General features: G+C 34.6%; 3 protein-coding genes across 5 annotated transcripts; 2 read left to right on the forward strand and 1 right to left on the reverse strand.

Moving 5' to 3' along the window:
- Positions 1–790: 790 nt before the first annotated feature.
- LOC113782327 lies at positions 791–1,810 on the forward strand. Its single transcript, XM_027328219.1, has one exon. The coding sequence runs from the start codon at positions 791–793 to the stop codon at positions 1,808–1,810; it is 1,020 nt and encodes a 339-aa protein (XP_027184020.1).
- A 16,898-nt stretch (positions 1,811–18,708) lies between these two features.
- On the reverse strand, positions 18,709–20,020 carry LOC113783814. The gene is made up of 2 exons (XM_027330043.1): positions 19,029–20,020; positions 18,709–18,945 (listed from the first exon to the last, which is right to left on the reverse strand). Exons 1-2 carry the CDS (start codon positions 19,306–19,308, stop codon positions 18,848–18,850), a joined length of 378 nt encoding a protein of 125 aa, XP_027185844.1. The 5' UTR covers positions 19,309–20,020; the 3' UTR covers positions 18,709–18,847.
- A 1,340-nt stretch (positions 20,021–21,360) lies between these two features.
- LOC113783389 (protein PLASTID TRANSCRIPTIONALLY ACTIVE 12, chloroplastic) lies at positions 21,361–31,616 on the forward strand. Of its 3 annotated transcripts, none has more exons than XM_027329513.1 (11): positions 21,361–21,611; positions 21,756–21,829; positions 22,919–23,575; positions 23,867–23,979; positions 25,626–25,819; positions 26,833–26,954; positions 27,920–27,988; positions 28,511–28,564; positions 28,662–28,754; positions 29,407–29,529; positions 29,613–30,069. In XM_027329513.1, exons 1-10 carry the CDS (start codon positions 21,572–21,574, stop codon positions 29,500–29,502), a joined length of 1,512 nt encoding a protein of 503 aa, XP_027185314.1. In that variant the 5' UTR covers positions 21,361–21,571; the 3' UTR covers positions 29,503–29,529; positions 29,613–30,069. The 3 variants fall into 3 exon arrangements, with proteins under 3 accessions (XP_027185314.1, XP_027185313.1, XP_027185312.1); XM_027329512.1 differs by lacking the exon at positions 29,613–30,069 and adding an exon at positions 31,186–31,616 and having other exon boundaries at positions 21,363–21,611; positions 25,626–25,885; XM_027329511.1 differs by having other exon boundaries at positions 21,363–21,611; positions 25,626–25,885.
- The last annotated feature ends 40,473 nt before the right edge of the window (positions 31,617–72,089 follow it).

The raw sequence follows: 72,089 nt of genomic DNA on the forward strand, positions 1-72,089 counted from the left end.
AAGACTTTACTCTTCAAGTTAGGTTGGAGGTGAGTCAAGATTAGGAATTCAAATAGCCATTTGGTGAGTTTAAGGGTTAGGAACCTTGCTTCCTCCATTATTTTTTTTGCTTGCCAATTTTCTGAAAGAAAAGTTGAACCATTTGAACAATTTTGGGTTCCACTTTAAACTTGAAAATGAGACACCTATTGCATTCCGTTTGGTTTGACTTATTACCGTAACTTGTATAAGAACTTTCACCTTGAATCTAGTGAGGAGGCTAAGAATTTAGAAAGTAACTTAGACTTCTGGATGCAATTTGGAGTTTATAATCATTTGAATGAGGTGGTTTGGTATCATGGATTCTTCTAGTTTTGTCCCTAACTAGGCTTATGGTTTTTTCTTTTGATCCTATCGAGTATAGTGGGGGTGGTGCTCGCCGTGAGGCCTTGTGTATTTTGCTTGCAAGTACTATATTTGTGGCACTTAGTTGCCTATGACCTATATTTGATACTAATAACTCGTTGTATGCACATCGACATGTGACATGACTTCTAACTTATGCAAATAGTTATACTTTGATTTAAAGTGTTTTTGCAATGTGTACATGTTTTCAATTCATGAGTTTATACTTTTCACTTTTATTATGCGTTTAGAATCTTGCTAAATGAATCGGCGAGGACGTGAACGGGGGCGTGGGCGTGGGTTTCGGCAACCCCGCACTCCCGAGAGAGGTGAGGGATCCGTAATTGGACCAAACCAAAACCCTAGAAACGAAGAGGGTGACCAAGTGGCTACGGCCATTAACCGCATGACCGATATCTTTGAGCGCTTAGTTGAGCGCCAGGGACCTGAACCAGTCAACCAACCTAGGGACCAAGAAAGGGGTGAAGATAGAGCCCTGGAGCGGTTCCTGAAGTTCGCTCCACCTAAGTTCCATGGAGGATCTGATCCCGAAGTAGCGGAAAATTGGTTTGAAAGGATGGTTAATATTTTCACTGCTTTAGATTATAACGAGGAAAGGCAAGTAAATTTTGCCGTTTTCCAATTTGAAGGGGTGGCACGCTCGTGGTGGAATGTTGTTAGTGCAAAGTGGGAAAGAGAACAAACTCCTTGGACTTGGGTAAACTTTGAGAGGGAGTTTAATGTCAAGTTCCTCCCGCCAATTGTACAGGAAAAGAGGGAGGACGACTTTATAAAGTTGAAACAAGGATTATTAAGTATGGCCAAGTATGAGGAACGATTCACCAAACTTTCTAAATTTGCCCCTGAACTGGTAGTCACTGAACGGAAAAGGATAAGAAGGTTTATTCAGGGGCTAAATGTAGAAATTCAAGAATCCCTAGCGGCTGCCCAGATTACCACTTTTACAGATGCCTTAGATAAGGCACAGAGGGTAGAAAATGCTAAGTCTCAATCTAAGGCTTTTCATGCTAGAAAGAGGGGTAACCCAAGCGATACCCCTAAACAGTCCGAGGGGTCTACCCAACCCCTTAAAATAGAAAAAGGGCCCGGAGGAATGAAGATGCTTGAAAAACCCGAAGAAACTCCATCAAGCAAAGTTCCGCCAAAAGAAAATCAGGGTAGGCGAGGTCAACAAAAAAGGAAATTTCAAACTCGTCAAGTCGTGACTCCCCATATAACTTGTGGATACTGTGGCAAGATTAACCACACTGAAGCCGACTGCTGGAGAAAACAAGGAAAATGTCTGAGGTGCGGTAGTATCGAGCATAAGTTTTTGAATTGTCCTAGAGTTTCTAAGGGAGAAGAAAATTCTCAACAACCTGCTAAATCCACTGCAAATCAGTCGAGTGCCAGAAGTAGTGATTAATACTGATGATTGTAAGAGGAATCCAAGTAGTGGAAACTTTACCAGTGGGGGTGAACCTGACTTCACTCCACAAACAGGGATTGTAGTTTTACCTTAGTATAGACTAGAACTTTTGGAAGACAGTAATCGTTTGTGTAGGGGATGCCATCCTTTTGTTGGGTATTGCGACTTTGCATATCTTGATCTTGTTGCTTCCCCTTTTCTTTTGAAATGATTTGATAAACTTATTATAATTTAGTGTAACTACTATGATCTTTTATGGCATATGAAAATTTACCTTACTTTTAATTGATTTTACAGTGTATATGGATATGTAATCAATTGCTACAAGCCCGTAGACCTGTAATAAGATCATGAATGGCACCTGAAAATAGTTAAGTTCAATAAGCGTGAGTTTTGAAAGGGAGAATTAAAAGTGGTGAAAATTGGTCACGAGAGGAGAAAGTATTTGGGATTATTTATAAATCAAGGTGTGAATTTCGAGAACGAAATTCCTTTTAAGGAGGGGAGGATGTGAGGACTCGAAAATTTTCTTATTTTTATAGATTATTACCGGGTTATTTAAATAATTATTCACTCATTTTCTCTGAATTATTTATTTCGGCCATTTTAAATCCATTTAGATGGAACAACGCCTCTTTTATGTTTTTAAAGCGTTTTGTTGGAAAATTCACTTTTCAAAAAAATTTGTTTAGTTTGGAACAACGAGTGCACGTTTTTCGAGGCTATACTTGAATCGGGAGTGTATTAATATTGGAGAATTAAGAATGATTAATAGTAGATTAAGAAAAGTTCCTTGAGGAATTAATACTCGACTCATGTAAGAACTCACAAATTTACCTATTTTAAACTCCAGTTACGAGCTTATTTAATTATTTATTTGGCCAATGACCCCGAATATTATTTTCTATCCTTATTAGACCTAAATACATGAAATTATAGTTTCATTATATTTTTAAAGTGACTTGTTTCAAAAATTAATTTTTGGAAGTTCGTTTAGTGAAAATAGTAAAAAAGGTGTTTGGAAATTTTAATCGATCGAGGGTACAATAAGTTTGAAAAATTGGAGACTTGTACAATGGTTTTAAAATAGGTAATTTTATGTTTAAATACTCAAGTGATAGTCATTAGTACTATCGTTATAAAAATTTCATGGAGATCTCGCGTTATCGCGCTTAATTTGGAAATGCGTGTTTTTACCCGCGCGATTAATTGAGGAATTTTAGACTATTAGTTTAGACTATTAAGAATGAATAATATTAGTGTAAATGAAAGTACATTAGAGGTTTAGGGCACTAGTGAAACGAACTCGAAAGGAATTGAGCACGAAGCGCGCGTATACGCGCACTATCCTTAGTTGACTTTTGGAGCATTTTGGGCCACACATTATTGAGCTCCTCATGGGTGCATCACACTAGATCAAAACCCTTCAATTTCTCCACTAAAGTGGCGTGCAACATCTCTTCTTTTCCCTCCATTTCAGCCGTGCATCTCAAAGAGCAAGAACCAAATTGCTTCATCAATTTTCCTTCATCATTTCTTCACCAAATCTTATCCAAATCACACCGAAATTTAACTACACTTAACTAATCACTTGGAGAGCACTTTGAGCTAGGAAAGGAGGCTGCTCTCACGGTTTTTCTTTGGCTCAAGAAGGCCGAAAATTTCTGTCTTGAACATCTGGTGAAGTAAGTGACGATCCAGCCTTATAATCTTGATTTATGGAAGTTCTATTGCACATATAAGCTCATGCATGTAAGTGGGTAGCTTTATTTATGTTGGATTTTGGTGTGTGGGGCTCTATGAACTCCCACTTTGGTTGATGAACTGATTTGGTGGTTGATGATGATAATTATGTTGGTTTAGTGCTTAAATTAGTGGTATAATGTTGGGTTATTGTTAGAAACTCCAAGATGGTGCAATGACCAAAAGTGACCATTTTGCCCCTGCCCTGTTCAAGCACTTTAATGCCAAATTTTGAGATTTTAATGTCTCGTTTATGTTCTTTACATGTTATATTGGTTGTGTAAAAAGTTTCATTGAAAAATAACATGATTTGATCACCCAAATGTCGGAAATTCGAAAGCTTGAAAATCTGGAATTTGAATCCCGTCACTGCCCAGGCAGTCTTCTTGTTTCGACCATAACTTGTTGCTCCGATGTCGGAATCGATTGCCGTTTGCGGCACTGGAAACTAGACATTCCTAGATTTCCGTTGGTATAAAATTCATGTCCTGGTTCTACTTGAGCTAGCCAAACCATTCATTTGAAATCCACTGTCCTGTTTCGTTGCTTGCTGGAAGGCAGCTCATGACTTAATGCTCACGAACGAGCTGGTTATGGACAAATTTTGATAATGGTTTATTCTGAGAAAATGTAGCCTTATGAGTCTATTTTCCAACGCCACCAGCCACGCTCAATTCTGAGTTGAATTGAGTGATTTATGATCAAACATCGAATCTGGTCTGGTGAAGGAATACCTTACATTTGGACAGATTTGAACTAGCAATGATTTGGGACTTGTTATCCGAAATTTCTTGGTTTAAATCACCTATCAAATGTACTTTAGACATATTTTAGACATTACCTATTGGAATGAATCATATTTGAGTCGTTTCTTGGCCAAATGTTTGGAAAACGGCAAACCGGAAGCTCAAAGGCAGCTTAGCCTTAGAACTTCTTGCGATTTTAACGGTTTTGTTAACCGACTTCCCGTTCATATTTTTCTATGAAATTTGGTAAGGGAGTGGCCCTTATATGGTGGTATATTCATACCAAATTTGGTACCGTTCCGAGTCTATTTTCTACCAAACTAAAGTCCCAAAATTTGGAACTCAAATCTGGAAACTAGCTTAACAGTTTCGTTTTTCCTCCATCTTTGAGCGACCGTATCTCGGTGTTCAAAACTCCGATTCTTGATCCGCTTGTTCTGTCCTAAACTTTACTTGCAACTCTAATTGAGTTATAAATTTCGGAGGCTGGTTTGTAACGTATGAATTTTACCGAATTTCCAAAGTTAGCGAAAAACCAACCCCAGCACAATTCTGAGCACCCTGAAACAGTAACTTTAAACCCATTTTTGAATACCTTCCACTTAAATTCATGGAAAAGTGTCTTCTAAGAAATTTTAGTACTTTCAAATAGGTTTCCAATGGTTTCAAGTTTTCCAATTTTGGACTTGTGTAGAGTGAGATACGATTTTTCAAAGGTTCGTATCAAAACAGAAATTTTCCGAATTCCAAGGAAATGGAGTTTTTCAAGTACTCCTTATTCCTTCGATATTATTCGAACGTTGTATCATTGATTTCCAAAATGTAAACTTAATTTCTCTTGTACTTTGAACTCCCGCTCGAGTGCCTCGATTTAGGATAATTAAGGCTCGTTTCAAGAGATTTTTCTAAGATTGTACTATGATACGATCTTCCTCAATAGTGGGGATATTTGAATGATAGTCTATTATTATTTGCTCAGGCGCACATGAGGACCTTCAAGACGATCCTACGGTAGACGCTTGAACTTCAAATTGAACCTACTTGCTTTTGCTACTTGGTGAGTGTCAAGTATGTGTTAAATGCTTATGTGATTGAGATATTAGTTGTACAAGTGTTATACACGATACGTAAACTTGCCGAGCCGAGTGTGTACTTTATCGCACTCGTTCTCATTTGAAATGAATAACTCATGCTTGAAATGCTGAAATATATTAAATGCTTGGATTTATCAAATGCTTGAATAACATGAACACGTTTAACTCGTAAGTTCTGAGCGGAAGCATGTACCACACCGATTCGGGTGGGAGGTGCCTCTCATACCGTCTTAGTGCTAAAATCGGTTCCCTGAGCGATAGCATGTACCACACCGATTCGGGTGGGAGGTACCTCTCATGTCGACTCAGAACCATAAACAATGATTGGTAATTGTACATGAATATGTTTAACTCGTGAGCTCTGAGCGAATAGTATGTACCACACCGATCCGGGTGGGAGGTACCTCTCATGTCGTCTCATAACCATAAACCTTTCTAAGTCGATTGGAGCGATGTCTCATCGACTACTGGGCGATAGTATGTGCCACACCAATTTGGGTGGGAGGTACCCCTCATTCGACTCAGAACTATAAGCAAAACATAAGTCGATTGGAGCGATGTCTCATCGACCACTGAGCGATAGTATGTACCACACTGATTCGGGTGGGAGGTACCTCTCATTCGACTCAGACTCATAAATGGAATAAGTAAAGTTCTACGGACTATTAGATTGAAATTTGGCAAAGCGAGTGGAAATGAGCTCCTAAGAGCTCCCGTATCCTTCCTGAATGTGTTTTGTGAATATTCAGGAATTACTTGAATGTTATAGCTTCACCTCTCGTACCAACTTTATTGCTACTTGAATTACCTGCTTGCATGATTTTCTTGGCCTCACGAGCATTCGCTCACCCCGTTAGATTTGTTTTCCTTAACAGGAACTGAAATGGGAGGAATTTGGAGAAGCTTACTTGATGGCTCATTTGATTAGAATTTTGAATGTATTTGTTTAGACAACTTTTGGGATCTGTATATTTTGGGAATGTAAGGTATTTTTGATAGTTTTTGATGTAAGACTTGAACGTTTTGTAAGGAATTGACCTTTCTCTATATCTTCGACTTCTAGTATCGACTGGTTATTTTAAGTTTGACTTAAATTTGTACCGAGTCTTGGCGAGAGTTGGGCTGACATCCCGCGGATACCCTTGGATTCGCCCTTGGGAGAAGTGAGGGCGTCACACTTCCTTCTTCTGCTAGCCACGTTTGCATGAACAAGTTGGTATTTTCATCTCCTTTTTTGAGTCATTTGATCCTTGCTTTTTTTGCTCCAATAAATCTTCTCTTGTTTATAAGTTTTACTCAACCTTTTAGTAAGCCCTGCCATTTGAATTCTTTTCCCTCTCATATTGCTTTCCTTGACATTCCTAATCTCCTTCTTAATCTAGTTTATTAGTTTTCTAGCATTGTAGTTCAAGTTTTTGTTCCAGTTGAGGAGGGCCACCTGTACATTTTTATTTTCCCTTGAACCCTGAACAACCTGGAACTTCCTTGTTCCCCTTCCTAGGCTTCCTTTACAACTTCACCTACTCCTTTGCACTGAAGCCATCTCCTGCCAAATATAAACCTCTTTTTCCTTTTTCTTCCTATAGGCTTAGTATCAAGGATCAGAATGCAGTGGTCAGAAGCCTCATTTTCTATGTGTGTGCATTTTGCATTATCTACCTTATCTATCCACTATTTAGTTCCTAAAATTCTATCAATGCTCTCCCTGATCTACCCCCTCCTTATCCCAATTATTGCATCATGTCCAAGGAACTCCTTCAAACCCAACATCAATGAGGCTATTACTATTCATGAAAGAATTAAAGTCATTTAAGCTTGCATCAGACCTCCTTTTTCTATCCCATTTTCCCCATTAGACCTTATATTATTAAAATCCCCCATGATAGCCCAAGAATCCCCCCATAGTTGTTTCTTTTTAGTGATGAACTTCTATTGTTCTCTTCTAATTCCATCATCTGTACTACCATAAATGCAAATGCACTACCGGTCCGTATTTACTTCCTTATACTCAATTAAGAGTTCTATAGTGAAACTAGTGAAAAGTATTTTTTTAACCTGAAGCCCATTTTTCCATAGTACAGCCATACCACCAACCATACCTACAGGATTTACAACAAAGAGATTATCAAACTTAACATTTTGCTTAACAAAGTTCATGAAACTTTTCTTATTTTTGGTTTCAACCAAGAAAATTAACATTGGGGAGTGGAGTTTAATCACCTGCTTCAGCTAGGGAACTGTCAAGGAGATCCCTACACCTCAACAGTTCCACACTAAGACTCTCATTGACAATTGGGAACCCCACTAAGGGAGGGGTCCAACACCTCAGCAATATCCATCCATTGGTCACTCAAGCTTATGCTTCTTACTCTCTTTTGTTTCCCTCTTCATATTGGTTTTCCTCCTTTCTATCTTCTCCTATAATCAGTTTTCTTTTTCCTTTTTCCCTCTCAGCCTCCTTATTGGTTATGCTGCTTAGGGGTTTTCTTTTCCCAACTTCTTGAACTAGTCTTTTCCTCGTCTTGTTGGTTTTGTGGTTCTTTTTGTTATGCATAGTCCTTTAATTTTTTTTTTCCATCCATTCCCCACTACCTTCCCCATCCTTCTATTCCTTTAGTTTTCCACTATTGTTGGTTCAATCAGTTCTTTTCTCAGCTTTTTGGTCCCCATCAATCTACATTAACTCATTTAATTCTTCTTCTGTTTTAGCACTTACCTGATTTCCTTCCAATTTCTCTTTGTTGACCTCATTAATTATGATTTCAGATTGCTCTCCAGTGTTCTTCCCTGAGCAAACAGTCACCATATCTACCTCCCCCCTCTCAGGACTCACCATTTTCATATACCTATTCTCCTTATCCTTGTTTTCTTTCTCCATTTCCTTATCATCTTTTTTGTTCCTAATCTCTTTGTCCCTCCCTGTGTTTTGCTCTGGTTCTCTACACCGATGAAATTCCTCAATGTAAATTAAGAGTAAATTCTATTTTACCTCTTCGTCCCAATCACTTTCTTGTTCCTTTGATTCATCCCTCGCAATGTTTCTAGTCTCACTCTCATTTTTTTTTCTCTTGTTAGGACTTTTAGGGAAGCTAGCTCTCAACCAATTACCATATTGATTCTTCTTATCCATATTTGTTCCCTTCTTATTATAGTTCCTTTCATTATGACCAATCAGACCACAATAGAAATAGAAATCTGGACACTTCTCATGCTTAAAATCTACCCACCTCATTATACCATTAATTTGAACCATAGTTCCTCTAGGTAAAGATGAATACAAATCTATTTTTGCAAGTATTTTTAAGTGTCTACCTTCCTTACCTCCTCCTAGGAGGATTATTACTACACTTACTCTAGCAAAGATACTTCATATCTTCCTGCCTACTTCTTTTGTAACCCAATGGAGTTGGATGTGTGAGAACTTGAAAATTCATTTATATTTTCTTATAATTATCTTTTATTTTGAATGATTTAATTTATAATTTCTTTAATACTAATTTACTTCCCTTAATAGTTATAACAAATAATAGAGTCGAAAGTTTTACTTTTACTTTTATAGTTAGTATATGTTAGGGGTTTTTTTGGTGCATTAGGGTAGTGTGATCAATTGGTGAGGTGTGTGCACTAAATTTGGTGGATAAGAGCGAGTGTTAAGCAAGAGGGAGTATGTGATTAAAAGTGTTAAGAGTAAATTAGTGAATCATAAGTTAAAAGTACAAGAGAGACAAGGAAATAGGCTTGAACCGACTCGCACCGCTTGTTACTGGTCAAAGACACTATTTGACCAAGATTTTCTTTCCTTAATCTTCTTATTTTCCTTTTTATTTTCCCTTCCCTATTTTTCCCTAGGGTTGGCCGAAATTCTTGACTAAGAAAGAGAGGAAAAGAAAAAAAATGAGGAAAAATGGTTGATTGCCAAGCGTTGGCAATCAAAGCTATCTTTGACCAAAAGCTTTCTTCCATCTTTGTCTTTCCTATCACCAAAATTTCCTTCATTTTCCACCCTTCTTGGCCGACTCTTGACAGGAAAAAAGAGAGAAGAAAGCTTCAAGTTTCATCATGCTCTTGCCTTGATTGAGTGAGGAATCAACAAGAATTATTAGTTTAAACCGAAGAAAGTTGCAACAAGGTGATAAGGAGGCTTGTAGTGGGGTGATTTGGAGAGAAAAACTTTGGTTCTTCATTTTCTCCTTGTGGTTTGAAGATATTAAGTTGAAAACCTCTCCTCCTCTTACTTATCTTGCATTTTATTGGGTAGATGACTAGAATATAGAAATTTTATGGAAGATATCATGAATTTGTGAAGATTGGTGAATTTTCCAGCTTTGTATTATATTTTTCAGCCACGATATGATGGTATCTAGTCTTGTTATGGACTTGTATGAAGATTTATAGGATTAATATGACTTTTTAGCTTTCAAATAAGGATTTTCTAGCTTTACTTCCAAATTTCCAGTTTTAGTTGAGAATTTCCAGCTTAGGTATGTGATGATTATATGCTAGGTATATGATGTATATAGTTAGCTTTATGGCTAAAATAAGTACCCTATGTATCCTATAACTTGTAGACTCGATTGAGACTGTTTTGTTATGAAATGTTAGCTTTGCAATTTGAGGAAAAGTTAAGGCAAAATAGGGAAAGTGCTGCCCATTTTTCTTCTTGTGGGGTAAGTGAGTGAAAATGGAAGTAGAAGTGTGATTTGTGATCTATTTGGAGTTAGCCTACTTAAAGATGTTTAAGTTGACTTTGATGGTGATTCATAAGCTAAAATTTTGCCAAAAGTGAACATTTCTCAAAGAGGAAGTAACAGTCACTTTAAACGAGATTTTCTAGTTGCATATGACAAGCTATAAACTTAAAGGTTTCAATCATTTCTTTACCAAAACCAAGAGAGCGGGCATGTATTTTCTAAGGTTTATCAACCATTATGATTACTATTTAAATGAGTTTTATTTACTTGGTTTATCCTTGATATTAATAAGCGAAAATCATATATTTTGAAACCCTATTTGATTATATGTTGTTATACGACATTTTATCGCAGATTTTGACTCTAACCAGGGAGCTGGACCTGAGCTTGATTTTGATAAACAATGAATCATTGGTGAGTGTCTCCAATTGCATGACCGAACTTGATACTTGACTTGTTTGGTTAGGCAAGGGTGTACTTTATCACATTTACCCTAATTTGACTAATTGTTGTACACTGGTTACGAATGGTTTAATGTATATGTGTATGACTTGAATACTATTTGAGATCCCAACCCTATTGGTTAGTTGGTCGAATCAAGCCAGCAAAGGCTTGGTCGAAGAGACTGGCGAACCATAGGTACTATTTATTATTTATTGTGTAATCCATTGGATGTGGTACACTAGATTCGGTATACTTGAGTATAACCACCACTGTTAATGTTGGAGTTCGAACCCGGTAGGAGGTTTGATTGGTGGATGGTGTTGGAATAAGTGGTGCTCTACCGGACTTGCTACAGTACTTTGAGAATTGACGGAGTGTCAACTGTTTCTTGACAAGCTATTACCGAATTGGCTTGCAAGAGCGAACTATATCCTTATGCCTGGAAGTGTCGAATACCTATTTAACTTGTTACTTGAAATGTTATTGCTTACTTCATGAACTTTTGTACTCGTTCACTTTGAGATTTCAAGTTTTATATGATGGTCAACTTGTTACTTGTTACTTGCATGATGTTTTGGAACCTCACTGAGTTTTAACTCACCCCTTTAGTTTTGTTTTCCTTACAGGGGGTGCGAGCATGGGTGTGAGGCTGGGACAGGCTGGTTTTGTCTAGACCTTTTGACTTTTATCTCTATGCTAGCGCCAGTGCTCGATTAGGGTTAGGAGTTCATCTGGAACTATCTCTTTTGTTACCTTTGGGCACATGTATAAATGTACATTCTAAATTTAGGGAATTGTTGTATCTTTTACTTTTGAAGTTATAATTCAGCTTTGAAACTGTGCGAGTGAGTCCTGACGGGAGCTAGGTAGGCGGTCCGCAGAACCCTGAGATATGTCCTAGGGAGAGGTGGGATCGTCACAGGATGTTCTAGATCTGAACCCATATGAGTGTCTTATTGAAAGCATTTGCCTCTTCTTCCAACTCTACCTTCCATTTCTTGAGAATTAGAAGTTGACCATCATAGATCCATGGCCTTCTGCTTAGCACTTTCTCCCTATCTTTCTCATTTCTAAAACTGAACTGAAACATATTTGCCTTTACTTCTGTGACCTTTTGTGAGGATCGGAAAAATTTTCTTATCTTATTTTATTTTATTTCTTTGAATACATTTTTGTTACTTTACCGTATTGCCTTCATTTCCTAGATATTTTTACAAGTGAGTCAAGTTTTTAAATCATTTTTCTTGTATAAATTAGTACATGTTAAGTTTATAATGCATTATGAAAGTAGGACCCGCTAATGCTGTATGTGGGATCAATTTTTGAAGATTAGAATGAGTTTTGTGCAAACGGATATTATTTTATAAAGTGTTAAGGGATAATTAGAGGTTGGATAGATATTTTAGTGATTGGAAGACAATAAGATGAGGATTAACCCCTGGATGCCATTTGTCATTAAGGCCTTGGACCTTAATCTTTGACTAACACAAGTTTTAGTCTTCATCTTGAAAAAAAAATTGACCAAAAATTTCCTTCCCTTTCTTTCCTCTTGGCCGACCTCTTGGAGAAGAAAATGAGAGAAAATAAACTCCATTTCCAACCTAGAAATTCTTGCTTGAATCTTGATATTTCACCATAAGTTTGCAATCCAATCCATAGGAAGTAACTTTAAAGAAAGAGGAAGACCTTGGGTGGAGGAATTTGGGGAAAAAAAAAGCTTTGGTTGCTCTTCTTTATAGGATTAAAGGTAATCATGGTTTGAAACCATTTCTTTTCTTTTAACTTGCATTTGAGTGGATTTAAGGCTTGATTTTTGGTGGATTCTATGGAAAATTTCATAGTTTTTGTAGTGGTTTGGAGATTTCAACTTTGATGGTTAAATTTCAGCTTTGATATGATGCTTTGAGCTTGGCCATGATCTAGTAGCTTTGCTATGTGAATTTGCTAGCTTTTATATGTTATTTTGGCTTGATTATAGAAATTTTCAGTTTGTAAAGGAAAATTTCAGCCTAGGGTTTTTATTTTCCAGCATTATTATGGTAGTTCTTGAACTAGATAATTGACTATTTTGGGTGGCTTTGTGGCCTTAAACAAGTGTACTTTATAGCCTATAAATTGCGGTTGTGATTGAGGTTAGATTGCTGTGAATATTGGTGTTGAGTTTGGATGGAAAAGTTAAGAAAATAAGGGGAAGTGTTGCTGAAAATTTTTCCACAGGAGACTCTGAGCAGTTTTGGGAAATCTGTTATATCTTGGTATAGAAAAATCCAAGTTACATTTTGCTTGATGCGTTTGAAACTAAATTCAGAGTGCATTCTACCGTGAAAATTTTAGAATTTTTCTCAATTCCTTTGAATATCTATGATTTTCCAAAATTGACTGAATTTTCACACCTGCTCTGTTTTTCTACCTGATGAAGCAGCAACTTGAGACTGGAATTTGACTGATTTATGGACAGAATCTTTCAAATATGTATTCTGGAAAATTGTAGTTCTTTGAGTCTATTTTCCAATGGTATAAAGTTTATAAATTTTGAGCTTAAGAAACTTACGATATGATTTTTCAAACAGTATCATGCAAAACTAGAGAAAATTCTGTTTTCTGAACTTGTTCTTGCTTCCATTTCCAACTTTAAGTTGGAGTTGTTAAACCATTTTGAACTTGATTTTATGAGTGGAATTGAGGTTTAAATGAAAGGAAATGAGTTTCTTCAAATCATTTTAGGTCGAACAATTTCCAACTTTGTATTTTGAAAGTCTTGCTCTAATTTCTTCAAACGTTTGACTATAATTGATACGCTTGTGCTCCAAATGACTTTTGCAATGTTGATTTAGTAGGCACATGAGGTTTTCTCCTCGATTGCAACAAGAAAATATTATATTTTGATAGGTTATATGGGCATAAAACTTGTAAATTGATGCATTTTCTAAATGAAGTTTTGAAACCTCAATTTCTTCATGTATCTTGGCTTTGTAATGCTAGTCTTTTAATATAGTATATGACCACAGGACTTGAGAGAGCTCAAGAGGTCGAACCAGGGTTAAAATGAAGGGTTGCAATTGATTGGTGAGTGTTTCAATGCATGTTATTTGATTATGCATGACTTGAGAAAATGATATTATTTGCTTAAGTGCTCTCCTTTGAATGACATGCTAATAAGTGAATGACTGTTATAATTTTCTTGTCTTGTTAATTTGCTATGAGCGCATCTTCACATTGCATGAATGTGTGATAAATGTGCAAGAATGTAGGCCAATGTGTACTTTATCGCATCAGCTGAACTGAGCTTAACCCTACACCGGCACCCTATCCGAGACCTGCCATTTGCGAGGTCGGATCAGCTGGACAACTTTGAGTTTATAACTTACCAATGTTAAGTGCAAAGCTCAAAACTCTTTGTCGAAAGGCCTTGAATACAATGTTTAATGTTAAATGAGGGGATTGTTGATTTTTTGAAGGGCATAAGGTCACTGTTAAATGAGGGGATTGTTGATCTTTCGGAGGACATAAGATGAGAGTTCGGAGGTTATAAGGCGGTAAAATGTAGGTGATTGTTTATTGGCAGTTATAAAGTGAATGTTGCTCCCTGTGAGCCCCGTATCCTTTTAGTGTTTAAATTATTGTTCATCCTTGTATTTACTTGAACGAATAATTGAATGCATGCATGAATGTTATTGTTTATCAAGTATTTTTCATTGAAAGATTTCTATTACAATTAATTGCTCCACTACCAGTTTCTCAAATTGAGTATTGATTTACTTGAACCTATATTACTTGGGAAAACGTGCTTACATGTTAAATTGTGTTATTCTCTTATTTTGCCTGTTTACCTGAAATGCTCACTAAGCGTAAGCTCATCCCACGTTTTGTTTTCCTTAATAGGATTCGGATCCGAGAGTGCTCAAGAATACTATTGGAATGTTTTGAGAGACTTTAAGTTTTTATTTTAGTGGAAATGACTGTAGTGTATATATTTTTGGGTTGTAGTTAGGATAGACACCGAATGATGAATCTTTTGTACGCGAACCTATGTAATAGCTTTTGGATGTATGTAAATGTTATTTTGGAATGTAATGAATATTATTTTGGTTAGTTTAGAAATTTTAAATAATTCTTGCTATGGATTGTAGTGAATCCTAACGAGAGTTGGGTAGGCGGTCCGCTGACTCCTCTAGTTCACCTCTGGGGAAAGTGGGGCTGTCACACTTTTAGATTTTTTATCTGAGACCACATGCTATTGGCAAAGTTTTTCATTTCTAAAATGTTCACATATTTTTCTCCCCAAACCTTCCCAATGAGGCATCTTACATTCATTAACCCCTTTTACCACTTCCTCATCTTCTAAGCAGACAACTCCTCTCTCATTGGCCGATAATGTGAATCTTCTTAGAATATCTTCAATGCTTTCCATCTCTATGAATCCCACAGACCAGAACCCTTCGAATCTAGCTCCTGCTAGCTCAATGTCAGAGTTCGGAATCAGAACAAGATCTACTCCTGCTTTCCTCCTTTTTTCCCCAGTTCCAGTCGGATAAGACACTAAGACTAATTGATTTTTTAGTTAGAGAACTCCTATATAACTACAATCCTACAGAGCTTTGTGCTATCTCAATATAAACTCAAAGCATTTTCCAAGATCAAAAGTTGGATTGATGGTTGTTATGGCTATCAACTCAAAAATTCTACTACTATAGACAGATTGATTATGCTTAGACTAATCTCGATCTAAGAGTGAGCGATAAGAAATTCAGCAACGTTGAGAACTTGGTTTTTGAATCTTAATATTTTGTGCTAGTACTAACTCCTACGAATGGGGGATTTCTATCTCTAAAAAAGAGGAAGATACTCTCAAAGTTAGAGATTCATAGGCTTGAATTACTCCTCTGCTTGTGCTAGTGGATTGGCAAGAATTTTCCTATTTCCTCCGCCACCTCCCTATCTTTCCCCCTCCTCCCTCTTTATCACCTCTGATGTTTTGATCAATATAAAGAAAAGTTAAAAAAGTCAAATTTTGAGAATTCCTCTATTCCCAAAATGGCTCTTAACTGCACTTCGGCGCTCTCCAAAAGTACCAGACACCACCACTGTTGTACATGCAAAAGCAAAACAAACAGTCGAACCATTTAATATCCAAGGGATCCCAAACTTCTGAAGCTCCTCCAAATTCGACCATTCCAAGACTTCCAAGCATAATTATTAAACCCAATCCAGGGAGGAACCTAGCGAAAGAGATGGGTCAACGGGTTACTAATTCAACCTATGGGTTAGTGGTCTAACCGGTGGGTCACTAAATATACTTAAATATTATGTTTCATAATGTTTTATATGGTTAAAACTATAATAAATTATACCATAATAAATGCTCAGTTAGTCTAATTTATTGTAGACTCATTAATTCTTTTAAGAATCAAAATTTCAAGTATAAAATTTTATCTAAGTGTAATTATCTAGTTTATTTACGAATTTTAAGTGAAAAGGTTATTAGGAACGACATTTGCCTTTAAAATGAATTGTGTAATATGTTATTTTTTAAATCCATTTCATAACTTATAGAGTTTGGGGAATAATAAAATTTTATTAAAAGATTCCAAAAAATTTTGTTTTGAAAAAATAAAATAAGAATAAAAATCTAATATAAAATATAAGAAGGATTAAATAGCCAACAAATGGGCTATTGGTCCAATAGTGATTGCACTTGTACGCATGAGATCCCATGTTTGAACCATCACTTTAGCATCTTCTTAAAATATTTCTCACAATAGCATGCTAGACCAAGGTTCCTTACAAAATTGGCTGGTTCACCAGGTTGACTGTCAATCCAATGAATTTATTGCTTAAACAATCCAATTAAAGACCTAGCTCGGCTCAATTGCTGGTTTATCAGGTTGATCGGTTGAACCACCAGGCCAGGTTGGGTTTAATAACACTACTTCCAAGTATTTAAACAATCTCCCAAGACTCTGAAAAGAGAGAAAGTGAGAGGGAGAGATATCTGGGTTATCTCTAAATTGAGGAAAATCGTCTCCATTTCCTAATAATAAAAAGTTGAAACTAAGAACCCCTAGTCTGTGGCTTTCTTCTTTAGATCATAAGGCAAGCTTTCCCTTTTGTTTTTTTCCCCATATCTTTCTTTTCACACAATTCTTCTTTTTGCTGCTCGCTTTGACTGTAGCACCATCAAAAGTGACGGAAATCCAGACTTGGGTTATGTACTCGATGATTAGGCTATTAATTTTGGGGAAGGGCGGAATGGGCAAGGGAGGCAAAGGGGAGCGGAGATAATTTCTGGCAAGGAACTGAGCAAGTGGTGTCTATAGTGGTAGCGAAGGGGTGAGTCGCTACTTGATAACCCGAATGGAAAATGATCTAGAAAAGTCAAAAGTTGTTTGGACTTTTGAGTGAGAAAGCGTTTTGGTTAAAAAAAATACTATAATGGTATGGCATATTTTGCACTACTCGGTCTACAGGCCCAATTATAGACCCAGGCTATACAAGTTTTTTGCCTTCTTATATTGCAGTTTTAACCTTTATTGGCCAAATACCTTGACTAGTGGTGGGAAAGAGGTAAGATGTGGTGGCACTATTGTAGAAGGCCTAAATTAGAACGGAAACTATAATTTAAGGACTATATTGGTCAAAGAAAAAAAAAACCTATTAAGGATGAAATTGATTTTAATGAAAAAGTTTAGGGATCAAATTAGCAAAATTCCTGACTTGTTTTCCAAACTCCAATGAGTGTCATTATTGGTGGCACCATTTCCATTCCTTGAATCTCTTAAACCAAAGACCTCTCAAATTTACCCAAATATTTCCCCTCAATTATTGCTTGTGACCTGTCATCTCTTTTGGGTAGACATGACCACGATTTCAGGACCGTAGTTTCGATTCTTTTGAAAGACAGAGCTTGAACTGACCTTTATAGGGATGGTTATGATTATGATTCTTGAACCTCCAGTTCTGGTTTCAATTTCGATTTTATTCCAATTAATGTTTTGACTACTTCTAGTTATGATTTCGTTTCTTTTAGTTATGTTTAAACATTTATTATTATAAAATTGATTATAAAAGATATGACAATGAATGCAGAAAAAAGAACTTTATTGTATTATCATATGCAAGACAAAAGAAAATATTATGTACATTTTACGAAAAAATGCCTCGTTGTTGATTAGAATAGATTGGTCTTAAATTTAAATTAGTTATGGGGTCCAGACTTACTAATGACATGGGATAATGGGTTGTTATGTTACGATTGGGACTATGGGTGTTGGATCCTAACTATTGATATTGAATTCTAAATTGGCTAAATAAATTTAGATAGCAAGTATTTTTTTAAACGATTTGATTTGGTTCTAAATTGTCAATTTCGATTCCGATTAAAAATTTTGGTGAACCTGAACCTCAACCTTTAGTCACAGTTATAATTTTGATTCCGATTTCAAGATCTAGTTTTGATTCAACAAACTATTGGATCTTGGTTAGAGGTGGCAAAATGGGTGATTTGGACGGGTTTGGGTTGGGTAAAATGGGTAATGGGTATAAGTGAGTCAACCCATTTATATCCATTTAATTAGATGGGTATAAATGGGTAAGTCAAAAAATGAGTTGGGTAACTCAATTATCCATTTATAATCCATTTATTCTAATTTTTTACAAACTCATATAAATTCATTTTGCAAACTAAATTATCAATTTATACCATTTTACACCCATCATTAATTTTAAATATTTACTTATTATGCCAAATAAGTCTAATTATCAATTTTTTTTTCATCCGCGTGCTATGTTGCAAAATTACATATTATTTAATAATTGAACAATGAGAATCTAAAATTTTGGACTAAATAATATGAAAGTTAACATAAAAATTTAATCCAAAACTTTGAACCCCTAGTATTTTTTCGTGTATAAATTTAAATTTTCATTTTGAAAAGGTAAGAAAGGAGACTAAAATTTGTCATAAATTAGTGATGCTAAAAAATGATCAAATTAATAAATTACGAGGAAATAAAGCGATAAGACAAAATCAACAAATAAATATAATAAATAAAACAAAATTAGTTAACATAAAAAATAGTTAAAAATCCTGATAAGGATTAGCAATCACTTCATTTAGCATACAAACAAAGATAAATTTTCAATAAATAGAAATAACTGATAGAACAGTGAAAGGTTACATGGCCAAAACTTCTTGCCAACCTTCAGTACGAGAATAAACAATAGCTACTTGAATTCCCACAACTAGCTACTCTATCAAGATACTTAACAAGCACAAGCTTCGTACAACTGCATAGCATAGCATAAAACTCCTCCAGCTCATTGTTGGAATCCGCCAACATGAAGGTTAGTAAGTTTAGCAACTAAAGGTGCAAAGTCAATACTCAGTCTTTCTCTATCTTCTTCATCTTCAGAAGCTGAAATCAAAAGTAAAGTTCAATAAGTGACTAAAAAAGTAAAATACAAGATCATGTGCACAAAAAGGTTAAGTATAACATACCTGTTACTCCATTTGAAAGATGACGCCATAAGTTGCTTGTTCCGGTTGTTCCACCACATGCATAATCACGCTTGCACCATTTACATTGTGCTCTTTGTGAACCATCTGGTTCAACATACAATATATCAAATTCCTTCCAAATCAATGACGTGAGTTGTCTCGAACGCTTTGAAGAACCTTGGATCAACTCATCTGTATTGGTAGGCTCATGGCTTGTATAAGAACATAGTTCCTGAATGTGCTCTGACAACTCATCTGTTGGATCATGAAGGGATAGCATTTCTGTTATCTATACTACCAACTTTGTACACCTCATCTGATGTTTTCCTATCTAAGACTCTCAGCCTTACATATAACTTGTCCTGCCCTGCCCTCTCAGACTTAATTGTGCTGACTGCACTTGCCAGTTTCAATGACTTGATAGCCAAGCCCAAGTTTCAACAACTTCCAATTTTTAGCACTTTAAAAAGTTCCTTGCCACTTTGGTTTTTTAGCTTTTTGACTCTTTCTAATGGGAGAACCTTACAACAGTGATGCTGCTGCATTCAGTGCATCAGTATCAGCATCCTGACAAGGTTGCTAGAACCAATTTAAGCCTGATCATGCAAACAAAATCAGCATCTTTCCATTTTCCAGATAACTAGGCACAAATATAACCATGTCATAACAACAAAGGCTGAATAATACACAAGACACAAGCCACAAAATTCCATTCCACATTGTAGCTCAAACTCTAGCACTACAACAATATCGAGAACCTAAAACATATCCTAGCCAAATATACCCTTTACAAGGATATGGGTAGATTATGACATATGCCACCGTTCACATAAACCAAATTACATAGAAAAAGAGGATTTCATGTGTATATGATCCACCTTTTTATGTGTTATGTGTGGCTTAATTGACATGAAGCAAATTTATACCAGAAACTTTCCCCTAAACAATGCATCAGATTGAACCTAAAATACTACTGTCAATGATATTATATACGAGATATTATGCTTTTCTATCATGTTAATTTTCTATGCTTTTCTATCCCGTTTCCAACAACATTTTTATTTAAAAAATAATAAAATTACATGCCCAATAACAAGATACCTGTTATAGGAAAAATTTAAAGAATATGCTACTTAACAAGATTCCTGTTATAGAAAAAGAACATGGCTGGATCCTTAGACCTCAGTTTAGCGTCGTGTAAATTTTGAAAAACTATGGCCAACCAATCTTGTCCTCGTCATTGCAGATTTTGTAGCCTTCAAGAAATTGTTACCAGTAGTGCTGAACAAATTTGTTACGAATAGACTAAAAAGAAATTACTAGGCACTGGAAGTTTTCCAAATTTGCAATTACTGGGAACAATAATAACAAACAGCTTCACAGATTGCAAGGAGACGAATGCATACAAGTAAAACTTTCCCAGTAGAGTTGTCATAGAACCAGCAAAAGTAAGATCCCATTCAAATACTACTACAGCCAATAAGTATGCATCCCACCACAAATTTAAGCAGGAAAGCCTTACCTGTAGACTCCACAATGCTACAGATACCACCAACTGCATCCGGGGTGCAGGATCTGCAGCATATGCTCTGTCTCTCTCCTCCCATGTCCAAATACTATGCCAACAATTCCATCCAAACAAAATTGAAGATTGATTCTAATTTTCTTGTACCTCAAGCTCCCAAAGCTTTTCAACTTTTCTCACAATATTTAGATTCCTGTGAACATTAAGCAAAGAAATGCAATGGTATCAAATGAAGGGAAAAAAACTAGAGCTAAAAAATATAAGTGGCGTTTCCAGGATCTAATGGCATTAGAAAAGTTATCCATCAATCAGCTCAGGAATCGGACATGGAAGGGGCAAAAACCTTCTATTAAGCAGAGACGGGGAGAAGGGAGAGGGGAATCAAACACTGGAGGAAGAGGGGGGGAAGCAGTGGGCTTGCTGGTGGGGAGGAGAAGAAGATTGACGGTGAAAACTGAAAATAGAAAGAAGTTTGGGAATGCAAGTTAAATGGGTTAATTGGGTTTAATGGGTTATCCAATTATACCCATTTAATAATTGGGTATAATTGGGTAACCTATTTATACTCATATATAAAAATTTAATGTACCCATATTCAGTTATTAATGGGCGGGTATGGATAAAATTAATTAAATGATTTTATTTGACACCTCTAATCTTGGTTTAAACATTAACTTTTTGGCAACACCGATCTCTCCGAGTCAATGAACAATGTGGTTCAGCGAGATACATCCGACCCGTTCCAGCTCAGATTCAACAAATTGTTGGTCCGGGTTCAAAGCTGAACTGTGGCTTCTCCAATCTCTAGGTAAATGAACGACGTCGTTCAGCAAGATACACCCGACCCCCATACACTTTATCTTCTTCAAATTAAAACCCATGCCTAAAACCCAGCCAAGAAACCCACAACAAGGTTTTTAAAACAAAACAAGTTTACGTCACATTGGATGTAATTATTCAGGCCAATGAAATATTTAATCCAAAAATTTTAGTGGGTTTGTCATCTCCAATAGCAGAAATGGTATCTTCAATATCACCTTCTTGGGTGTTGTGTCAAGGTCACTCTTTCTTTGCACTTCTCTGCAGTCACTTGATGCATTCTTTTTCAAATTCAGTTTTGAAATACTTCCAATATAGATGGGATGCTGCAGTTTTTTATTTATTATTAATATTCTGTTCTAAAAAGTTTGTGGGTTTTGCAGATAATGGAATATCAAGAAGGATTGTTTCTGTTGACGGGTCAGTTGCTAAGAGGCGGCATTTGCAGGGTTCTAAGGTTTTCTTACTACACCTTTATTTGTTATAATAATTCCCTTTTAATTTTACGTAAAATGGAGTTTTAATTAATTCATTCACCTGTAATTATTGTCTTACCCTGATTATTGATGTACTAATCTGGAAATTCTGTATAATTCTGTATGGGTAGTTTGACTATCAAGTTTTAGTTTTGATAAGAGACTTTAAATCTTGGTTAATAATTTATCTTTCCTTTTTAGGATAAACTTCCTTTTTTTATAACGATATTGTAAGGAAATGGTCAATTTCAAACAAACTGCAATTGTTATGCGAAATTTTTCGGAACTTGATTATTTTCAGTAATCAGTAGTGATGCAGACTTTGGGCATACTGGAAACTTTTTGTCTCAGTGACAGTTGGACGTTGCAACTTCTTCAGCTATAGCCCTCTTTCTGACGGGTGTACAAGTTTTCATCCATATATTATATTGTTGTGCAGGCATAATTTTATCATCAACTGTTGTATCACCCAGACTATTGATGTAGTAATGAGGAAATTATAATTTATGTGGGTAGTTTGACTATCAAGGCTTAGTTTAGTAAGAACACTTTAAACTTGGTTAAAAAGGAAGCACTTTTCCTCTTTACAGATAAACCTTCTTTCTTATCCTGATACTTTTTATAAAATCATCAATCTCAAAAGCTCTGATTATTTTGCTGAATTTTTCAAAAGTTGTTTATTTCAGTAGTGATGTTAACTTGGGAACACTGGAAATGGTTTGTCTCAGAGCTCCCAACCTCTCCAGCTATAGCCCTTGTTCTGACGGGTATACAAGTCTTCATCCTTAGTCATATGGCTGTGGGCATATGGGTACATCCATTGCCTGCAAGTAGGGGGGGAAAAGAATGCAGGCTTGGATTGGACGTAGGCTTCTTTGAATGTATGAAAATGTGAAATCACGTGATTTCTTTTTTTTTTTTTCAATGTCTAAATTTCATGTTATAAGACATATCTTGTGCTAGCCTTTTAATGCTCATGTCACAAGAATGTTGAGTTCAGTTTTTCTTGGAAGTGATAGCCTAGTAATCTGCTTCAGAATGCTAACAATTAATCATCTATTTGGCATCAGACTTCATTTGCAAGGGCATTTGTTACTTCAATTTGGCAGTTAAAGGTTGGATTGCACCATTCATCTGGGAATGTGCGTCTTCTTCCCTGTATAAAATGTGAGAATTCTAACAAAGAAGGGAGTTCATTCGAGCAAGTATCTGTTGAACCTCCTCCATATCATAGTTACTTGGACTCTACGTCTGGGCAGCTTGAACCAGCTTCTGGAGCTCGTGCAAGTATTCCAGGGCAAGAGTTCTGGCCAGAAGGGACTGCAAGTCGAGTAAGAGCTGCCAGGGCTCCTGAGCCAATGGGTGCCTCAACTACAAGTCCTTCTTATGGACAAAATCCTGGAAGCAGAAGGAAAAAGTATAAAGCATCAGTTGCTTCCTCTGAGACTTCGGAAACAAGTGGAGTTCCTGACATTCCTGATGATGTACTAGAAGAGCCCAAAGAATTGTTATCTGAGTATGTTGTTTATCAGTCAGAACCAGAGGAAGAGAACTTAAGTGACTACGAGATGGATAAGAAAATTGGACGTCCTCACCCTTTCATTGATCCAAAAGCAAAGAAGCCAGTAGAAGAGCCACTTACAAGTGAAGAACTATGGTGGAACTGGAGAAAGCCAGAAAAAGAACAATGGTCAAGGTGGCAAAGGAGGAGGCCTGATGTTGAAACGGTTTGTCACTCAAATTGACAATTGATTGTTATTGCAAAAAAATGTTAATTTAATTGGAATATCAACACTTACTTTTGATAGACTGACTTGACATTCACAATTGGCTTCTTTGACCATTGCTGAGTAAATCTGGAGATTCTATGTTTCTTTTCCCCTATAGATGATATAGAATTTAAAATGACTGTAAAATATTCTTCTCAAAGTTTGAAGTTTTGCATCACTGGGATCTTCGGTTTCATCTCAATAGTGTTGTCATTGTCTTTGTGGATTGATATTTGCTTTTGGGAGCAGGTGTTTCTTAAAGCAATGGCAGAGACTGGGCAAATAAAGCTCTATGGTGACCATCCAACATTGACTGAGACTTCACTTTACAGAGCAAGGCGACATATATACAAAGAGGAAAGGTAATAAGGAATTCTTACACACATGGATTGATCTTCTGGAATTTGCAACATTGCCTTCTGTAAACTAAAGTTCTTATCCTTCCCATGATCTTCAATGATTTGTTGTTGTCAACAATGTGCAGAATTGTTGGCTGGTTCATCTGGTGTATCACTTGATGCATCAGTCTGAAAGTATAGTTTTAGCATTGTCACTATTCAACTAAAATCGCTACAAAGCTGACACATGGACAAGCAATTATAATCTTTTGTCAAAATATAATTTCTCAGTTATAGCAATATGTAAAATCTGGTCAGACCGCCCAAGGGTGTCTGACCCAAGGGTGGAAAATTATAGCATCTTGTAATTAGCTCAGAACTGTGTCCACTGGCTACAACGGATTTCAAGGTGAATGTGTTCATCATTTCAAATTTAAATCAAGCACAAGTAGGACTTAAAGTTTCTGATGAGTTCATTAATGATGACCACAAACTAAGATTCTTGACCATCTTGCAGGCATAGTTGAGGCTGCTTAGCATAATATTCAGGATATGGTCCAAAAAATAGAGACTAGCATCTGCTGTAGTATTTTGTACAATTATATAAATTGTTGAATATCGACATTCCGCTATGATGGTAAAGGCTTTGGTCATCTTTTTACAGGCAAATTCCTGAATTGAGCCAGCTTAGTGGGCTAGCAATTAATTGGAGTAAATGGTGTATTCCTTGGTATTTTCTTCCTGTTTCGTACTTTGTTTGATCGTTTAAGAATTTCTGTAATTTTGTATGATCAGTGGTCTTTGGGGAGCTTCGCACCATCCAGTTGTATTGCTTGAATTCTTCTTTTTCAAGCTTCTTTTTCAGAATTCTTGTTTTTCAAGCTTCTTTTGCAGTTGAGGAATGTGCTTGAAGTATAATTTGGATATACTCGTTTAGCGCTTTTTGGTTGCAAATGTTAAATATTGTTGTTGGATATCAAATGAATTTTCTCTTTCTAGAATTTAAGTTCCAATGTTGAGTTTTAAAGTTCCTGCTCAAGCATTTGCAACATATACTGCAACACTAGTGTGACAGACATGATAGTCCGTGCAATGGCAGGGCCAATACCTTTGACTGGGGAGGAATGTCAAAATGGTTCTTACTGGTTTATGGTCTTGCAGTTTGATGTTTAATATAATTTTGAGTATGATTTTAAATTAATTCCATTAACCCTTAAAATGTAAAATTTTTCCATCAGGTTAATATAGAGGTGATTAAGAGATTGAAAATGTTGCAAATACTCTTTTTGTTTGTTTTGAAGTCTACAAGTGAAAACTTTTGGGGCACTATTAGGGGAAGAGGAACTACTCAAACTTTGGTGGTGCCATGTGGGAACAATTCGATTAAAAGCATGGGTTTTAGCCCCTTTTTTGTTTGAATTCCCTTAGCGCGGAGTAGTTGTACCCCTAGCCTGATCATGGCTCTGGCATTTAAGCCTATCATATCACCGTATTCGCATACAAAAAAGAAAATTATAAAGAATAGTGGCAGATTAATGCTAGTGGTGGGAGTTTCTTGTTTATATTATGGTGATCTGATTCAGGTAAGTTTATGTTATGGTGATCTAATTCAGGGAAGCAGTTAATTAGTTTTCATTTTTGATGTGGGATTTGATGTGTTGAATCATTAGGCTGAAGGCTGAACAAGAAAGATTGGAAAAGATTGGTCCATTAGCTTACTACTCAGAATGGGTGAAAGCTTGGAAGAGAGACACTTCGAGGGAAGCTGTTCAAAAGCATTTTGAAGAGACTGGTGAAGATGAAAACACACAACTCATTGAAATGTTTACGCATCAAACTGATCAAGAGTACCGCATCATGATGGGTACTGATGTTCGTATTCGACGTGATCCTTTAGCAATGAGAATGCGAGAGGATCAAATAAAAGAAAGTATCTACATTTTTTCCCATAATCTCTCGTGTATATTTGTTTCTGTTTATATTTGTTTTGTGTGGTCAGAAGAAATTTCTATTTCTCATCATTGATCTTTGCTTTCAGTTTCACATCTTCATAGATTTTCGTTGTAGTTGTGAAATGTTTCACTTATATGATTCCATTTTATTCAAGTTAAGAACCTTAATGGGGCTTCAGGTGGCAACCTAAACAGACTCACAGAACTTTAATGGGGCTTCTGGTGACAAAACTTTTGCATATCCTTGGATTTTGCATCAATTCATTCTGTCGTAAAAGAAAATTGCATAAAGTGATAGTTATGATTAATCATCATTCAAAATGATGATGTCATTTAATTTTCAGTGGAGGGAATTAGGATGGTCTTACTGGATATAGCAGTTTAACATTACAGACATCACAAGCAAATATATGCACAAAAATACTGATGCTGTCACCTGATAGCTTTGCTGAAACAAATCTTAACTTTTAGTCTAGAAAAGATAATGGTATAGATGAGGTCCTGAAGTTATTTTAATTTGGTCATGAATATGGGTTAGGCACTCAATATCAATTAATGAGTATGGGTTAGGTAGTCAATATCAATTGATGAGTATGGGTTAGGCAGTAATGCACATGTAGGGATCCTGTTTATTGTTACTTAGTCTGATTTAGCTTAACTGTTTTTTCTCCTTCATATTCAGTTTAAATGTGCTTGGTATGTCTTTGAATGGTGATACGTGGAAACACCAAATTGGTGTCCAATCTGGCACCTAGTACAGAAAAATGTAGTCTCTCTTTATTATCCAATTGTAGAGTCTCAGCATTTTGCTTTACTCTGCTAGGAATCAATGAGCTATTCTCTATTGTAGAGAAAACTTGATTTACTTGCTGCTCTTGTTATGTTTATCTGGTTCCTGAAGAACTCTGGTCTTTGCTTGTTGCAGTATGGGGTGGAGATCCAGTTTACCCAACTATTAACTACATTCAGGATCCAGATGCTGTCATTGATTTCAGGGGTCCAGATTTTCATGAGCCTACACCAGATATGCTGGTGTATCTGAAAGAGGTTTGGTGCTTGTAACTCACGCTCCATCTTACCATGTTTATGTATAAACTATTTTTTAAATAAGGGATAATTCTATTAGGCTTTGACTTTTTTGCACTACTAACCAAGAATGTTTATAAGTTTTATGTTCAAATAGTTCATCATCTGGAAAGCAAGCAGAAAAGCAAATAAATGGCAATAGAACGGGTCTATTTCACCAAGACAAATTACTAATGATGATTATATTTGTCTGGAACTAATAAGACATTTTTATGTTTCTGCAAATTAGTTTCAACCATGTTATGGTTCTTTGGGGCCTTTATGTATCATATAGGCCACTGTCCTAAACCTAGTTGCCAATTTAGGAATCTGTTGTGCTTGATGACTGTATGTTTTGCTTGATATAGGATTTCCCTTCCAGAAGCTTGCACATTTTTCATAGCCATGTTTCTATACCTGCCCTGAGTGTAGAAATGAAATATTCCAAGAATTGAAATGAATGGGTCTTATAAATCTCAGAGTAATTTAATAGATAAGGAAATGTGGTCATCTCTTGAAATGTGGAACTATGATGTGGATGCTTTTAAGTGATTTAAGAAGGAGAAGGTGTTACTTTAGTGCTGAATTGAGTAAATTGTTTCTCTTCTTGTCATTTATTTATTCTATCATACACTTGAAGCTGCATTTCTCTGACCAATATGAGTCTTTGTGATACTGCTCCAAGGTAGGTCTTGCTTTAACCAAATAGCAGTAATGAATGCGGTACTTGTACTATATTGCCAGATGTTAACACAAATTTTGAATTAGGTCCATCTAAATTGTAGACTTGGCAACTCCCAAGATAATTAAAAAAAAATGCAACATTGTTTTTATGCAAAGCCTTAAACAAATTTGGATACACATGTTTTGTTTTGTTAGCTGATTTTTCTCTCTGAATACAAGTGCTTATTCTTTTTTGTTGGTTATTATGCAATATATCTGATCAGCATGGGAAAATAATATCGCGGGAGGAGCTAGAGATGAAACTTGCTAAAGAGAAGACAGAAGAACTTGAGGTACTGAGATTATAATCGTACATCACCTCTTGCTGTCCAACTTCTAGAATTAAAATTTACCCTCTTGTATCTTGGTTCTTTCACAAATTTAAAATAGTACACTTCAGTGCATATATTTAACAATGCATATCCTCTCCGGTGAACAATTTTGGTATTCTTATGTTCTCTTGCACCAAAGTGCCATTGTCATTTCACCATGGCTCATTGACGATCCTGCAACTCTATGAATCTGAATGACTTTATCTGGCATTCTCCCAAGTTCTTCTTGATTTGTTTGCTTTGAGTAAGTACACAGCTTGAAATGTAGATAATATCTCCTATATATGTTCCCCTCAGTTGCTGCAACCAAATATTCAGGAAATAGGAGTAGCCACATATGTAGTTATAGTTACTGATCTACTTGATTATATGATAAACTCTGAGAAATGAGCTGCTACATGTCCATATTCTCAGTTCTACATTTATAATTGAATTTATTTTGGCTTTAACTGCTCATTTTGTGCATAATCTTGTCTGTGACAGATGACAGATATGGATGAAGCCATGGCTCAAGCTGTAGACATTGGGGAAAACGATGTGAGCCTGCATGGATTTGTGCTGTTTTGACTGAGAGATTCTCTCTCTCTTTCTGGTTTTTCTAAACAATAGTGCTTTTGATGCTTCTTTGCTATAGGATGAGGGAGAGGAAAGTGATGATGGAGAAGAAGAAAAAATTTCGCGCAATTGGAGCATTCTGAAAAGTAATCCTGAACTTCGGAAATCAAAGGTGATTGTGATTTTATCCTAGCATATGTTGTCTTCTAATATTTGCATAATCTTTCCTTATTACTCCTGTGGATATGACGAGTACTGTCAGGGGACCTTATAATTTGATTCTTTATCTAGCCAGTTACATGACCTTCCATGCTCTATGGGGCTACTCAGTTGAAAAGCTTCCAATAATGAGTCAATCTACTACTAATTGGTGCATTTGCTCTTTATATCCTTGTAATGTGGGCAAAGTTAAAGACATGGAACTTATGACTTTTTTCTTAAAAGTAACTGTTGACTTGACTGCCATGTACAGGTAAAGTTTAGAAATGAGGCATTTGGCAGATATTAAATTTTTCTGGTTTTCTATCTTTTTACCATATGAATTTATCTTGACCTGTTAAGTATTGGTGGGGATATTGAGTGTAAAGATAAAAGCAGATATAGTTTTCATAGAGTTGACCAGTTTCTTACTCTTTTCTCTGTATCTGTGTAGTGGTTTGAATAGGTTTCATCAGGAGGGGTTTTGAACTGACAACTACTATATTACATGCACCTTTATGACTCTGAATTTTACCCTCGGGGATATTGAAGCTAGGGAAATTTTAATTTCATGGTTAATTAATCTGAAGCAATAATATTTAACTCAGGCTGATTTTTGCTGGCAGGGTAAACCAAAGAACAATAACTTGTCTCTGGAAGAAGCTATAGATGATTCAGAGAACCTCACTGACTTTCTCATGGACTTTGAGGAGGATGAGTAGTTCTTTCTGGATTTTGGGGTGGCTGAGGTCAGTTATTGTAAAGAGAAACTGATTTATATTTAGAAAACATTTCTACTGACTTTTCATTTCTGTGATTGGATACATCTTAGGTATGGCTGTGCTTTTCATATGTGCCTGTGCATCTACTTTGCCATTTCCGCTGTTGTCGTTATACACCAATCAACTGGTTACAATAGTCCTGTCTTCTAAATCACCTGACCTCATGTTGTGATGTAATTAATCATCACTTGTCTCCAGACAACCAATCAGGGATGCTTACTGATGAATTCAGCTTCTTCAAGAAGAGAGCATCTTCTTCAATTGTATTATTGCTAACTTATACTGTATGAAGGGAAATTTGGAGAAGTCTGCTAATGACACTAAATTCGTGTCTTGCTGCTCTACCTTGACCTAAAACTTGAAGCCATTATGTCATCTGAGGCACATACCTTTAGTCTTACCACTCAATTTTGGACTTTTGCAACCAATTGGTATAGCATCAAGGTTTCTTTGACCCTAACACTATTATGATTTGATTTGAAGTATGGGAAACAGTGAATTTAAACAGTTGGTCATTCCGTAGCAAATCCTGTGGCCTTAGTTGCCATGGAAAATTTCTCTTGGATAATTTTAGTTAAACCCAGACTGTTACAATATAAACTTAGGGTGATTTTTAAGGACCATTAGGTCCCTATGAAAGTTTAGCAGAGCTAGTTTGCTCATCCTGAATAGTTATCTTGAAAATTGTTTCTGCCATTTACGTTTTAATTGTTCCTCGGCAAGTACATATGAGCTGCATTTGGATAATCTCCTGGTGATGTGCATAAAGGCAAATTGATGATCTACATGTGTAATATCAGGACAAATACCATTGGTGATAGTGGAAAGAATTGATGTTATTTTCCATAAAAAGTTCTCAAGTATAATATATTCATCTGTTCTTTAATCTCTGAAGCGCTTAAAATGTGCAATTTTGGTATTAAACAGTTGTTTTCCTCTCTGTGTTGCTTGACATGGAGATATGCTTCATTCTCAGAGGAAGCTTCCACCTGCTGCTGTTTTGGCACATCAATTTTTGAATTTAGTCTGTTTCTGTCTGTATCACTCCTTTTTTTTTTTGGGGCAAACTCTTGGAGGGACGCCACCCTCATATTTTATTAATAAACCATAAAAACACAGAGGAGGGGAACATACACCTTACCTCCAAATGTACAAGGGAAATTTGCAAGAAATCTGGAGTTTAAAAAATCACATTAACATTTCCTAAAAGAGGGAAAACCAAGTCTATCAATTCTAACTTTGCCATGTGCAGTCCTAGGCAAATCGATCTCAGTCAAGTAAACCTTAGGGGGTAGGTAATGAGCAGCCCTCATTTGGAAGGATATCAGCAAGACAACAACCTTATTTGCTTCCTCTAAGCAATGATATAATCCTCGAGAGTTCTCTTCACTTAGCATTCTACAAACTTTTAAAGGACAGATGCAAAGATTTAATCCTTGGGTTGAGGATGGCAGTAAGGAACTAAATTGACTTCTAGTCAATTATTTTCCTGACCCTCATTTTGTACTATGAATTTTTTGCTGACTAACATGAAACTGTATCCTGCATTTTGATTAATGAGATAATTTTGTGCATCATATATTGACGAGGGAACTCTTTCTCTATTGTTTCTTTATGCTGTAGAACTTGTTGGTTTAGCTGCAAGAAATATGACTGAGCCAGTGCAGTGGGTGATGGTGCAATTCTGCCGAAGGTGTCCTTATTTTTCTAATTAGAAAAAAAAAAAAAAAAGCATGCATATCAGAATTTGAGAAATATAGGTGTGCTGCCACTGAGGTGGAAACTGGAAGTTGTGTTGCCTTAACTACACGAGTTATGGAATCATGGCATGAAGCCGAAGAGAACAATATGCAGGGTGATGGTCTCTCTCTCTCTCTCTCTCTCTCTCTCTCTCTCTGGTCCATTTTGCCATGCATATTAGAGTCATGGACATGGCCGCTTCTGGTAATCAAACCTATGCATATTCTAGTAAACTGAAACGATATTATAGCTGTGTGAATTGTTTTGAGTGCAATCATATCGTTTATTCAATACTTGTAAGATGTTTTATCCAATCATTTTAGCGAATAGCCGCGGTTTCTCAGCCTCTTAAGAGAAGTCATTAGCATGTTCTTGACAAAATATAATTTGCATAAGCTTTTTTCATCAAAATGTTAAAAGCCTAATCACATGAACATAAAGAATGAAATATCACGTGTCATATCAACAAAATTTTAGAATGGTAATAGTTATGCAGGTTTCATAGGAATAAAGAATGTCCTTTTGTGCTAATTCAAGTATTCAACCCAAATAAAAAATGTAAAACTATTTATGTGTGCGTGTGAGCCTCGTGGGTAGTCCGACTGGTTCTGTAATCTGGTAGTTACTAGCAGATCTCGTTATCGATTTTTGTGTGCTACTTCGCTATGTATTCTTGAGGTAAGGGTTTAGTCTGGCTGAAAGGCTGAAATACTTCTATGCAAAAAAAAAAAAAAAAAAAAAAAATTACATGTGTGTGCGCGCGCACTGTGAGATGGGGCGGGGATCACGCCATATTCTGATGGGTAAGTTTCTGTTAATCCCCATATGGTATCGCATTCCGCTACATCATCCCCCTATGGTTTGTAAATGACTACATTATCTCCATGTGTGTAGATGTTAAATGGAAATCGGATGGAAAACACTTCTACTAACGGTGATTGAAAGAGATGCGCACCAAATGTGAGTCTTATCTCCCAAATTAGCAGTCTGAATTACCCCAACCCAAACTTAGCCCAATCTCTGCTTAGTCTGTCTGATTCCTCTCTATTCCACCAAATTTGCACAGGCTATGCCATTAGACCACGACAAGATCTCTACACTTGGTTTCACCACACTAGCTATCTCCTCTTTTTCACTTAGATTTGATTTGGGGCTACTTCACTGCATCTTTTTTCTCATTGCTATATTCTCCAATCTCACAAAATTCAATAAAAAAAATCATTGTTTATTCGAATAACTTAACATGTTTCGAGTTTGATTTAGATTTCAATTCCACCAAAGATGACACTTCATAGGCTTGGGCTATGGGTTCGACTATGGTATCATTCTCTCGGGTTGTGGAGAGTAAAATCGTAAACCTTACTCGTTGATATTCTCATAAGAAGACTTTAATTCAGATAAAGTCTAAATTGGGTTTGACAAAATCAAGTTATTTGCACAAATAATGGGTCTGATGGAATAATGGATCTTTTAGTCCAAAGTCTTCTTGTTTGAGATTTTTGATTGAAAATGGGTTTGATGAATCCATGTCTTCTTAAATGATATTTATAATGGAATAATGGGGTCTTTGAATGATGATTTGAAGTTCTATTGATAGCAATTGCATGTTTAGTATCTGCTTTAGTAAGATTTTCCTAGCCGATCCATAAAAGAAACATGTGGAGACTCCCTCCAAAAGTGAGAGTTTCTCTCTCTAGGTAAGAGTGCCAGTCTCTCAACCTTGAGAGTTTCAAACCTTTTCAAAATCTTCAAAATTTCCGCAAAAACACACACAATCCCAAGATTCGGACATCAGCCAGAATCTTTAATGCGTTGATGAAGTTAAGAAGATCGAACAATAAAGAGTGAGACAACAAAAGCCGAGAACTTTGAGAGAATCTTGTTCCCCATTCAGTGGAAAGCTTGCACCTAAGTTTTAGCAACAATGTCGGAAAATGAGAGCATGCAGCAACGATCTTAGCTAATCTAGTCCAAGGAAACAGACTCCATGGAAGACGTAAGGGTGCTGACAGGTATCTTCAGAGCCATTATCACCACTATTCCTTGATGTGTGATTCACTTCTGTTAGAGTTTTTGGTGTCTCTCTTTTCCAAAAGTTTCTTTTTTTGCGGATAAGGAAGACCATATATAAATAAAAAATATATATAATATAAGTATTTTTAAAAATATATTTTGTTGAGTTCTTTCAAAAACAGGGAGGGAGGGCCTCCTTTTTTTAAGCGACCAAGTCTGCTTGGGTAGTTTCTTTGGCTCTTTGCTTGACTAGTCTTGGTCTTAGTAGTGATAGTAGGAGGTAGCTTTAGAATTTGTTTAGACCCCATGGCGGAGGAACTAGCAGATGCGATAAGAATGTTCGCTCTTTCAGATAAAGAACTGGAAGGTACTGACCTTGGAGGTGAAGAGATAGATAGAGGTATTCAAGAATGTCAGTTAAGTTTAGTGGGGAGAATTAAAGGGAAGAAAGTGGTTAACTTTGTCGGAGTTAAGAACTTTGTGAACTCAGCTTGGGGGTATCCAAGGAATCTGAGGATCATTGAATTGGGTCCAAATATGTTTCAGTTTTATGTTCCAAATAAGGAGGACAGAGATAGGATAGTAGGAGGTGGACCGTGGGTCATGGACAACCAAATTCTGGTGATGAAACACTGGTTTGAAGGTATAGAGGAAGACACATCTGCTTTTGACCTGGCACCTCTCTGGGTCCAAGTTTGGAATCTACCTGTGCACTGGATAACAAAAGAAGTGGGGTGGAAAATTGGTTCTGTATTTCAGGAAGTAAAGGATGTTCCGGTGCCTCAAGTTGGAGGGAAGGAAGGTAGACACTTAAAGCTATTAGTGGTACTAGATACCTCCCTACCTCTACTCAGGGGATCGACAGTTAAAGTTAATGGACTTTTAAAATGGTTGAACTTCAGATATGAGAGATGTCCAGATTTTTGCTACAAGTGTGGAGTAGTTGGACATGGAGAAAAATCATGCAAGGAAGTAATACAGATATGCAAAGGGAAGCAAGAACATCAGTACGGTCCATGGATGAGAGCCAATACAGGAAAATCATCACCCCAAAAGGAACAACAGAATAAGTACAACTCTGAGAAGAATCATTGGGGCTATAAAGATGGAGAGATGGTTCTGTTAAATCCTAAGGAAAAGGTGAATATGAAATATAGTCATAAGGACTTTATGCCAGGGAGAAAGGAAGACAATAGGAAGGGTAATGAAGAGAAACAGACAGATAGGGAGAGGTCCAAAGAGGTTGGAGGTGATGAGGTACAGCAACAAAGAGTTGAAGTTAGCTGCAGTGAAGTAAAAATGCATAGCTTCAATTCAAATAGCAGCAAAAGTCAGAAGGTAAGCTGTACCAGAGAAGCTACAAAAACCCTCATTGGGGGAAAGAGTAACTGTGTTTTTGAAGAAGGAATGATGAGTATCCCAGAGGAGGTAGAGAAACATGGGAAGAACAAGGGTGAAGTGGAGAGGAATTGACTTGAGCAAATAGCACAGGAGCTAATGCCAGTAACAGTAGTAGAGAAAGATTCTAGTAGACCTGAAATAGCCTTAATGCAAATTGATCCAGGGTCTTCTGACGTGGGAACAAAGGCTGCCTAGAAACATAACAGGAAAATGAAGAAACAGTTGAGATCTCCCAAAATCTCTAGACAGCCATTGAGAGAGCTGAGGGGGAACAGGACTCTGACACCTCAACAAGGGAAAAGGAAACTGAATTTGGTGGATGAAGACATGGTAGAAATGCAGGTGAATGAAATTGGTCCTAAGAGAAACAAAATGGAAGAGGTAGAGGGGAACCTGAGTGAGAAACTGGAAGGGGTAGGGGCCAACCTCAACTGGCCCCTCATGTTACAATGAAGGTTTTGGTGTGGAACTACCAAGGAGCAGGGAGCCTCTTGACAGTTTCCCAGTTGAGGGAGACTAACAACCTCCTCTCCCCAAACTTGATTTTTCTAAGGGAAACCAAAAACAGGTTTAGTTATATGAAAAAGGTCCAAAAAATTCTGAGATTTGAGGAAAGTGTGATTGTGGAAGCTATGGATAGGAAAGAAGGCATGGCCTTGTTTTGGAACAATGATATAGAGGTTAGGAAAGTTGTTACAACTGCCCTCACTATAGAGGCTCTAGTGATTGACCCGGACACTCAGCTTGAGTGGTGGTTTATTGGTGTTTACATGAGCTGTGATGCTAATATTAGGAAACATCAGTGGAAAGTCTTGACTGTGAGAGAACAATTGTGGGGTGATAAATCTCTTATCAAAGACATTAATCAAATGGTCTTTTAAAGGGAAGACATTAATCAAGTGGTTGAGCAAGCTTGGAAACAACCAGTTAAAGGAAATAGTATGTATAGGATTACAAGACAGGTTGCTAATTGCAGAATGGCTCTACTCAAATGGAAAAACAACTTCACAGGAAACTCTTTGCTAAGAATCAATCAAGTGAAGCTTCAGATTAAGGAGATCAAGGACTCTAAGGACTCAGGAGGTAAGGATAAGATTGTAGATTTGAAGAAGCAGTTGAAAGAGGCTTACTCTGAAGAAGAGCAGTTTTGGGCTTAGAAAGCAAGGATTGATTGGCTGAGAGAAGGGGATAAGAACACCAAATTTTTCCATGCTTGTGTGAAGAGAAGGAGAAGGAAAAACAGAATGCTTAACATTCAAAGGGAGGATGGAACTTGGACAAAAAGTGAGGAGGAGTTGGGAAAGGAAGTAGCTGACTATTATAGAGTCCTTTTCTCTCATTCTGGGAGTGAGGGTATAGCAGAGATTCTTCATGGTATACCTCCTGCTATCACTACTGAGATGAATGCAAAGTTAACTAGAGAGGTAGATGAGATGGAAATTAAATCAGCTCTTTTTTCCATGAATCCTAATAAGGCACCAGGTCAAGATGGTATGTTTCCTTTATTTTTTCAAAAATTCTGGCATGTTGTTAAACCTGATTTAATTGCTGCTATTAGGCATTTTTTCCAATCAAGCAACTTGCCTAAGTCTTGGAATCATACTGTCATTTCCCTCATCCCCAAAATTCAGAATCCTACTAATTTGAAGAGCTATAGGCCAATTAGTCTCTATAATGTTGTGTACAAAGTGATTTCAAAAATATTGGCCAATAGACTCAAGAATGTTTTGAGCCATTGCATTAGTAAAAATCAGTCAGCTTTTATCACAGGTAGGCAAATTCTTGACAATGTCATTTTGTCTCATGAGTACTTGCATTACATGAAAAATAAGAAACAATGACAGAATGGTTTTATGGCTGTGAAACTGGACATGTCCAAGGCCTACGACAGAGTGGAGTGAAAATTTCTTGACAGTCTGGAGGAAATGGATATGGAGTTGCCTCTCCTCAGTTACATACTCCTTCAATATTAATGGAGTACCAAAAGAGTTTGTAATTCCAGAAAGAGGAATAAGACAAGGCGACTCACTGTCACCTTATCTTTTCCTTTTATGTTCAGAAGGGTTCTCCAATTTATTGAAGAAGGCTGAGAGAGATAAAAGGATCTCAGGGATGAAGATAAGTAGGACTGGACCAAGCATGACTCATTTATTTTTTGCTAACGATTCATTGATCTTCTGTAAAGCTGAAAGAGAAGAAGCCAGGGAACTTATTCAAATTTTGAGGAAGTATGAGAAGGGGTCTGGTCAATCTATAAACCTCGAAAAGTCCTCAGTGTTCTTCAGTAGCAATGTGAGTCATCAGAGGAAAGTGGAAGTGATACAAAGCCTAGGCACAATTCAGGTGGCTACTCAAGGAAAATATCTGCGGCTCCCTATGGTGATAACAAGATCTAAACAGCAAGTATTTGGCTACATTAAGGATAGTATCAGTAGAAGAATGAATAGCTGGAAGAACAAGTTGCTCAGCCAAGGAGGGAAAGAAGTATTATTGAAGGCAGTTTTCATGGCAATGCCAGTTTATACAATGTCCTGCTTTAAACTCCCTAACAAATTGTGCAAAGAAGTGACCTCCATTTTTGCTAACTACTGGTGGGGAGAAAATGATGGGAGAAATAAGATGCACTGGTGCTCATGGAGGAGATTGGCTAAAGAGAAAAAAAAAAGGGAGGTTTTGTGACGACTGGAAAATTTCCTTATATTTTTCTTAAAATTCCCTTTTATTTGAAATTTATTACCTTACAATAGCTTTACTACTCATTTACCCCCTTAAGAATTGCAATTCACCCTAAAATCAAGAATTTTTTATTTAGGTTCGTAGTTAACGTACATTCAAGTTTTTACGTATTTTAGTAATGTAATCAATCGGTATAGACTGTGTATAAATTTAGTGATTAAAGAGTGAATTTTAGATGATATTAAGTGTGTGATTAGAAATGATAATAATAAGTTAGTAAATTATAAGTTAAAACCCTAGTATACGCGAATTAAGGAAAAACGGTGTGAACCGAAGTGTACCGTTTGTTACCGAGTGAGTACACCACTTAAACACTACTTTATTACCTTAATCTACTTGTTATTAATTGAACAAAATCAGACCTAAATATCTTCTTAATGCAGCCGAAATTTTGGACTAAAAACAAGAGAGAAAAGAAAAAAATTGACTTCCAATCAATATGTGACACTTGTCCAATTTTGAACCAAATGAATTCCTATCATCTTAACCTTCTTGAAGCTTCATTTCAGCCTCCATTTCTGCACATTCCAGCCGTGAGTTTGAGAGAGAAAAGAGGGAAGAAACCATTTAATTTTCATCTTGATTTTTAGCTTAATTTGAGTGAAAATTCAAAATCTAAACCGATTAAACTCTCCCTTTAATTCTTAAGAAGCTTTGTGTGGTGAAACTTTAGAAGGAAAGGTTGAGGTTTCTCTTGAAAGCATCATTAGCAAGGTATGAAGGCTGTTTTTCCATTATCTTTCCCTTAATCTTGGTTTAAGTTTGTACAGCAACTTAAATTCTTGGCTAATGATAGCTATTTAAGTAGTTGTGATGATTATGGTGGATTTGTGAGTTAGGGTTTTGAATTGTTCAGTAGTATTTCTTCTTGTTTAGATAGAATATGATGTCTATAATCTTGTATAGGAAGTTGAAGTAGTGGTTTAAGCTAGAAATGTGAAGGTTAGACCTTGAATGCACTAAATTCCAGATTTAAGGAGTGAAACTGCCCTGTTCTGACCAGCTTTATTCGTGCATGTTAAAGGCCGAATTAGGTTTAGGTTAAAACATGAAAGTTGTAGGAAATGATGTTATATAGTTGCTTGTAAAATTACAGTTCAATCGGAGTATTGTAGCATGTGAAATGATCGGAATACCCCTGACTGCCAAAAGCTTCATTTTGCGGACAGTTTTGTGATCTCACACTTTTGGCTTCGTTTTTCACCTTGATCCGTATCAAATCAGTCTTTGGCCAAAACATGAAACTTTTAGCCCTATGTTTCAGCTTTCCAACGCATCTAAAACGCCTCAAACGGCATTTTGTAGCCTGAGTTATTGTTATTTGAATTCAGTACTGACAACCGTACTGACAAGGACATTCTGGTTCTGTAATCTATACTTTCGACCTGGATCAATTGTGAACTGGATTGAGTTGTCTTCATGAAAGTTGTAGCCTTTTGTCTTAGTTTCAAAACGGTATAAAGTTCACACCAATCCGATAAACGTAGCTCTAGTTATGACCAAAATGTTATAAGATGTCGAATTTGCCATTTAGTCTTTTGCCTTCAAAACTTGATTTCCGATTGGATTATTATACTTGTGTTGTACTTGGATGATTTTGAGCCTATTGAACGGCTATTGTGATGAGATTATTTGTATGTGTTTTGGGGCTGAATTGAGAAAAAATAATGAAGCCATAGGTAAATACAAAGGGCGTGTTGTCCAAATTTACACTCGAGAGTTAGGTAGAGGTACTCGCGACTTGAGTACGAATTCGGGAACGAATATCCCTTGAATCGTTTAGGATATTCAAGTTTTCTTTCATAGAAGTATATAAGTTAGAATTCGGCCGAAACTTGTACCCTTAAAAAATGAAAGTAACGACTAATAGAAATATATTAGTTTCAAATTTCAAAGGTTAATCACTTTAAAGTTTCACCGTTTTGAAAGCAAGCATGAGTTTACAAATATTCTCCAAATAAGTTTCAATTATATGATTCTCGTTAAACGAAACGTTTAAGTTTCGAACTTTAGTTACTTTCAAAAGTTCTTAAACAATGTTTTATCGCAGATTTGGACTCCACACACGGAGTAATACCCGAACGTAACCTGTAAAGGCACCGCATCTTTTGGTGAGTGCTTCCAAATACCTGATTGAACTGGACACTTGTTTTCAATGCTTGACCAATGTGATTTAATGATATGTAATTTGTTTGATCGGGCAAGAGTGTATTTTATCGCACTTGCCCTAATATGATATATATTTATTTATTGTTGTAATTGACTTGATATACTTGTACTTGACTTGTAAGTGCTAAGCGGTAGCATGTACCACACTTAATGTGAGTGGGAAGTGCCTCTCATTCCCATCTCCGTACTTTTATTTTGATTCAGTCGATTGGAGATGATATCTCATCGACTTCTTTGGGACCTAAACCCAACTGGCTAGTTAATCGAGTCGAGCTGACAAGGGTTTGGTCGATTAGATAACGAACCATGGGTATCTAGTGTTGTTGAGTGGAGTGTTATCTTCTCGACTAATCGGTATACTCGAGTATTACCACCAGTGTTTATCTTGGAGTTCGGGCCTGGTAAGGGATTTGGATGGTGGATGGAGAGTAATTTAAGTGGTGCTCTACTGGATTGGTTACTTACTTGAAAGTTGACGGAGTGTCAACTATTACTTGATCAAACTCTGGTGATGCAATGGGAATTTGGCTTCTAAGAGCCATCCGTATCCTTATACTTTGGAATGATTAGTACTTATCGTGTTATTGTTTCGTTTTAAAAGAAAAACTTTACACTCGCTCACTTTGAGATTTGCTACTTGAAGTGTTATTACTCACTTTTATGAACTTTTCATACTCATTACTTTGCTACGTGATACTTGCACTTTTAAATAATGGTCAACTTGTTATTTGGAACCTCACTAGGCTTTTAGATCATTCCACGCCATTTGTTTTCCTTATAGGGGGTACGAGCGAGGCGTGAGACTGGTACAGAGTAGTCTAGTTTTGAAGTTTTGAAATGGTACTCATGCTAGCACTCGACTAGGGTTGATTGTACTCGAATTGTAAACACTTTGAAGTATTTTGGTGTCTTGAAGTTTTGTATCTGGATTTGAGCATCAATGTATATATTAAGTTGAAGTGGATGTGTTATTTATTTTCTATGAATGTACGTTATTTTTCTTGAATTATGAGTGAGTGAGTCCTGACGAGAGTTGGGCAGGCGACTCGCCGAACCCTGGGGTACGCCCTAGGGGGAGGTGGGGCCGTCACAGGTTTGGGATTCAAGGATTTGCAGAACTTCAACAAAGCCTTGCTGGCTAAACAGGATTGGAGACTGTTTTCCAAACCAAATCTATTAGTCAGCAAGGTCTTGAGGGCAAAGTACTTCCATAGGGACTCAATCTTTAAGTGCAAAGTCCTAAAGTGTGCTTCCTAGATTTGGCAAAATATGATGAATGTGAGAGATTTTGTGCAAAATAGAACTAGAAAGAAGATAGGCAATGGCAATGCTACAAACATTTGGGAGGATAGCTGGATCCCTGGAAATAAGGATGGAAAAGTCACATTTGCAATGTCTCAGAATTGCAACATCAGAAGAGTAGATGAGCTGATCAGTGGCTTTAGATGGAGAAAACCATTGGTACTTAGAACCTTCAACAGGAAGGATGCTGACGAAATCCTAGATATTCCTATAAGTATCTCAGGAAGGAAAGACAGCAATTACTGGTTACATAGTGGCAATGGCATCTATACGGTCAATTCTGGATACAAGGCATTGAGTAGAGAAACAACTCAACATATAGGAAGAAGAGCTGATGAGGCAGAAACGAGCTCAGCAAACTCCAATGGAAAGCAATGGAAGTGGTTGTGGAAGCTGAAAGTCAAAAGCAAGATAAAACACTTCATTTGGAGGAGTCTAAATAGGCTACTTCCAGTTAATGGTCTGGTGTTAATAGAACACACCATGGAGATCCAATATGTGATGGCTGTGGAGAACACAATGAATCTATTGAACATATGTTTTTTCAATGCAGCAGAGCTCAAGAGGTATGGAAGATGGCCCCAATACAGTGGGATGGGTTAACTGAACAGACAGGGAATTTTAGAGTTTGGTGGACTGCAATGCTGGAAGCCTCATGTAGGACAGAGGGTAGGGAGCATATAGAGCTTACTACGAATATCCTTTGGCAAATATGGAAAAGGAGAAATGAATGGAAGTTCAATGCTAAACGAAAGGCATCCTTGGAAAACAGTTAACAAGGCTCAACAGGAATGGCAAGAGCAAGCCTCAGCTTGGAGTAAGGAGACAATGATCCCTGAGGATGCTGAAAGAGATGGAGAGGAAGTAGAACCAGTGGAGGTACGAAGGGATGAAATGTAGATCAGAATATCAACTAGTGTGCAGAAACAGACCAATAGTGTTGGTACTGGGATTTTAGCAACTAACTTCAGCCATCAGGTGGTGTCAGCCTGGGCATTAATTGATAGGAAAACAGTGAATCAATTGCAGACTATCGCAGAAGCTATGAAGATGGCCATTATAAAGGCCAGACATCAGCAATGGCAGAAAATTACAGTCCATATCCCCAGCCCACAGCTGCTGAAAGTGATTACGACGGGGGTGGCTAAGGATATCAAAATGTCTACTTTGGCTGATGATATTAACAACCTCAGAGCTTTGTTCCAGAAATGCTCTTTTTGTCTAGATAGGAGATTAGATAAAAGATGTGATATGATTAGTGATTATGCCTTAGGCATATTTCAAGATGAGGAATGGATCAATCCTCAGTGTGTCTAACACTTTTGTATAGAATTTCTTGAGACTTTGCTCATATAAGTGTACATCTTTTGCCAATCAATACAAAATCTACCGTTGCAGAGAAAAAAAAAAAAAAAAAAAAAAAGAAACATGTGTAGAAGAAGAAAACTTTTGATAACTGTATATTAAATTTCTAAAGTTATGGTCTATCTACAATTTGACCCCAAAAGAAATATTTAAGTAGAGGTATAATAGTAATTAGGGTTACAAACGAATCGAATTGTGAGCAGCTCGAGTCCGAATCGACTCGAGCTCGGTCAGCTCGATTTTATATTTATTTTTTATTTTTTATTTTAATAGTAAAATTACATATATATATCCCTAATATTTTATTATTTGTAAAGAAAAATTAATATTTTATTATTTTTAAAATAAAATATTTATTTTTTATTTTTTAAACTCGAGTTTTACATTTTGAACTCGTCGAACTGGAGCTCAAGTTCAAGATTCATAAATTTAAGTTAAAACTCGGATCGATTAGACCAAAATTCGAGTCGGTTCGGCTCGTTTGCACCTCTAATAGGAACTTTTTTTGACGTTGTTAATACAAGTAATTTTCATCTACTTTCCATTTTACATAAAATTATAGAGACATAAAATGGTCATTTGTAAACCATAGGGGTATAATGTCATAAAATGTGATACGACAGGAGGGTTAATGGGAATGTACCCTATTCTGATGTATATTCACTAAAACTATGTAGAAAAGGTTTAGGCTTTTGTTCTAGAAATACACTTTTTGCTCCTGGTTGCTAACTAAAATTAAGTATCTAACCAATCCTAAGTTCCTTCGGAACATTGAGATTCTTTCATCTGTGTTTTTTCTGTTTTTTGTTTTCTCTCTTTTTTCGTTATTGCACAATTTTACAAGCTTCAAGGAGAGCTGTTTGATTATCAATCTTCATCAAGGCGCAAATAACACTCCCTATTATTTGTCACGATCTAAAAAGTATGATAAATTAATAGAATGAATAAAGAGCAGCATCACTATTTTTACATTGCATACGATCTTAGAAAGAGCAGAAAATCATGCTTTTCGGCTTTAAACACTCCAACAAATTATTCTAAATTTATTTTTTTAAAAAAAATTATTCTAAATTTTAGAAATTAAGAAGAAACTAAAAAAGTTTGAATCCAAATTGGGCAATCATAGAAAGAGGATATTGCTAGCTAGTCAAACATCAATTTCTTTTTTTTTTTTTAATAAAGGCTGTGTACTAATTGACCATGCAAAAAAGAAACGAGACCAAAAGATTAGCACTTGTAAAGAGTAAATTTGCCATCCATTAATATTGCATTGAGTCCACTTACAAAAAAATTGACTCTAAATCACAATATAAATTACAAATTTTCTAGACGATAGATACAAATATAAGAATCTTTAAAATAAAAAAAAAATAAGTTATCCATTAGCTTGTTTCAATCGCTTAAATCATACGTTATTTAATATAGGGATTTCCTATTGCGTTTCTGCCAACCCAAATCTTACGATGCAGAGGTTGACTCAAATTTCCTCCAGAAGTCTTTTAGGATAGGACAACGTATTTGGGCTAGAAAGGATAACATGCAATTATGCCCCATTGAAAACTGTTTTAAGCTGCAAAAGCCCAACTTCATTCTTGATAGCTTGGAGAACTTAGCCCAAGAACACCAAGTAGCAATTGGGCCTGAAGTGGTTTATCAGTATCCCATTCAATTTATAGGGAGAATCCCATCTTTTTGCGAAAATTTTGTCCGTAAAATTTTTCTGCTCTATAATATGCTCATTTTTTATATTTTGAAGTATCATTTGTTGTTAGCTTAATAAAAGATCCATGTTATTTCCAATAGCTTAAAAATGGCATTGCATGGATTCGACTGCAGCAAGCTTCTTTGTCTTTCAGCACAAAAAATGAAAGCTTATTTGAATTTTTTTTTTTTTAGTGAAAGCATATTTGATTAATATCCATCCACTGATAATAAGGTAAAAGAACCCAAGAACTTTTGACCTTTTGAAATTGTGTGATATAGATTAGTAACTACATTCCTATTTCTATCAAAAAAAATAAAAAAGACACGGATAAAAATTTTTCATGCATTGAAAAACCCTAGACCAAGCCCTCACTCCGAATAAGAGTCGGACTCTATGGGGGCTCACCAGATTGAATCCGAATTAGTCTCACTAAAGGGTGGGAATACCAGATGCTCAGAGCCAAAAAAAAAAAAAAAAATCATGCTGTGATATAGAATTTTTTCATGCTATCTCTGAGAAACCTTTTCAATACGGTCTGGAATGCTAGCTTCCGTTCATAATTTTGCTACCAATGATACACGTGGAATCTTTTTATGGCGGTTTATGTACATAAAACGTGCTAGTGTCTATAATTACGTTGATGATTATATTGTCTGAATCAATCAAAACTAGTTGAGATTCCCGAATTCAAATCAGCCAAGAAAATGAAAGCAGTTAAATGTTAAAAAAATAGAAATATCGCATTCAGGGTTTTCATTCTATTGAAGCCATTGACTATTAAAAGTTTTGTGGATCCCCAAGAACGTGATCATGAAAGAGATAGTGAGATAAGAGCCCTTTTCCTCTTTGGAATTTCTTATGTAAGCGGATTTCTCTTTTTCTGACGGTAGATATGGAGTATCTAAGCCCCTTTTAGAAAAATCGAGTATATGACAAAAAGGGTTAGAGAAGTCCCTCTTCGATCGTTTAAATTGTTTTATGAACTATGGCCTACAATATCTATCTTAAGCCTTCACAAGATCTTGAAAAGTGCCTCTTATAAATTTTTTACACTGTCTCCAGCTCTAAAGTCTAACACCACCACCCCCAATTCCAGCCGGGCCGACCCCAAAGAACAATAGTAGCCCCAGCTAGTTTAAAAGCAGCACGCCATTAATTAATTGAAACTGATGTTCTGTCCCATCACTTGTTCCACGTTGTGACGAGTTCTGATTACTTCGAAATTCATAAATGTATTCTATGACCGAGGACATTTTGGTTTTACACGTTATATTCTTGTAAGTTATAAAGCTTACAATTTATCACTTGCATGTATGCTTAAACTTGGACTAATGTTTCGTACAATATTTGTCGTAAACAAATTTTTTACATCAGTGTTTCCAGATGGATATTACATAATCTTGATTCGCATTTCAATTATTAGTTTTGCATGTATGGAAGCAATTTAAGCCATTACAAAAAAAAAAATCTAGTGTAACAACGTAAAAAGTATTTATTCATAAAATTTATTCTAAGTTTGACCATGACTTTGGTTAATAATTCATTAAGAGTATAAAAAAGAGTAAATAGCGCGTAACGAGAAACTTAAAAAGGAGAGGAGGGGGAGAGGGGAAGCCATGGTTTCTTTTCTTACATAATACAGCACCAAAATGCTTCTCTCTCTTTCGCTTGAATCGCACAAATTGTATGGAAAAATCATATTTCTTTTCAAACTAAAGAGATATATGTGCGTGGCTATATATCCATGTAAAGGTTGGTATATATTTTTATGCAACAGTGATTGAGATATATATATATATATATCCAGATAACGATGACAATAATGAACTACCATTATTGTGTTGATGCCATTCATTTAATGTATAGGAAGCCCTACCATATGCACCTCCTTACATGTTATTGTGGAAATGGTCCCCATAGTGAAAGCATAACATGGATTCTTGCTTGCACCTGAAAAATTCTAATCCATCATTAAATGATCTTCCAATCCAAGTTCTTGGAATCTTCACAAACACTTTGTAAGGTATGCAATCACTTTCTACTATATATCAACCTCTGCGAATAAGAGAAAGTTAACCATTTCTATTGCTAGTAGGTCCATGAAAAAAGCGTATCATAGTACCTGGCTGGCTTTGTCACTAGTCTTGATTATTCTCTTCTTTTTGAAATCCAAATAAAGAAAAGGGTATCCATGTTTTCAATTATCTTGTGTCATCAGCACGAAAAAATTGACCTTTACCTTTCTCCAAAAGAAAAAAAAAAAAGAAAGGAAAATTTGACCTTTTATCTGTATGATCATTTTTTTTCTTCATTTTGTCCTTCACAAGGATGCATAAAAGTGATTGCATACCAAATTTTGGCCTTGGACTTGGACTTCCAATTTTTGGCCTCCTAAGTCGGTCATAACTCATACGTTTTGAAGATTGTGCGTGTCGGTGTGTGTGTGTGCGCGTGTGTGTGTGTGTGTGAGAGAGAGAGAGAGAGATAAGTGTGTGAGAATGAGAGAGAGATCGAGGGGTGACTGGTGAGTGTGTGGACTGTGTCTGGTTGTGTGGGATTAGTAGGGGATTATGAATATTCTTACTTCATAAGCTAGATGATAAAGAAATGATTAGAGAGGTCGGGCTTGAAAAACACAATTACAGCATAAGTTAAGGATTTGTTGGATTCTGTGTCACCCAAAACATGATCAAGAAAAGAAAACAAAAGGGATTGTTTTCTTGTTTCCTTGTTTTGCCTCCCCTTCTAATATATCACTTCGAAAAGGGCCATGATCATCAAAAGATTAAAGAAACTAAAGAAAACATTGGGTCAACCCTGTTCAATAATCTTTTGTGGGTGTAGCCATGTGCTGGGTCAAATGGAAAACTTAGTGACAAAAATATTCTTAACCATCCATCCTTACTAATCTTCTCAACCTTTCTTTGTCATGTAATTATACAATTTTCTTGCCAGTACATGCTAACATGATTAATAGTTGGGCCCCACACTAATCATGTTTAACAATGATTTATTACTGTCGACATTCTATTTCTCTTGAAGAGTTGTTAAGCTTGTCGATTTTAGATTCCACATAAAACAAAATTTAGTACATTAATCAAATTCAATACATTGAAAAATGCAATTGCATGTTGAACTTTTGCATTTGATTGCTGCTCCACTACTCTCTCTCTCTCTCTCTCTCAAAGCCCACTTCATTTTTTCACTTTTTTGTTTATTTAGCTCACTTTGCAAAATCAGCAAACCTAGTAGAATCCCTTTGGAGCTCTCCTTCGACCTCTGTCAAGTAAATGGTGCTGGATGAATTCTAACAAACTCATTAATGACATTATTTTTGTTTTCTATCAAAAAAAGAAACTTCTCATAGCCTCCCCACCCCTCTCCCCAAAATAAAAGAACAAAGAAGAGAAAAGGAAGTGATTGGTCATTGCATTAATATTAATTATTTGGTAATTTTACTTGAAACCATCACATTGACATCTTCTTTTAAACAAGAATACCAGAAAATCCATATATATTGTGGATTTATAGCTATATGCTACCATATAATTAGAGGTGTCAAAATGGGTGACTTGGGCGGGTTTGGGTTGGGTAAAATGGGTAATGAGTATAAGTGAGTCAACCCATTTATATCCATTTAATTAGATGGATATAAATGGGTAAGTCAAAAAATGAATTGGGTAATCTAATTACCCATTTATAACCCATTTATTTTAACTTTTTGTAAAGTCATTTAAATTCATCTTTGCAAACTAAGTTATCTATCCCTTTTGTAGTTATCAATCCCCTTCTAAGTTATCAAAAAGCCTAATTATCAATTTTTTTTCCATTTATACTCTATGTCACAAATTACATATTATCTAATAATTGAATAATAAGAATATAAAAATTTGAACTAAGTACTATAAAAGTTAATATAAAAATTTAATCCAAAAATTTTGAACCCCTAACATTTTTTTCATATATAAATTTAAATTTTCATTTTAGAAAAATAAGAAAAGAGGCTAAAACTTATCATAAATTGGTAATGCTGAAAAATGAGCAAGTTAACAAACTAAGATAAAATAAAATAATAAGATAAAACCAACAAATAATAATAATTATGAAACAAAAGTAGTTAACATCATGACAAAATGAAAAATCTGAAAAAAAAAAAATGGGTGGGGGAAGAGAATTCTAAATGGGTTAATTGGATTTGATGGGTTATCCAATAATACCCATTTATTAAATGGATATTATTGGGTAACCCATTTATTCCCAATTTCCCATGTACAAAAATTTAAGATATCCATATCCATCTATTCATAGACGGATATGGGTAAATTTAATTAAGTGGATTGATTTGCCACCTATACATATAATCACACATAGCAACCGTAACGTTGATATTTTGGGCCAAATAGTTTTCCAACTTTTCACTTTAATCTTTTGTGTTACTCCAAAAATTCACTGGCTAGAAAAAGCTGAGCTAATATACAAGTTTGGATTCTAATCATCTTCAATTGGCTGCCATACATCTAACTATTCGCATTGTTTCATCAAAACTGTAGCAGTTTTTCTAGTCCTTTTTCTTTTGTATCTTGCTTTTCTTGGAAGATTTAAAAGTCTATGCGATGATTTAAAAAGTGAATGGTAACTTTCTATTTGCTATAATTTTGATGAAGTTAATGCAAAGTTCTTCGATGAAGAGAGAAATTGCATGTAGAATGGAGATTTGACAATCACATCAAATGTTCAAAGACAAAAAATATCATCTAAAGTTTTGTACCTAGAGTTTTTAACGAACTAAACTGTTTACGAACATGTTTGTGTTTAACTTGAAAAGGTTCAACGTCTGATAAATGAATCGAAGTTGAACATAATATTAGACTTGTATATCAATAGAGCCGAACACGAGCCTATTTCGCAAATCCTATAGAATAAATACCAAGTATTCTACTCTTTAAAAGCTCTGTATGTACCGAACAAACCAACTAAAAAAGTGACTAGTTGATGATGGTCCACTTCGCAGTTTAGCACGGGAATGATTGAACTTCAGTGGCTTTCTGTGGTGGACCAATTTGGAATTCAGGTTTACAGCAAAGAATGTGAGGCATTAGTTTCAATCGAAAATCAAGTACACATGAATTTGTGGTAATACGATGTGATATCTGTGCATATCTTAAAGATAGGGTCCTGCATATCTTAAAGATAGGGTCCTCTGATTTCTCTTTTTCTCTTTCTCAACAATGGGAATCGGCTAAGCAGGAAAATTTTGGATTCACGCTTGTGGTACACCTTAGGTGAATTGCTTCCTCCTTGGCTAGAAAGTAGGGATTGCGGTTGTTTAACATTCATCGGGCTAAAGTGATGGTATTTGTTCGCTGCCTTCAAATCTTGTAAAACAATTTTTATGAGAATTAGCAAAACCAATTGTTCTGAAAGGGCAAATGAGAAAAAATCAACAAAAAAACTCACAAGTAAGGTTGCAAACGATTCGGAATTGCTCTTTCTCTTTTGTCAGACGGAATGGCAATGTAGTGTCTCATTCTTTGACAAGGTTTGCCTTAAACTTAGTTGCTGATATAGATTGGAGATTTTCCTTTCCTAGCTGGCTGCTTCAGTTAGCCAACATTGATGTAGGAGCAGTTGCTCCAAGTGATGTAAACATTTTATGATTTTAGTGGAAATCTGTTATCGTTTGGAAAAAAAAAAGGTTGCAAACGAATCGAATTGCTTGTCGAATTCAACTCACGTTCGAACTGGAACTCAAGTCAAAAAATATTCAACTTGATTATATGTATATATATATATATATTATTTTTTATTTTAATAGTAAAATTATATATATATTCCTAATATTTTATTATTTGTTAAGAAAAATTATTATTTTATTTATTTTTTAAAAATAAAATAATATTTTTATAAGTTCAAGCTCGAGTTTTATATTTTGATTTCGTCGAAGTCGAACTTGAGTTCTAGTTTCATAAAACTTAGCTGAGATTCGACTTGATTAAGTTAAAACTCAACTCGCACCCTACAAGTCACAAGCACGTTACCTATGCGGTGCTACTTGGTCTAGAAACAAAAGAGTCTGATGAGTATGCGGGCATGTGCATCGACAAAAATTCTAAGATCGAGATCTTCCGCGTTCACGTGAGTGACCACAGGGCACAGTTGTTGGTGTAGATGCAATGGTCTGAAATTTGATGGTTCGGACTAAATTTGGAGCACAAATTTCAACGTGTGAAAAAATTGTTGTATTTTTGGAAGTTGTTATTTTAAGTTACGTTTGATAAAATTAAAATTTGAAATCTAAAAATTAAAATCTAAAATCTGTTAAATTATTGAATTGTTAAATATTAAAATCTTGACGTATTTTATATTAAGTGATAAGTAAACAGCTTATTATTCATTTTTTAGAGTAAGTTTTATCTAAACAATTTAGAGCTACTTAATTAATTAAAATTTTTGTTTTTTATTATCAAATATATCTGAGTATATTAAGATCTAATTTCATTAATTTTAAGTGTTAAATTGAGTTATCAAATAAGGTCTTAGTATCTATATTGGTTAGTTTAATGTCTAAATTTGTTGTATTAGAACTTACACTATATGGTGCAGTTGCCAGCCCTAGATCCATACCTGTGCAAGTTTCAATAGTTTGAACATATATGCATACACACACATGTATAGATGAAACCCTAACTACGACAATTTGCAACATATGTCCATAAATCATGCATGAATCTAGTAGTTAAAACAAAGTTGCAGAAAAATTAAATCTCTCATCTTATTCACTATTTTCTTATTTATTATCTATCATGTATTCATTTTCAACTGTAACACATTTGACAAGGAGGCCCTCTTTATACTAAAGGACAATTTGTGCCGATATTAAGTACTTTTAGGGATATTTATGCAGATCTTGGAATACATCTTCCAATATTTAGTTCAATTTATGATTTATTTTATCTTAAAATCCCAAGCATAACTATTTCAAACACAAGGGACTGTATTGATCTAAATTCCAAACATCATGGACCAAAATTGCAAAGTCAAACCATTTCACTATATAAATCTGATTTTGACCGTTAGATATTTTAATTTTTTTAATTATCCTAAATTTGTCTAAATCATAAATTTAGAGACCATATTTATTTCATCTTAAAACTAGATTTAAACCTGTGCATATGCCGAGGTATTGCCTTTGGTAGGAAAGAAAGAAATGTTATTATCTACTAGAATATATCACATTATTATTCCATAAGTAAAAGTCCACAATGAAAAAGAAAAAAGAAAGAGCAGAATAGGTTTGTTATATTATATTCCATAAATTGGAAAAAAAGGTATAGAATATTTCAAAACCAAAACCAATATGATCGCCAATGTATGAACATCTAGCCCATAAATTTCCATCTACAAACCCAAATGATACTAAATAAAAATTAAGCAAGTAAAAGTTCCCATGGCACTCTTCATAAGCTGATCAACATGTTAATTTTCGTGGACCACCATCCCTTCAGCTAACACTATGACTGGACCTCCTCTTCCACCGTAAACATCTGCAAATAAATACAAAGAAAATTTTATTTCAATTAATTTGATAATAAAAGATTTAGATTTTTTTTTTGCAAACATATTTGCTGGCATAGACAATAAATAGATATAAATTACCAATAAAATAATTATAATTATCATTTGGAGAAATGTTACCTTTTTGAGATAATACAATGAAATATTCAAAAAAAGTGATGATAAACTACAAACCAAAAACCTTGAGAATTGCATTATTATTGTATAAAATTTGAACAATTAATGTATCGTTGAATCTATTTAGCAAAAGAAAGAAAGGTGAAAAATTATTAATATTAAATTTCTTTTGTATTTTGTGATTAAGTTGTGCAATGTTAATGAGAAGAAGAAAAATTAAAAAACTAAAATTTTTACCTCAGATTCAAGTTCGGTATTGAACTTCAAGAGTGAATATATCACCTCTACTTGAAAAATAACAACTAGGGGTGGGCGCGGGTCGGGTACCCGCCCCATTCACCATTTGGTTGACCCGACCCGCACCTTGCGGGTCAGCCATTTTTTGACCCTTACCCGCCCCGCATATCAGCGGGTACATTATAATCGGATATCCGTTGAGATAGGGTCGGGTCAGCGGGTACCCGCCCCGTCCCATTTATCATTTAATTTTTTTAAAAAAATTATTTATACCAATTTAATTTTATATTTTACACATTCATCTAAAATTTAATAAATTTTTTTTCTAAAAAAAGGTTTCCCACCAAGAAACATGCATGTGAAGAAAATATAAGATAAAGGAAAAAAATTAAAAGAATTCGAAATCAATAAAGGTTCGAAATAAGTAGCACAATTTTTAATATATATGTTCCGCATTAATTAAACTTTTTTCTATAAAATATAAGATCATGGCCTCTACAAATGAATCTTGTAAATAAACTATAGTCTCTCATATTTGTAATGCAATTTGTTCAATAAAATTACTTATTTAGTTCTTATTATTTTATAGTGTGTGTATAAAAATAAAAATAAAATAAAATAAAATATATATATGCGGGACGGATCGGGTATCCACGGATTTTTAATTATGTGACCCTAACCCGCCCCGCATTTGAGCAGGTACCCGACCCTCTTTTGACCCGATCAAATAATAAAAATCAGATATCCTAATTTTCGGATCGGATCGGATCGAATATGACGGATTTTCAGGTTAGCGGATAATTTTGCCCACCCCTAATAACAACTCATGAAATAGTATATGCATTTGTTTCCTTTCCACAACTGTTCTTCGACGAAACACCTAGATAATGAAACTTCTTGCATTGTTAACAAATGATTTCCCATTACGTTTCAATAACTCAATATATAAGCGATAGAAAAACCAAATTAACCACAATAAACATAGTTGAATACATAAAAGCATTTATGCCAACTACATTTACTTCCTGTTTAGCCAAATCAACAAAACAAAAGTATACTGTTTAACTTCATAGTTCTTAGCATCTGTATATTACAAATTAGGCCACTCCAACAAGGTCCATAATTACATTGATAAATTGTTTTAAATTTACCCATATGTCTTTTTTTTTGTTTAATTTTCTTTGAATGACGTGAGGGAAACTACCAAAAGAAAAAAGGGAATCAATACCAATTGGTAAATAAAATAAGGGATAATTTCAGAATCGTCCCTTGAGGTTTCTAGTAATTTCAAACAGCTCCCATCACATTTTAAAAATTACGCATACCTCCCCTAGAATATAGGTTTGGGTTTCACCTTGATGATGTAAACCAAAAAAGTATATAAATTGCCCTCATCTAAATTTCCTTAATATGAATAATCATTAAAATTTTTTAAAAGTCAAGAATACACTTGTATACTATCAAAATTATGAATTTTATTGCTTAACTAATGTTTTGATATGTTCCATCCCCATGGTTTTCTACATTCACCCAAACTTTCAAACTCTTATCACTTCTTCTTCAAATTGTACTTTTCCGTAATCCAGTACCTTTTTTTGTACTCAATGATATGAATAATTGGGTTGTTGGCAGTGATGATTGTTTCCATCATCATCAACAGAAGTAGCATATTTGAGTGATAGAAGGAAGGAGACATCTACCTTGATTAGCATATTTGAGTAATAGAAGGTTACAATTTAATGGTCATGGCTAAAATAGTTTGGCCACAATATCTGACCTAGTCAAAAAGTATTATTGTTTTCCTTTTTTTCATTTTCTTTTTTTATGTTATCTTTTCTCATTTTATCAATTGCTTGTCTTTTGAAAAATTATAAAGGTTATTATAGTCATTGTCTATCATCAAGGAAGGTAAGTTTAATATTGAAAACCTCAAGGGAACTCAGTGAAATTGTCAGAAACCTCTTATCCCATAAAATAACAATATCCACCGATCAAAATGCGTTGAATATAAACTAACATTTATTTTCTTGACAAAGCTACTATATCGGCTACAAATCCAATTAATTGTGATCGACAAAAGCATATAATGGACAATCTTCACTTGTATATCAGTCAGTTTTTATCATTGATAGCAGTATAAAAATTTGAATAACAGTAGATATTAAAACATAGTCGTGAAAATTAGGAGTAAATATAAACTAAACTTGAGAAAATATAGAAAACTGGAACTTAGAACTCAATATTGAAGTAAAATGTAACAAAAGAGAAAATTATGAAATTAATAAATGCCTTGTTTCGCTTAATTTAGTTTAGGTCGAAAAAACTACTGAGTTTTAAAAGCAACAACTTTGTAGGGATTTGAAAATTGAAATAAGTTGATGAAGATGGAAAGATATGATAAAGGATCAGGACCAAAAGATATGATAAGATTAGTTTGTAAACTTTATTTCCAAAACAGGAAGAATGAGATAAATGGAATTGACATATAAAAAAAATTGAAAGGTAAAAAATCTAGGTGCAAGTAGGAGTGAGAAACAACTCTATTAAAATACAACTCTTTAAATTTGGAGATTCATTCTGATAATATAATCCTAGCATAAATCTATAAACAAAATGGATAAAATCCGAATAACAAATTGACTTGCAAATACTTTTTAACTAATGTGAATACCCGTGCTAGCACGGTGCCTGTGTTATTGAAAGAAATTAAAAGAGAGGGTAAATTTAAAAAAAGTTAAAAAAAATTGTACCAACATAATTAAAATTTAAAATTTGTCTAACAATAGTTCAAAGTATGATAAAATATGCAGATCATTCAAGAATTGTGTTTTTGCCGAAGATAGATCTTGAAATAATAATGGAAGTTTATATTAGAATATGAATGATATATGGATAGAAATAAATGTAATCGCATATTTTATTTGATTTCAAAATGAAATACTTACAAATATTATGCATTCGATTTGAAATCTTGTACAAATTGATAATCTTGTACAAAAGTGCGAACATTTTTTAAACCAATCAACTTTTAGTATGAAAATTAATATTTGTGGTTTAATTAATTCTATTGAATTTTGTGGAGTTCGTACTATAAAAAAAATGTTCAACGAGACTTGTATTTTTTGGAAATGAACTTACTGAACTTTTAATTCAATGGGATCACTATAGTGTAGAATTCATTTTATGATCAGTTGTTTTCTCCTTTGTAATCTTGCAAATTTGAAATTAAGACGACATTGAAATCAATGATGGAACTAAGGGGGGCTAATAGGGGCCATAGCCCCCCTTAAGTTTTAAAAATTTTAATTCATATTGTGTTAATATTTGTATAAAATAAAGTTAGCCCTCTTAATTTTCTATATTTTAGTTTATATTATGAGAGTTTATATATGTGTGTGTGTGTGTATGTGAATTAACTACATTTGAATTAATTTTTTCTTCAAAAATTTATTTATTTTTTACATTCCTTTATAATTAAAGCTAATATTTGATATTTTTAGATGTCATATATTTAAATAGATGAAAATTATTTCAAAATGAAATACTCACAAACATTATGCATTCGATTTGATAATTTTGTACAAATGTGCGAACATTTTTTACATCAATCAACTTTTAGTATAAAAATCAATATTGGTGGTTTAATTAATTCTATTGAATTCTGTGGAGTTCATACCACAAAAAATGTTTAGTGAGACATGTATTTCTTGGAAGTGAACTTGTTAAACCTTTTTAAATATTTCAATGAGACCACTATAATGTAAGATTCGTTTTGTGATCAGATATTTTCTCCTTTGTAATCTTGCAGGTTTAGAATTAAGACGTAATTGAAATCAATGATGGAACCAATGGGGGCTAATGGGGGCCATAGCCCCCCCTCCCTCCCAAGTTTTAAAATTTTTAATTCATATTATGTAAATATTTGTGTAAAATAAAGTTGGTCCTCCTAATTTTTTATAATTTTAGTTTATATTATGAGAATATATATGTATATATGTGTGCGTATGTGTGTGAATTAACTACCTTTGAATTAATTTTTTTCTTAAAAATGTATTTATTTCTTACATCTCTTTATAATTAAAATTAAAATTTGATATTTTTAGATGTCATATATTTAAATAGATAAAAATTATTTTGAACATAACACATAAAAATAATTATGTTAGGAAAAATTTTAGCCCCTCTAGAAAAGAAATCTTAGCTTCGTCACTGATTGAAATGCTTGTAAATGGGATTCATTCGTGGTGAGAAGATTATACATTGTCTTTTTTTCACTGTATTTAATTTGTGAGATGACAAATGAAAATTGGTAAAATGGATTGGTGATCATCAGTTTTGTGAATGATTATGAGAGTAAGATACATTATAGCAATAAGATACGTAGAATTGTGAAAATTATAATTCAAACATGCTCCTAAATTTTGGATATATGACTTTCGTAGTTACAAGTTTCTTAAATTAACAATTAGTTATTACTATCAGTAATGTGATAAGTGTGAGTATTGCTATCAGTGATGTGGTAAGTGTCAGTAGTAAATGTGAGACATGAATTGGAATTTGCAGATGTCATTTTGCAGGGATGGTTATTATCTGTTAGTTAAAAATAATTTTGTGGGTTAGTAAGTTATGTAAATTGAAGAGTGGAAAGGGATAAGAAGAAGATAAGGGTTATTGCATTAAAATAAATCTAAAATTATAGTAAAAAGAGATTCAGATATCTAACGGGTGTGGAAGCTCCTCGTCAAAAACTTGCCCTCTAATACCTATAGATATAGATTAGGCATGCCACATAGGAGTGAGAAAACTCTAATTAAAATAACTACTTTATATATACACACACATATATATCCTAACTGTAACTATTTCAAACACACGGACTCTGCTGATCTAAATTCCAAGTATCATGGACCAAAATTGCATGTCGAACCTTTCAACTGTATCAATCTAATTTTGACCGTTAGCTATTGTGATCTTTTGTTTTTTTTTGATAGAAAGTGACAAAAATATTATTAATCTGAGATGATGTCCGCAGCAAGCGCAGTAACAATAAAATCTGGAGGGAAGTCCCTCCATATACAGCCATTAGAAATAGAACAAGCATATTTAGCAACACGATGCGCGACATTGTTCAGCTGTCTAGGCACCCATGATGCTTCCCATGTTGCAAAGCTTTGTATATCTCTGAGAATATCATCTACCAGCATTCCACAAGCTGATGCATCTGTCTCTATAGTTTGAAGCATTTTAACGACTTTTAGACAATCACCCTCAAGAATAATCATGGGCAAATGTAGATCCAACAACAACTCAACTGCGGCCTTTGCAGCATAAGATTCAATAACCTCTGGTGCAAAAATTCCTGGAATTTGCTTTGCCAATCCTGCCATGAAATTACCCTCGGCATCTCTAATGACAACTCCAATACCTGAAATGTCACCCTCAACAAAGATAGCCCCGTCAAAGTTAGCTTTAACATAGCCCGCAGGAGGTCTCTTCCATTGTGACAAAATAGATTGTTGAATGGCAGTGGTATGCTCAGCAGCCATTGGGTTCCTGTTTGCCTCCCGGAATTGACTCAAAAAGTGTAACGAAAAGGATACCAGACTGAGCGGGTCCTTGTAAGATCCATCAAATACAGCCCCATTGCGATTATTCCACAAGTTCCAGAGTATAACAGCAACCAATTCCATTTCTTCCTTCTTTAACTTTATCAGGAGATTTGACAACCAAGATACCACATTATGAGCTGAATTCAACCTGATTTTACTAGATAAAAAACTCAACGCCCATGATTGAATAGCCACCGGACACGTTAAGAAGAGATGATTCATATCATCAGTAGGAGAGTGACACAGGGCACAAGAGGGATCAAGCAAAACTTTTCAAGTGCTAAGTTTGGCATTCGTAGGCAGAATGTCATTGCAAACCCGCCACAAAAAAATCTTGATCTTACCTGGCAAGGTTAAGCCCCATAATCGTTTCCAGATTCCTTTTGCCATTCCATTGCTCCCAGAAGCTATGTCTTGCCAATTTCCGGATTGTTGCGTAATTAGAAGGTAAGCGCTTCGAACACTAAAAAATCCATTTCGAGTAAAATGCCATACGAGTTTATCTTGATTATGAGTGCTACCAATCGGAATACTCTTAATCAATTCAATCTCATCTGGCCAGAATAACTCGTGTAATAGGTCCTGTTTCCAAGTTCTGTTATCGCTGTCAATCAGGTAATCCACTGTAGTATCCTCAGGCAACTTATCCGAACGAGATATGATCCTAAAAGTTGTAGGTCGAGGTAGCCAGCGATCTTTCCAAATCTGGATACCTCTCCCATTACCGACCCTCCATCTACTTCCTGCGACCAAATATTTACGTACTTCATATATTCCTCTCCAAGTAAATGAGGGACGAGACCCTAGTCCTGCCAAAAAGAATTCCGAGTTAGGAAAATATTTGGCCTTGAAAACTTGATGTAAAAGGGAGGAAGGTTGTGTGGCAATCCTCCAAGCTTGCTTAGTAAGCAAAGCTAAATTGAAGGCCCGAAGTTGTCTGAATCCCATTCCCCCATCCTCCTTTTGTTTACAGAGTTTGCCCCAACTTATCCAATGAATAGGTCGTCCTTTATCACCATCACCCCACCAAAATTTTGTCATCATTGATTGGATATCTAATAATAAGGAATCTGGAAATTTGAAACATAACATTGAATAAGTAGGAATAGCCTGAACCACAGCCTTCAACATGATTTCCTTTCCTGCCTTGGAAAGCCGCTACTCCTTCCAACCGCTTATTTTTTGCCAGATTCTATCGCGAATAGAAGCAAAAACTTCCCTTTTAGAGCGACCAATAATTGTGGGAAGGCCTAGATATTTGACATGTGCATGAACTTCTCGGATGTTGAGAAAACGAGTAATGCTGTCTCTCACGCTTGGATCAGTATTGGTGCTGAAGACGATGGTAGATTTATCCAAGTTGATTTCTTGACCTGAGGCAGCTTTGTAGATTTGCAATATGGAGCTTATGCATTGGGCTTCTTGAAGGGTTGCCTTCGCAAATAATAGCGTGTCATCTGCAAACAATAAATGTGAGATTTTCGGTCAGTTGTGTCCTACTTGAACTCCTGTAATATTACCGCAAAGCACAGCCTCCTGCAACAAGCAAGAAAAGGCCTCCGAGCAAATTAAAAATAAGTACGGGGAAAGCGGATCACCCTGCCTTATTCCACGCTGAGGTTGAAGATGGCCAAATTTATTTCCATTAAGCAGAAACGAATATGATACTGTGGAGATACATCGGAAAATCAAACTAACAAAGATAGGAAAAAAGCCTAAAGCTACCATCATGCTACTCAAAAAAGACCACTCCACTCTATCAAAAGCTTTGCTCATGTCTAACTTAATAGACATGGATCCTTCCTTGCCAGAATTTTTACTGTTTAGAGTATGATTTACTTCATAAGCAATTAAAATATTGTCAGTAATAAGACGACCTGGGATGAAAGCTGATTGAAAAGGAGAAAGGATTTGTGAGAGAATTTGATTGAACCTATTAGCAATAATTTTGGATGCTATCCTATAGACGACATTGCATAAACTAATTGGACGAAATTGAGAAATGTTGGATGGACATTGACACTTCGGAATAAGAACAATATATGTGTAATTAAAGGAATCATCAAAAACCTCATGATTTAGGAATTGAAGTATTTCCCAACAATATGCCAGAATTTTTGGTAGAAAATTGGGGACAAACCATCTGGACCTGGGGATTTAAGAGGATGCATTTGACCTAACGCTTTGGTGATCTCATTGGTTGAGTAAGGTCGTAGAAGCGAGTTGTTCATCTGAGTTGACACCTTACTTTGCACTCTGTCCACAAGAGCATTAATCATCTCGTGTGACGGCTGTGAAGTGGAGAAAATGTTACCGAAATGGCTGAACTTTCAGATGTTTTGAGTGTTTGATAAATGAAAATCCATCTGCTGAATTTGTTAAGTAGTGCTGAACTTGTGTGTACTTTTTCAACATAAAAATCCTAACTGAATGCTTAATTCTGATAAGAATCAATAGAATTACTTCAACTATCTTATCTTATCTACCAAATCTACCCTTGTTTGTTACTTATATTCAAAATTCTTATCTAATTAAACAACATGATATTTTCTATCTAACGGTTTTTTATTTCTCCTTTCTCCCTTTTTAATGACTTTCACTTCTTTTCCATACTTCTCATATAATATATTTCATCTTTTATATTAATTTGATTTAAAAATAAATATTATCATTTTCATACCTAACAATTTTAAGCTAATTAAATGATAGGTTCTATTTCTTTTTTGAATGAAAAGATATAAGGGCAAAATTATCAACTTAAACTTATTAAGCATTCAATTATAAATATTTATCAAACAGTACAAATAGATTTAGCATTAAAATTCAGACATTCATATATTTCTTTTCAGTGCTTAAAATTCAGCAAATTAATTGTTTCAATATTCAGACTTCAAAATTCAGATTCAATTTTATCAAAAGGAACCTAAATGTTGGGGTTCAAAATTCAATTTTACCCTTGTATTTCAGTTACAAGGAATAAAAGTATATTCGAGTTGAATGGCCTTTGAAGGAAATTAAATCAAGCTGTTTTAGTATTTAGTTTTCTAATTCTTTTAATTTCTTGTTTTGGTGGCCTGTCTGTTCAATTTCCATCTTTGCTTAGAAAATCTCAAGTCAAATTCCAAATAAGTCTCAATTTGCAATTGTGTTTGTTTAGAAAGTTTTGCAGTCTATAAATACTACTAGTCTGATAGATTAATACTTGGAGAGTTGAGTTGAGTGAAAGCGTTAAGTTGAGAATTGCGAGTTGTCATAAACGAAAAGATACAACTTGATATTATTATTGTTGAAATTTGATTCAATAAAATTATTGAGTTATTGTTGTGTATTTATTCTTCTCATCTTTCCACATAATTTTATATGTGTAAAAATTATTTCCGCTGTGTGTGTGCTTCTTTTTGTGGCAACACCTTTGCTTTCTGGGCTTCTCCGTGCACCCAAAAGGGGCTAAGAATAAAATATGTAGATTTCATGTCTAACTCGAATTTCGAGTATGTTAATAGGCTAACAATGGGTTTGTTTGGATAGAAAATTATTAGCCAAAATTTATTTGTTTACATCATCATTACAATTTTCAACGCACCTTTTTATCTCACATACATCACATCACAAAAAAGTGTTACAGTAAAAATATCTCAAATAATTTACAATCCAAACAGAGCCATGTAAAGAACCTTGAGGATGGAAAGTGGAGAACGCTTCGGATGTTGTAGAATATTTAAGAGAGAATTGCATAGTTTTGGTCCCAAATATTTAGAATAAGAGAGTTTTTAGCCGCTAAAGTTTGGAAGAAAGCAAATGTTGCATCAAATGTTTCAATCTCTACACACATTTAGTCCTATTGACTGATTTTTATCAATGACTACTAGGATTTGGTCACATGCTATTACAGACCAGTAACTAATTTTTTAAAAAGAATTAAAAAACTTGAAATAAATATTATTGGCCATAATTTGTAATAAAAAGGACTAATTACTCACAAGCCAATCACGTGAGTAATTAGTCTTTAGTTCAAAAATACAAAAGTTCAATTGACAAAGAAAAAAGATTTAGGTTAAAGACTAATTACTCACTTGCCCAGTGTATGAGTAATTAGTCATATTTTATTACAAATTATGGCTAGCAATTTTTATTAATTTATTAATGTTTTTCAAAAATTAGTTACTAGCACATATCAGATTTTGGTAATAATTAGTAAAAATCAGTCATTAAGATTAAATGTGCATAAAAACTGAAACATTAGGGACTATATTTGCTTTCATCTAAACTTCAGGGACTAAAATCGTTCATGCCCCAAACATTTGAGACCAAAATTCAATTCTCTCAATATTTAGTCAGCTTCGCACTAAAATTTAGGTGTCACTAATTCTTGTTTCTGTCATCGAAAACCTCTTTTTCCTACTGAGTACAAAGTCCAATGTATCTACATTTAAAGATATTTATGCATCTATCCATTATTTGCTAACTTTGAATGTTGAGAAATATTTGTTTATTACGATTAAAGAAAAGTAGAGAGGATAACACGCAAATTAAGGTTCTTTTGAAGGAAAAACTAAGGTTTACTTACAGAATGAAAAATTAATCATCTATATCTATATGTATTCAAGAAGGGGTTTTTAGCAGAAACCTTCTCAATGGTTTCTAAACTTCTCATTCTTTTTTCTAGATTTTTGTATTTATTTTAATACATAAAAAGTAGTGGGTCATAACCCACCTTATCACCAATCAAATTTAAATTTAAAATATTCCCACTATCTCTTAACTCATCCTACAACCACTCCTACAAATCCTCTAATCATCATCCCACGTTTCTTCCTACATTTCCTCCCACGTTTCTCACTCCAATTAAGAGTCCACTCCAACTATCTCTTAACTCATCCTACAACCACTCCTACAAATCCTCTAATCATCATCCCACGTTTTCCCCTACATTTCCTCCCACGTTTCTCACTCCAATTAAAAATCCACTCCAATTAAGAGTCCTCCAATTTAAGAATTTCACCCCAATTAAAACTCCTCCAAAGAATTCCAGCCCCAATTCCCCCACCCTCTCTCTCAGTTTCTTATTTGTTTTTGGTTCTCTATTGATTTTGTAAATGTATTGATTTTGTTTCTTTTGTGACCAGTTATGGAAGAGATTATGTGCAGAGACTTCAGCGGAAATCAACCTTCTTGTGGAGAACTGGAAATATATTCTTGCCGGCTTAATTTTCCAGGTCAGTCCCCTCTGCATTTTAAGTATGTTTTGCTTTTGATTTGTTTTTTGTCATGAATGATATTGCATTGATTTTCTGATCATCCATTATTTCTGAAATTTTTTAATAAAATCCTATGAATGGTCGTTTGCTTATTGTTACACCATAAAGCAAAGATACTCAACAGTGGGATAAAGTATAAACACAAAATCACAAGCACATGCTTCAAAAGACCCATTAAAGGCATGATTTATGTGTCGACCATGCTGTTGCTACTCAAACAGCAGCAATTCAGCGAAAATGGAAAGTGGAAACGATGTGTGTGAAAAACAAAATTGTAAAGTTTAGTTGCACTTATTGTTCATGATAAGACACAAACTCGAACCATCAGAGTAGGGCCTGTTAAACCTCTAATAATTAATCGACGTGATCTTCTGGAATCTCAATTTTTAGGCCTGCAATAGCCTTGCTCATTAAAGCTACTTGGCAATGTACTTGAAGGCCCTGTATTGAAAACAAACCACTTATTGATATATCATTTGTAGAAATATATCATTCCCTTTTTTAATATAAATTTTTATTTTTTTTTCAAGATTCATCTTCCGAAAAAAGACAATTCTTGAATGATATACACATTTTATTATATTTCAAACTATTGTTAAATATATATTACATTTTAATTTTGTTGGTACAATTTTTTCACCTTTATTTGTTCACCATTTTATTTTTATTTTTTTTCAATAATGTCAGCATCGTGCGTAGTACGGGTATGCACACTAGTTAAGAAGTAAAGGGACAAATAAATGGTTCTAAGGGGAAGAATTGATTGAATGATACTTGGGAGAGAGTGTAAATGAGAGTTCTCAAATTCGAGACTTATCACTTACATAAAAAAAAAAAAAAAAAGAATGAATGATTCTAAATAATTGATCTAAAGTATATGCAGACCTATACCTATCAACTCATGATGCATGTCATCTTAACCATTTCTACTTAAGGTGTCCAAACTAAGAGTCCTATTGCCAATCTACGTTCATTGTGTTAGCGATTTACTATTTTGGGGAACAATAATCTTGGGTTTTGTAGGATATTATCTAGAAAAAATTATTTCAACTAATACTCTTAACACTTTTTTGTGATGTGATGTACATGAAAAAAAATTGTTAAAAATATAAAAAAGATAATTAAACAACGTGTTTCTAATTTTTATTGACTTTCAGTACTATTGAATTTGACACTGCCAATTTTTGGTACTTAAAAATTAACAAAAAACTAAAGTTGCAAACGAGCCGAGTTGAACCTAATTTTAATCTAATTGATTCGAATCTCGACTTAATTTTACCAAACTCGAGTTCGAACTTAAATTCGATAAACTCTCAATGTAAAACTTGAGTTCGAGCTCGATCTCAATCTCAAATTCAAGCTAAGTCGAACTTGAGTTCGAGTTTGGTAATTTCACTATTAAAATAAAAAAATAATATGTTTGTGTGCATTAAAAATCGAACCGACTCACAAGTTAATAAATTGAATATCTTTGAACTCAAGTTCAATCTTGAACTTGATTTGATCAGGTCGAACTTGACTTGATCTCAGTGCTGACTAAGTTCGAGTTGAACTTTAACTCAGGTGCTCATGATCTGTTCACGAGTGATTCGACTCATGTGCAGCCGATCCTAAACTAAATGCCAAACTTCAAAGTAGTGACAAGTACAATTTCTAGATTAGATTTGCATATGTGAACAAGCTTTAAATTAAATGTTCACCAATAATAAGAAGATTTTTGTATCTACAGCAAAATTTTCTTGACAAAAATGTTAACTAAAAATCAAGAAAGTAGAGCTTGTAGTCCCCTCTCCAATCATTACTGTTCAACTGTATTCAAAAATTGTGGTGGCAGAGACCTCCAGTGAAAAGAGAGAGAAAAATAAAAGTGGAGTATAAAAGCGATAGATGTCAAAAGAGAGACAGCTCATCTCTTGGATTTGTAGGGCCTATGAAATTTACCGTATCTAGATTTCGTCGCCCACACACTCACCATCTCTCGATTTCTCCGTTCCACTTTTTGACGTTGACTGCTTCCTGTTAGAAAGGTGGCGTCAAAACTTGGACGTTTGGACTGACAATAATGCTATACTAGTCTGGTCTTCTAATACTTTCTTCCACTAGATCGAGGGACATTAGGCTAATTTCTAGGATATTGTTTTCCACAACCGCAAAAGAAGGAAAAGAAATGAATATCTCTAGTTCTTTTTTTTTTTTATCAGTTTGGTTAATAGGTACTCAAAAGATGTTCATTGAGGGGGATTTCAGATGTTATATTTTCTAAAAAATAAATTAATTTAAAAAAGTGTCTAAATGTAAGGAGAGACATTAATTGTAACTGTGCATATCATAATAGTAAATTAGGCGTAATTTAGGTGTGTCATAACTCATCGTGCGCCGGCACAAAAAATTCTTTTTTTTTTTTTATATGATAGGACTATTAGTATTTGTACTTTAGTCCTTGTATTTATATTAGGATTTCATATGAGGGAAGCATTTTTTTTCTAATTCTAGAAATACTTAAAAACTTAAACTCTATTTTGTAAGCCAATGTCTTAACTTCAGAAGATAAGGCGAGTGATTTTAAGCGAAATTTTGAAGAAAATTAACGTGGTAAAAGAGGCCAGCCAATGACTATATTGAAATTATCATATACACTACCTGTGTTGTGCAAAAGCCTCACATCATCACATAAATTGCTCTTCCCAACTTATTTTACCCATCTAGATGGCTAGAATTATTTATGCAAGATGAATTACGTAGGAAAATTTTGGCTTAGGTGTTATCATCCACATATATTTTATGAACAAGTGAAGTATCAGGAAGAATTGTAATTTGAGTCCCCAAACTTTGGCAACTACATGAAATAAATTTCTAAATTTTCAATAAAACAAATATTGCCCTTGATGCTTTAACTTTTGAAAAAAGAATAATGACAAAGTATAAGCCTAGATTTTTCCATGTCAAAAAGACAATGACAAAAATCTAGTACTTGATTTTTAAAAATCCATGCAAATTTGTGCATTAGTTATTTTTCATTTCCATGCTAATTTTAGTTGCAGTTCCAATTTGCTAATTCTTGGGGGAAAAAATATACTACTCTTTTGCTAAAAGGGAAATAGACTTTTTTTTTAGACAATTTCAAGCTTTTTTTAGTTATTTTAACTAACAGCAAAATATACAATGGTTTTAACCAAATTTTATCGACTGTCTATCTATATCGTTCAAAAAAACATAGGAGATCATAGTTTGGTTGAAACTTTAGTAACTAATTTGTTCAAAACAATTTAAATACCAAATTTATTCTTTTTGAAACTTGAGGAACTAAATTGATGTAGTGCCTAAACTTTGAGGACCAAAACTTCAATTCTCCTCTCACTTGTTTTGGATTGTCCATACGTTAATAGGTTTGGTAAAGGCAACTAAATTAGCAACTATTTGCTCAACTAAACTTATCATTGCAAACCTAACTAAATGTGTTTAGCTAAGCACCTCCCTCTACCAACCTTTGTTTTCTTATAATAACAGCATCAGTCTACTCTTACTCCTGCACTCCGGGAAGAGAGAGCTCGACTGGATTTGTGCCAAACCACATTCCACTCGTTTAATCTTTTTATATAATGCATTCTGTAGTGAATGCCTCATGCAGCTTGGACGTCTGCATTATTGATCTGCAACCCGGGGCCTACGCCTAACTTCTTGTCAATTCTTCGCTTAGAAATCCAACCCTATCCCTGGATCAATTGCAAAGCGTTACGAAATGCTTTATGGAGCTGATTAGTCGGGGCAAAGGTAACCAGTGGATTCGACAAAAAAGGCTGAGCAGGAAAAGAAAAATTAGTGTTTATTCTAAAAACATCTCCCAAGTTTTATGACAATTTCACCTAGCACCTCTCTTATTTTGAATATTTGACTTATCTCTATTATTTCCGCTATTTAGTGGAAAAAAAAACCTTAGAAATAGCACAAATTTCGAAGCAAAATCCCAAACTATCCTTCTACCAAAGGAAAAAAAAAAACAAAGAAAAGAACAAAAGAAACTACCATCATCCCTTTCATTTGAGTTCCACAACCAGTAAGACAACCGAGATCACAGCACCATGACCGCCATCTCTGTCACTCACTACCATGACAATCACATACTACCAGCCAACAAGGGGAAAAAAATGATGCATAGATAAATGAAGTATTGACTTAGAATTTTTGTTTAACAAAAAGATAACTTTTTCACTGATCAGAAAACAAGGGCGCAAAATGGCTCAAAGTACATCCAGGATCATTGTAATGAGGAAAAAAGAAAGGTTGAAAAGAAGGTGAATTGCGTTTGTCGTTTTGTTTCCTTTTTTTTCTTAAATTTTATTAGGTCCTCTTATTTGATATGTGAACATGAGTCTCAGAGTGATGGTTAGTTTTGTGATCTTATAGTAACAAGGAAGGTAAATGTAATATTCAAAACAAGAGAAAGGTGCTTAATAAAATTGTAGAAACCTCAACAGATGTTTTCCTTAATTATTCCACAAAACTAATTAGGGGTTAGAAAGTACAAGCTGTAAATTCATATCAATCAAACAAAATTTGGCTCTTTAAATGATTATGGAGCTATTTGGAGCATTTCATGACTTAAATTTTTCATATTTGAAGAATTTACCACATCAGATACAGAACGTGAAACCGATGACTTCTGTATATGCTAACAACTCTAGGGAAGCTATTGCGTTTATATATATATATATATATATATATATATATATATATAGTGACGGAGCCAGGATTTTTTTTTTGGGGGGGCCAAAATTGAAATTCCATTTAAAGATGACTAATTCATATATATATATATATATATCAACTCTCATAATATAAACTAAAATTGAAAAAATTTAGGGGGGGCCAATTTTATTTTACACACATATTTACATATTATGAATTAAAATTCTCAAAACTTAGGGGGGGCCATGGCCCCCCTCTGCCCCCTTGGCTCCGTCATTGTATATATATATACACACTAATAACAACTGTAGGGAAGCTGTCGCGTTTGCAAATAATTTGATGATTCCTAGCTTTATCATTGAGCGTGATGAATCTTTGCTTATCCAGCATTTGCTAAAATAGAGGGGATGATCTTTCTATTATATGCCCTACTATTAATGATGTCCGATCTATATTGGTTAATTTCAAAGATATTTCTGTAAATTGAGTTCTTAAAAAAAATCAAACAAAGTTGTAAATGTCTTAGCATCTTATGCTAAGTCTAGCAATTCAGTTGAAACCTTTTGGAATTTATCTTTTTAATTTGTAAAGTAATTAGTACTGGACGACTTCCAATGAGTATCTTAATGAAATTTACACTTTCTTATTAAAAAAATCGTGAACAAGATGCGTAAGTATAATGACTCAAGGATTAACAGTTTTACGTTCATAACTGATTAAATATAAGTTCATTATAACCAGCTCCTAGTGTTTATCTCAGTATTTGTGTGTTATTACTGTTGTTCAGTGTCAACTCTAGTATCAAACATTTCATATTGAGTTACTTGTAATTATTATTTTAAAAAATAAAAACAAAAATATATCCTTTGATGTGAGAACCAGCACAATATACTTGGCTGTGACATATCCACATGAAAAATTAAATTATTACTATATTAATTCTTTCTTTTTTTTTAACTTCTTCTTCCAAGTGCAAGATAACTCCAAAGTTTGTGGTTTTCTTTTCTACCAATTGGGACTCTCCCTTCCATAGATGATGGTATATAGGATTTTTAGTTTAAAATTCATCTTATTTCACAAAATTCATCTTACTACTTGTGGGCTATCCCTGTATTATTAATGTTCAACCAATGTACGTATCAAATCTTCCATTTTGAGTTACCCATGATCTGATAAATTTTAGAAAAGGGTGCTACTATTCATGGTGTTTTAATGTCATTATTGACATTGGTGAGAGTTTATATAGAAGTTGTCTTACAAAGATAATGACTATAAAAGATAAAAACTTATCAAACTAAAAATCAAATTACAAGATAAAATCCTATCATACTAGAATTCAAATTACAAATCAAATAATTTGATACAACAACTTATCAAATAAGATGTTGTTAAAATTAAAATTTAAAACCTAACTAATCTTCGAGATGATTATTGTTTGACGAACCCACTTTCTCTTTGGTTTTTCAACCATGAGAAAGCAAAGAAGTAAAGAATTCATTACATTTTGTTTTTTGCGGCAAATACTAGTAGATTCATAGATGTCTAGATATCGCATAGAATAGGTCAATCTCTCCCAAGTTGTGGGGGTGGTCCATCAGTTAAACTAGTACCGACTTCCGTACTAGAAGTGCTTTTCATTTCTCCTTTCTTCATTTCGTTTTTGGGTTTTCTGCCACGTTATCTCATTTATTCTTTCCCAAAGGACAACAGCGCATTTATGTAAGAGTTAGGCTAATCGTTAGGTCCCAAGCTATGAACCACTTCCATGATTATGACATTTTATTTGTTTGGTTAGCAAATTATTTTCCAAACCCCTCGTCCATACATGAATGGATATACTAGTACTGTCACATTGTTTTTATCGTGAAGGTTGTCTAATTCATGTTTGCTCGGTATCTGAATGAAATAGGGGATTTGTATCAAAGGCTTTGAAGAAGGAAAATGACAATATACCGACAGAAAATATAGAAGCATGAAGATGACCTAGATTTATGAATGCATGAAAATGACCTAGTTTGCACCTATTATGAATGCATCTTACATGCAAGAGGCTGAGAGTGTTTCTTCAGAACAGGGACAGATTCTTATTGAAATAACAGTTAATATTCTACATCTTCATCGTCTAATTAACAAAAATAGTTCTGAATTTTTTGTGGTTATTCCTTGTTATATGACCATCCTGATTAATTTTTCTTTTGAAAAAAGAATATGGCCATCCTAATTGGGGGTGCTTGCCTGCCAAATTTCTGAGAAAATGACCCTGCACCATGTATTTTTGGCTTTAAATAGTGATTGATGTATGAGATAATCTAAACATATATGCATGATGAACATGGTCTATTTTAAGATATATATCCTTAGATTTTGACGAACTAATTACTTCAGAAGACATATATCCTTCAATGTAAGAAATTTGCTGTTTGCTAGGGATGGAGATAAAAAAGGAAGGGAAATTTTGCCTTCTTGTTAAAAAAAGGTTAGAAAAAAAGAATTCACGAAACTGCACAAATCATGATAGGGAAAACAAGGGTATAAGGTGAGTTTTGTGTTATTTTGCCTATAAAAATTTAAAATTGTAATATAAAATTATGGAAAAATAAATGCAATTCAAAAAATTTCTAAACAATGGATTTATAGCAAAGTCGTACTCTCTTTTTGATGCTTATCCTGTGACTACATATCAGAGAATTGAAAAACCCTATGCTAAGTTAGATACATTAATGAAACTATGATTAAATAATAGGTAAAGAATGCATCATGCCACCTCCCATGTTGCGCTTGTTTCCAAATTATTTATAACTAATACAGATGAAGATTTATGCCAAATCACCTACCCATTTTTGGTGGATTTCTTGTGTGTGTGTGTGTAAGAGAGAGAGAGAGAGAGATTGCAATTGTCAAAAAAAAAAGTAGAACTATAATCCCTGGTTTGGTACAATGGAATGCCGAGAATGGAAAGGATTTTGCACCCATAATGTCTTTCTAATCAGAATGATGTGGAAAAAAAAATTTTCATTCTAATCTATATCTATATCTATATGTAATAGAGAGCAGGTTTTTGACGAGGAGCTTCCACAAGTATCAGAAATCTGAATCCCTTTTTACTATAATTTTAGATTTATTTTAATTCAATAACTCTTATCTTCTCCTTATCCCTTTCTACTCTTCAATTTACGTGACCCACTAACCCACAAAATTAAAACTCCTAAAATTTAACCAACACATAATAACCACCCCTGCAAAATGATATCTGCAAATTACAATTCACGTCGCACATTTACTACTGATATTTACCACATCACTGATAGCAATAACTAACTGTTAATTCAAGAAACTCGTAACTACGAAAGTCACATATCCAAAATGTAGGAACCTGTTTGAATTACAATTTTCACAATTCTACGTATCTTATCATCATAATGTATTTTATTCTCATAATCACTCACAAAACTGATGATCACTAACCCATTTTATCCATTTTCATTTGTCATCACACAAATTAAATACAGTGAAAAAAAGGACTATGTATTATATTCTCACTATGGATGAATCCCACTAACAAGCATTTCAATCAGTGACAAAGCCAAGATTTTTTTCTAGAGGGGCTAAAATTTTTCCTAACATAATTATTTTTATGTGTTATGTTCAAAATAATTTTTATCTATTTAAATATATGACATCTAAAAATATCAAATTTTAATTTTAATTATAAATGGATGTAAAAAATAAATAAAAATTTTAAGAAAAAATTAATTCAAAGGTAGTTAATTCACACACACATGCATACATATATACAAATATATATTCTCATAATATAAACTAAAATTGTAAAAAATTAGGAGCGTTAACTTTGTTTTACACAAATATTTACACAATATGAATTAAAATTTTTAAAAATTGGGGGGAGGGCTATGACCCCCATTGGTTCCATCATTGATTTCAATGGTGTTTTAATTCCAATCCTGCAAGATTACAAAGGAGAAAAAAAAAACTGATCACAAAACGAATTTTATACCATAGTGATCCCACTGAAATATTTTAAAAAGGTTCAGCAAGTTCACTTCCAAGAAATATAAGTCTCACTGAATATTTTTTTTTGTAGTATGAACTCCACAAAATTCAACAGAATTAATTAAACCACCAATATTGGTTTTCATACTAAAAGTTGATTGATGTAAAAAATGTTCGCATCTTTGTACAAAATTATTAAACTGAATGCATAATGTTTGTAAGTATTTCATTTTGAAATAATTTTCATCTATTTAAATATATGACATCTAAAAATATCAAATATTAACTTTAATTATAAAAGGATGTAAAAAATAAATAACTTTTTTAAGAAAAAAATTAATTCAAATGTAGTTAAGTCACACACACACACACACATATATATATATATATATATTCTCATAATATAAACTAATAGTGTAAAAAATTAGGAAGACCAACTTTGTTTTACACAAATATTTACACAATATGAATTAAAAATTTTAAAACTTGGGGGGGGGGGCTATGGTCCCCATTAGCCCCCACTGGTTCCATCATTGATTTCAATAGCATCTTAATTCCAAACCCGCAAGATTACAAAGAAGAAAACAACTGATCACAAAACGA

This window comes from Coffea eugenioides, chromosome 9, assembly GCF_003713205.1.
Source record: "Coffea eugenioides isolate CCC68of chromosome 9, Ceug_1.0, whole genome shotgun sequence".
In the NCBI taxonomy this organism is placed as follows: Eukaryota; Viridiplantae; Streptophyta; class Magnoliopsida; order Gentianales; family Rubiaceae; genus Coffea; species Coffea eugenioides.

Bases quoted from the DNA above. Each gene is read 5' to 3' on its own strand.
- LOC113782327 (XM_027328219.1), top strand. From the start codon at position 791: ATGACCGATATCTTTGAGCGCTTAGTTGAGCGCCAGGGACCTGAACCA.
- LOC113783814 (XM_027330043.1), bottom strand. From the start codon at position 19,308: ATGCTATCCCTTCATGATCCAACAGATGAGTTGTCAGAGCACATTCAG. The intron at 18,946-19,028 runs GTATGTTATACT...TTTTGATTTCAG, and splicing joins TCTTTCAAATGGAGTAACAG to CTTCTGAAGATGAAGAAGAT.
- LOC113783389 (XM_027329512.1), top strand. From the start codon at position 21,572: ATGGTATCTTCAATATCACCTTCTTGGGTGTTGTGTCAAG. The intron at 21,830-22,918 runs GTTTTCTTACTA...ATTTGGCATCAG, and splicing joins GGCATTTGCAGGGTTCTAAG to ACTTCATTTGCAAGGGCATT. The intron at 28,565-28,661 runs GTGAGCCTGCAT...TCTTTGCTATAG, and splicing joins TAGACATTGGGGAAAACGAT to GATGAGGGAGAGGAAAGTGA.